The 62,351-nt window shown below is 45.3% G+C and overlaps 6 protein-coding genes across 7 annotated transcripts; 4 read left to right on the forward strand and 2 right to left on the reverse strand.

Annotated features, from left to right (window-relative positions):
- Positions 1 to 8,781: 8,781 nt before the first annotated feature.
- Positions 8,782 to 12,336, forward strand: LOC120672245. The gene is made up of 3 exons (XM_039952559.1): positions 8,782 to 8,944; positions 9,600 to 12,056; positions 12,240 to 12,336. Exon 2 carries the CDS (start codon positions 9,602 to 9,604, stop codon positions 11,969 to 11,971), a length of 2,370 nt encoding a protein of 789 aa, XP_039808493.1. The 5' UTR covers positions 8,782 to 8,944; positions 9,600 to 9,601; the 3' UTR covers positions 11,972 to 12,056; positions 12,240 to 12,336.
- A 615-nt stretch (positions 12,337 to 12,951) lies between these two features.
- Positions 12,952 to 16,675, reverse strand: LOC120672246 (F-box only protein 6-like). 2 transcript variants are annotated; one of them, XM_039952560.1, is made up of 2 exons: positions 16,380 to 16,675; positions 12,952 to 14,604 (listed from the first exon to the last, which is right to left on the reverse strand). In XM_039952560.1, the coding sequence occupies exons 1-2, from the start codon at positions 16,466 to 16,468 to the stop codon at positions 13,362 to 13,364; spliced, it is 1,332 nt and encodes a 443-aa protein (XP_039808494.1). In that variant the 5' UTR covers positions 16,469 to 16,675; the 3' UTR covers positions 12,952 to 13,361. The 2 variants fall into 2 exon arrangements, with proteins under 2 accessions (XP_039808494.1, XP_039808495.1); XM_039952561.1 differs by lacking the exon at positions 16,380 to 16,675 and adding an exon at positions 14,877 to 16,345.
- Positions 16,676 to 38,601: 21,926 nt separating this feature from the next.
- On the forward strand, positions 38,602 to 40,333 carry LOC120673667 (50S ribosomal protein L27, chloroplastic-like). The gene is made up of 3 exons (XM_039954618.1): positions 38,602 to 38,965; positions 39,816 to 39,917; positions 40,018 to 40,333. The coding sequence occupies exons 1-3, from the start codon at positions 38,669 to 38,671 to the stop codon at positions 40,192 to 40,194; spliced, it is 576 nt and encodes a 191-aa protein (XP_039810552.1). The 5' UTR covers positions 38,602 to 38,668; the 3' UTR covers positions 40,195 to 40,333.
- A 3,682-nt stretch (positions 40,334 to 44,015) lies between these two features.
- Positions 44,016 to 45,084, forward strand: LOC120673668. The gene has a single exon (XM_039954619.1). The coding sequence runs from the start codon at positions 44,131 to 44,133 to the stop codon at positions 44,686 to 44,688; it is 558 nt and encodes a 185-aa protein (XP_039810553.1). The 5' UTR covers positions 44,016 to 44,130; the 3' UTR covers positions 44,689 to 45,084.
- Positions 45,085 to 47,201: 2,117 nt separating this feature from the next.
- On the reverse strand, positions 47,202 to 51,865 carry LOC120673991 (uncharacterized WD repeat-containing protein C17D11.16-like). Its single transcript, XM_039955054.1, has 16 exons — positions 51,561 to 51,865; positions 51,256 to 51,455; positions 51,059 to 51,138; positions 50,860 to 50,967; positions 50,398 to 50,521; positions 50,226 to 50,284; positions 50,047 to 50,118; positions 49,182 to 49,249; positions 49,001 to 49,097; positions 48,843 to 48,917; positions 48,659 to 48,757; positions 48,043 to 48,180; positions 47,921 to 47,950; positions 47,797 to 47,859; positions 47,639 to 47,716; positions 47,202 to 47,548 (listed from the first exon to the last, which is right to left on the reverse strand). The coding sequence occupies exons 1-16, from the start codon at positions 51,701 to 51,703 to the stop codon at positions 47,492 to 47,494; spliced, it is 1,491 nt and encodes a 496-aa protein (XP_039810988.1). The 5' UTR covers positions 51,704 to 51,865; the 3' UTR covers positions 47,202 to 47,491.
- A 6,590-nt stretch (positions 51,866 to 58,455) lies between these two features.
- On the forward strand, positions 58,456 to 60,409 carry LOC120674102 (transcription factor TCP20-like). The gene is made up of 2 exons (XM_039955217.1): positions 58,456 to 60,015; positions 60,127 to 60,409. The coding sequence occupies exon 1, from the start codon at positions 58,760 to 58,762 to the stop codon at positions 59,735 to 59,737; it is 978 nt and encodes a 325-aa protein (XP_039811151.1). The 5' UTR covers positions 58,456 to 58,759; the 3' UTR covers positions 59,738 to 60,015; positions 60,127 to 60,409.
- The last annotated feature ends 1,942 nt before the right edge of the window (positions 60,410 to 62,351 follow it).

The following is a 62,351-nucleotide window of genomic DNA, read 5'->3' on the forward strand; positions in this document are numbered from 1 at the left end:
TGAAATATCATAACTTTTTTATACTTTGTTACTTCTAAATTTGCACATATGAAAAATCCAAAAAAAATCAAAACCATTGTCACTTCAGAATCAAACCAGTCAGGTAGGAAAGTTGACTGGTTTTGAAGAATTGGAGGAGGTCATACGACCGGTTGTGTAGTTGGAGAAGGAAAATTAGATTTTCGTGAAAGTTGGAGGCGACGAAGTAGACTTTTTCCAATGCCTGCCGTCGAACGTTGCCGCTGGGTGGGCGCGGCCGTGTCCATACATGCTCTGCATGCCTGCTGCATCTCATTATTATCATGCATGCATGCATGCATGACTGCGATCGCGGCCGGGTTACCGTTACCATGTGCGAATACAGTCGTAGTAGAGATCTGTACCGAGCATGCAGGGGCGAAGGCGCGAAGGACTCATAATTTTTTTTTGTCAAAAATACATGCATGCATGGTGAATTTGAGTTTGGTTAGTAGTGACTAACATTTCTTTTTATCCTCTGGTGCACCCTGCTATGCTACTGCTAGCTACTATATATACTGACGCCGTGACGACGCGTACGTGCACCCAGCACGGCGGCGCAGGATCTAAATGCATGCGCTCCCGGCCTGCTTGTCCCCACGTACGTATATACTAGGCGGAGTACGTACATGCTGCGTGTATGTACACGAGGCTTATTACCGTTAGTTGTTGCCGCGCGTGCGTACACGAATGTGTACGCATGCATGCATACTAGCTGCTGTGAGCCAGCTGCAGCTGCCATATGCGACCTATCTCAATCTCAATCTCAATCTCAATCTCAATCGACCGTACGTATACGTGTCTGCTAGCTTGTAGCTGGCTAGCTGCTAGTGCACTTGCTCGTCGATCTGTGTCCGCCCTCCATCGTCGTGCCATGCGCATGCATGAACACTGACGAGAATGTGCACAGGGATGAATGCACACACACGCATGCACGCTTCATTTCTGGCTCATTCCTCCACACGGGGCCGGGCATTATTTGGGGGCTTAAGGGGCCTTGTTCAGCGATATAGGATTTATTCCGGGTTAAGAACAATAATAGGTATAACAAGAAATTCGTAAAAAGATCAAGAATTCATTCCATATCTATTCTATCGCAATTAGTTTTCGATCCGGAATATATAAATTTTATTTTTTTAATTTTTATTATACATAATACTTCAGACCAGAAATAAATCCTGTATATAACCTAGAAAGCTCTAATGCAACACGTACTACGATCTACGGATGGATGGATGGATCAATTAAAACAGGGGGATCGGACGCACGCTGCTTTTTGCCGTACGCACGCGTAGCGTAGGCAGCAGGCTCTCGAAATCTCGCTCGCTTGCCTCTAGAGTCTAGCCGATCCCGAGTGTCTGAGTGTTTGGATTCAAAAGCTAATATCTCAAAGTACTAAATTTTAGTACTAATCTATTCAAACAGGAGTGCTAATCTTACTATTACTAACTAGACGTATAGCCCGCACATTTGCGCGGCTAGTATTGAAAATTAAAAAATTCGCATATCGTTGTATACTTACTTAAATATTATACTATTTTTTTACAGTACATCACTTTGTTCATAATTGTAAATTATGTCTTATTGTTGGTTAAAACAATTCAAATATGATCTACCTATAATAACAATTTTATTTGTTGAGCTTTAATAATATTATTCATATAATTATTCTTATTTTCGTTTTAATTTGATTGATTGTTGTTAGTTTTAGTTTTTATTAATAATATATGTTTGTAACTGATAGATAGCTAAATGGTATTTTATATTTAATTTTTCATAATGGCATTGGCAGGTGATTTTTAATTAGGCACATGGGTATTTTAGGCTAATTTTTATCATAATAGCAGTGGTGGGTAATTTTTATTTTTCTATTTTTCTCCGATTAACGTAGGAATTTCTAGGCCTTGAGAGCGGACGTGGAGGCTCCGTTTGTTGGCTAAATAATAAGATAATAGATTGGATGCTCCTTTGAAGTCTCCACATGAAGCCACCTATAGGTGGACACTCTAAAAAATAGAGAAATCCTATAAATTCTCACAAAAATCAGAAACATCTAACCATCAATCTACCAACTCTAATTATAATAGCCATCAGATCTGTTATCTTTCCTATAAATTACCCATCTCTGCCATTATGAAAATAGACTAAAGTAACCCCCTAAACATGTATCTAAATTACCCACCTATGCCATTATAAAAAATCTAAAATAACCCCTAATCTTCATGTAAATTACCCACATATGCCATTATAATACAAATAGCCCCCTAAATTTGTATATAAATTATCCAATTATATCATTACTAGAAGTTAAATTACTCCTAAATCTGAATTTAAATTATATAATCATAATAAAATATTAAAGTATCAATATAAAAATCTAAATTACAATTTCTATCATTACTAATATTATTGTTTATATAAAATACTACGCACGATGTGTCAGCATGTATTTATGTATGATGGAAGAGATAAGACTACCAATTCATAAAAAAATGGTTCAACTAAATATATATATAGAATATATGTGGATGTGGGATGCAAAATGAAATCTATTGTAACTAAATAATAATAAATATATATTTTAGATTATGTGTTAGAATATTTAATTGATGAAAAAGAGTGTGAGATACGTAATTATAATTATTGACCTCATTCTTATATACGGGTTGACAGGCTAGTAGGATAAGTTATAAACTAGGTTGGGCTACAACGCACCCAACCCAGCTCCTGGCTCCGCCTCTATTAATAAATGCTAAAGCTAAACACTCAACTTTAATCTATCTAAACAGATTTTTTTACATGGAATGACACGAGAGGCGAAGCCACATTGTGTTTGCCTGGTGCACATGCACCATGGTTAAAAAGAAAATTTCTAGTTAGTCAAATTTTACCATGTAAATTATTCCTTCTATCCAATGGAAAGTGCACCAGAGTTAATTTTATTCTAGCTTCGCCCCACACGACGCTAGGCCGCTAGCTGAAGCAATGAATCATTCTACGACGACCGTACGTGCGTGTCACTCCGAGGAGCCACGCGCATATGCGGCATGTCGTCCCACTGTGGCGATCGGCGACAGATATATCGCGCAACGACGCAAGCGTCCCGCACGTACGCTGCTGCAACAACCTGCGCGCAACGCTTCTTCGATCAATTTCGTACGTTGTCGCGCGTGGGCGTGCCGTGTTGACGTCGTCGTGGCCCTGCGCGCGCGCCTGCGCTTTGCCGGCGCGCTTAGGCCAGTTTTAATAGAAATTTTATAGAGAGTTTTATAGCATTAAATATCACTAATTTTACTGATATAATAAGGAGAGAGAAAAATAGAGTTATATGAAATATAAGAAGAGTTTCATCATCATAAAACTTATCTGACACAATTATCTAATTTCCAGTCTATATAACTATGTCTATGGAACTCTCATTGAGACCGGCTTTACCTATACCTATGCCAGTGAAAGAATGACGCAGAGGAAATCCATAGCAATAACTATATAACTATATAGCTAGTATAGCATTGCCCCCGGCCGTCGACGCCTTTCGCAGGTTGCCGGCGCTATCCGCTGTCTCTGCTAGCACTACTAGTATAGCTTGCGCGGCTAGCTCGGTCGCCCTAGCGGCAAGCCGTAAAAATGATGGGTAAATTTGCGGCTCGACACTTTTCAATACTCTTTTTTTGTGAGTGGATACTATTAAATTATGAATTAGTCTTTTTTTTAGAAATCGGGTCTATATTTCACATAAAACTGATGGTGGTTACAGCCTAAATTTTACAAGAACACCCTTCAAAGAAAAAGAAATTACAACTCGGTTCTTGTAAATTCCTTCCGGTCTTCCTCACCGCCGGCGGCCGGAGCGCACTGCTTGAACCCGACCACCTCTCCGGCGAAGAACAAATTTTCGTTGCCGTCTTGTGCTGCACGCTGACTCCGACGTGCTCTGTATACGCTGAACGACCCGGCAGGAAGCGATGGCAGTCCGCCATCTCATCGTCGGACCTGAAGGAATCAGACGCCTCAAGGATCAGAATCCCCAAGTCACCGGACGGTGACGAACCCTGAAGGGGAGCAGAACCACCAAAAGAGGTGGGATCGATAACCCAACCCAGCAGCTCAACGAGTTGGTACACATACATTCCAGATTTCGCTGCAGCAGAGACAAGGAAGGGAGAAACTAACCTCCAAAGGTGGACAAAGGAGGCACCAAAATACCCACCAAAATCTGGAGCTCCAGATCCAGGGGCACATACCACACCGGCCCATCGCTGGCCTCGTACGACTCACCAGCGAGACAAAGAAGATGCCGATGGATCTTATTCGAACACTGCAGCCCCGCCTCCATCTTGCGAGCACTGCCGGAACTCCAACTACCTATACTAAGGAACTGCCGAACTGGAGCTGATTTTTAGTTGAGCCCACTTGAAGCAAAGTCTTGATGGGCTGGGCTGGTATTTTTGGGCCGGAAATAGGCAATTAGGAGGCCTGGATAGTTACTTTAGGCTGCATTGGTTATTAGGCCCAAGGTCCAGCGCTGCCTATCTTATTACTAGGTATGGAAATTAGGCTCCTCTCAAAAAATAAAAAAAGGTATGGAAATTAGGCCGAACAAGTGACCGAGTAAACGTGCTAGGGTTTACATTATCTCACAAACTAGCATTGTATTTAAGGGGGAAACCAAACCGATAGGCATTCCAAAGTTTTACCAGCCCCCCATATTCCCTCCCCACCTCCTCCATACTCCATTGCAGAAAAACGCGCCGGACCTTTTGGGAGAAGAAGAAAAGCTCAACCTGAGGTCAGCTCCCATACTAGCCTGTCTTTCTTTCAGCTTCCGTACTACTAGCAGGGCAGCATTGCCTTGCCTTTTAGAATTCCAGAATGCCCTTGTTTGTTTTCTTCAGAATTCTAGCATTCCTTGTTCTGATTTCGAGAAACAGTTGTGTTCGATCGATAGCACTTTCTAGGCTGATTCATACGGTTTATTCCTGTAATCCCCATAAGTCCGTCCGGTTGGAATTGGGTACCGTATATTGGCGCCGCCGTCAAATCGCCCTTGAGTTGTGTCCACCAAAGTGTCTCTCTTTCATTTCTTTTTCCCATTTGAATTGAACGTCGAATCGAACGAGGTCCCCCCCCCCGTTCAGACGGTATATGGGCTCTCATTCCCGTCTAGGGAAGAAGAATATTGGGCCTAGAGTACGCGTCGAAGCCCAGTTCTGGACACGGGCTTGAGCAGAACACTCGTACCCTCGGGCCGATCCTGAAAGCTTTTCCTTTCTGTTTCCTCCTCCTTCCTTCTTACTAGTAGATCGGAAAGGAAATCGACGGAATCGATCGGAAACTGACCCGATCCGATCCTAGGAGGACGAACGAGAGGACACACTGATTTGTTCGATCGGAGGTGCTCCATTGCCGCCGCCGCTTCCTTCGCCGTTGCTCCCCCTCTTCTCGCCCCTGTTACCCACCCCCTCCACATCCTGTCTGTCGATGCCGCAGAGGCTCCCCGTCAGCCCGTGCCCCGCCATTATGAATCCAGAACAATTGGGCACGATCTATGCAAATCAATGGAACAGTTTATCGGAACAATTGATTTATGGCTCGTCGGCGTCGGAGATGAGCGGCGGAGATACTGGGCTTAAGTGGGCTGGGGAGAGCGCACGAAGTTAGCCCACAGACGCGTGTTTTTCATTTTATATTTAAAAAAACAAAATTTCAAAAATATATGTCGAATGGGGAAATTTTCAAAAATAGATGCATGTCGCCCCCTAATGGGCGACAGGGTGCCTATCGCCCATCCAATGGACGACAAGACCTAAATGTAAAAAAAATTATATTTAGGTCCTGGCGCCCAGTGCGCATTAAACAGTGAACTTGTAAAATCGTAGAAAATCATAAAAATACAAACTTAACTGTTCTGGATTCTATGAAATAATATCTACAACTTTTGTTACATAAAGTTTTTCATTTGATCAATGTATCTAAATCAAGAAAAATAGTTCTTGTACTTAGAAAAATCTAAAATAATTCATTTGGTCTAGTTGTGCTTATCTAAAATTTACCAAACTTTTTTTATAGATCTTAGGAAATAAAATAATGGTGCTGTAAAAGTTATGGCATCTAATACTCAGTATAGCAGTATGGATAAATAACCTATTTAAACTAGACATATTGCAAGATCTAATTTAAAAACTTATTCTAGAAATGTTTTCTGGGCCTACCAATTTTGTACAAACCTATGCTCACCATATGAAACACTCTGGCCAAAGATGACATGCATCCAAAGGATGGATCTTGAGATTTAAATAAAAGTGTATTAAACTGGTATTTAAAATAGAGCAAGATACATTGATCAAATGAAAAACTTTATGTAACAAAAGTTGTAGATCTTGTTTCATAGAATCCAGAACAGTTGAGTTTGTATTTTTTTTATTTTTATATTAATTTTAAAAGTTCACTGTTTAATGCGCCCTGGGCGACAGAACCTAAATGTAAAAAAAATTTACATTTAGGTCCTGTCGCCCATGGATGGGCGCCCATTAGGGGGGCGACAGGCACCCATTTTTGAAAATTTCCCTATTCGGCGTATATTTTTCAAATTTTATTTTTTTTAATATAAAAATGAAAAAATCGCGGCCACAGACAGACAGAACAGGCAAAGTTAGGCATGGCCTATGATGGGCTATATGAGGCCCAGTCACTTTGTTCATTGCCCTACATGGTCGGTTAAGCTTAAGCCGCCGCCACAAAAATGGCGCGCACGAAGGCGGTTAGCGAAATTCTCGTTGAGCTGGCCCCCTGGAACCACTCTCATTTACTGGCATGCCCTTCTGGTAATGCGTCGAGAGGAGAAGGCAATAGGTATGCAACCAAGAATGGTTTTGGGGTGAATTTCTAAATTTATTAGGTACTTCGTCCAAATTATAGTTTATTTTAGATTTTCTATATATATATATATGAAAATTTTAAAATGACCTATAATTTGTAATGGAGAGAGTAATATGCTAATTTGTATCGATCCAATGACTGAAAAAGGAATGGAATTTGCATCCCTTTTTATCCAATGGCTAATTCACATATTGGTCGAAATTCTTGCTAGCAACATGCATTAAATTGTAAACGAGATACAAGCAATGTCATATATGGCATATGACGTGATTGTCATGCCATTATTCTTCAGCTTGCTTATGCCTGTCTGGTACTATTTTGGTACTACAGTTAAATCCGAAGGTAACATCGCTGAGATCAAATCTTGTGTCATAAAGTCGAGTGGAAGCAATACCACCAAGAGAAACATCATTGTCAAGTTTAGAGGAAAACTCACGTGTGAACTGTGTCATCCCCTACCCTGATGCCATCAACAACATCGCAGTTAAGGAGGACCCATGAAACGTCAGCACCACCATAGAAGTTCCTACATTGTTGTGCTAGGTGAATTCATATCTTTATAAACAATAAATCTTGATTCATCTGTGCAGTGATGATATCTTGCTCTCAGAGAACTGCAACATATATATACATATACAAATCTGAGGAAAACATACTCACTAAGAGTACGAAGGAGGTCATGCATGCCATGCATTACCTTGCTATCAATGAACAAAGGTTGAGCATTACTCCTAGACACATCAGTGATAACGTCAACCAGGCTTACGTCAACTGCGTGGATGTAAGTGGGTTAATGTCTCCTATAAAACCAACTGTTGCTCTCGTATTCTACAGAGCTTATTTTCAACCCAACTAAGCTTAGTAAATATCAGCATCAGCCCCGCAAGGACAAACCAAGTTAAATGCCAATAACCAAATAAAACTATATGTTCGCTTGGTTTGTCAGCCAACCAACCAGCAGTGTTTTTCTCTCATACCAAATCAGCACCAGCCACCAACCAACTAGCAGTACTTTTCTCTCGTAACAAATTAGCAACAGCCATCATCAACAGCCAAACAAACAGAGTTTCAACAATCCACACAAATAGTCCCATCGTCATTCCTAGCATGTCCAAACACCTTAACTGTAAGGTTATACACGCAGACACTTGCTTTATTGCACGAACACTCATCATACTATGCTACAAAAGCATCAAACCAATGGAGATGGTATTGCTAAATCGCCCATTGTCAAATGTGAACATTGTAGAAATAATTAAAGCAAACTATGGGAGTCATTTTATTCTAAAAATATCAATATTAAACAAACCTACTAACAAATGAAAGTGTTATTCGCACAATCCGTGTGGCATGATATTAGCACACGTGGTTGCGCTGAATACCGCACATTATATGATCCAAAATGCCTCACACTCTCACCGAATACACGGATATAATATTATAAAACTTGTAAGTGATTAATTGCCGAAGGTGGAAGTTTCTTTATGACACAATGGAAGGTCGAAGTAGAACCGTAGTAACAACATAAATGGTTTTTCTCAAAGTGTGCGCATCATTAGTGCTGCCTATTTGACAAAGTGCCAAAGTGTCATTGAACTACCACATGGAAAACACAAAGAAAATATTTTACCTAGTGAATAACTTCGCATACTGCAACACACAATTAAAATCATTCTTAATATCAAAATAGGGTACATCCAGAAAAATAAAACCAACTAAATTAATGAAATGCCATTTCGGTTTTATTTGATTTTGGTCGTGGAAGACAGGGGGTTGTTTGGAAGTAACGAATTTTGTAGTTTTAGAAAGCTGTGAGCAGTAGTATTTTCTAGAATTTTGAGAACTCCACCCAAGATCAAAACCTAGCTAGTCCGTGCTATGGTTTAGCCTTTAAATCTGGAACGACCCGATCTCAGTTAGCCCAATACCTCCCCACAATTCGTCTGAAAAAAAAAAATTCGATCTCGCCCTCGGCGCTCTCGCCCCGCGACGCGGGCGCCCTAGTGCCCACTCTCGGGCGATGAGGAGGGGCCTCATCGCCGACGAGGTGAGCGCAAACCCACCTCCCCCTTCTCTGCAGCGATCTCATGGTCGTCCCCTGCCGCCGCCCTCCCTATCACGCTCGCATTTGCGACCACTGTTGTTGCGCCGTCAGTGCGGCACCCAGTCCCCGTCGGATGTTAGGGGTCCTCACCGGTGCAGGCGATTTTGCTCCTCACCGATTCGGTTCGTTGCGATCCGAATTGCATTGCTTATCTTAGATATGTAGTCTGTTTGGAGTTTCGATCTTGTTTGAAAGTTTTCTAATCCGATTGCTGCATTGTTCTTTTCAATCGTGAAATTGGGGAAACAATTTCTTCCTAAAATTCGAGATGGCGCCCAAACGTGAGTGTTGAGGTCGGAATCCAGTTTCTGCAGATTAAAATGGAAACGGAGTCGTTTTTTATGGCAACATGAATATTATTTCAGTGAAAAGTGTGAAAGCCTGGTTATATTCCTTAAATGTGGTGTTCCTTTGAATATTGGATTTGACACTGTTGACAAACATGTATGTGCAGTGTACTGAACATTTGTCACTCCCTACATTGCGTATTGAACCCATTTGTTTCTTCGTTCTGGTTGAGACCTGCTTTCCATGTCATGTCATATTTTTTTCGATGTATTCTAGCTTTATGAAACGACACTCATAAAACTATCTGCAGATATGGAGTGCAACAGAGATGATGCTGCACGATCAAAGAGTATTGCTGAAAGGAAGTTCAGGGAGAATGATTTTGCAGGTGCGAAGAGGTTTGCCCTGAAAGCAAAGGCTCTTTTTAAGCCTCTTGAGGGAATTGATCAGATGATTGTAGCTTTGGATGTCCACATTAGGGCACAGGAAAAGATTGGAGGGGAGAATGACTGGTATGGGATCTTAAAAGTATCACCCTTGGCTGATGAGGAGGCAATCAAGAAGCGATACAAGAAATTGGCCTTCAAAACTCATCCCGGCAAGAACAGCTCTATCTGTGCTGAAGCTGCATTTAACCTCATCTCAGATGCTTGGAGTGTGTTGTCCGATACTACCAAGAGGATGGCATATGACCATAAGAGGCATCTGTGTGGCATACAGAATAACTACAAAGCAAGTGCTCGTAACACTTCCAATTCCTCTACATCAAGTGTGAATGGCTTCTGCGACAGACCTACAAAGGTGGCACCCCACCCTGCCCACCAAGTGCCAGCCACATTCTGGACACAATGCAGATCATGTTTTAGGAGCATTCAGTACTCCAGGGAATATGTCAACCAGTTTTTGAAGTGTCCAGTTTGTCATGAGGTGTTTGTTGCTGCTGAAGTTCCACCTCCAAGCTCTCCGATTTACCCTCATGGGCCAACAGCAATGGCTACTAATAATGACATTGGTGGCAATACAGTTCCTGGCATGGCAACACCAGGAGTACAGGCAGGAGTTTCATGTAGCAACCAGAATGGTTATCCAGCAGTGCTCAAATCTACAACCTGTGCAAATCGTACTCGATATACAGTCCAAGGGAATGCAGGTGAGGCTAATATTGCCACAAATGAAGCAGCAGATTCCAGAGAGGTTATGAAGGATGTAAGGAAACATGCGCCTGCAGTCTCTTCTGTCAAACGAGCAAATGCAGCAACAAGGGTACATGAAGCTGCTAAGAGAAAACGTGTCAATGGTGGCAATCAAGCAACTTGGCAGTCAGCAAGCACTTGTCCTGACGGTGATGGATGCAAACCAATCCCCGCAGCAAAAAGAGGGCCTCGCTCTACAGCTCAAAACTCAGGTGCCAAGAAACGTAAAGTGTCTTCTGCTGATCTTAACTGTGAATCCTCTGGTGCTGCTGGAAGGACAACTTTTGGCAGAGTGCTGATGCAGTTAGATGTCCGTGGCATCCTGATCGGAAGTGGGAAACTTCGGATTCGGGAGAAATTGCAAGAATTGAACAGCAAGAAGGCCAGTGTGAAAAATAAAGAAAAGATGCAGAATAGCAAGAAAAGCAGCACAAAAGGTGTATGCAACACAACAATTGATGTCAATAAAATTGAGATGAAACCAAGCATCAGTTCAGTTGATCCCAAAGTAGATGCTTTCACGAAGCTGGTTAGCAAAAGAGTTGATTCAGAAGAAATGCAGAGGGAGAAGTGCAGCAAACAGGTTGGTCAAGAAGAAAAGTTGAAGTCATGGCAGTGGAGGTCACGTGAAGTGCATATAGTTTATACAAGGAGAAATCGCAAGGAACACAAGAAAGAACTAGAGGATGGCGTAACTAGTGCTAATCCAGCAACAGAGCACAATGTGGCTGGCAAAAATGGCTGTTTGAACCAGGAATCTCCTGATAAAGGCTCTGGTGAAATGTCTGTTCCTGATGCTGATTTCTTCAACTTCGGTGATCATTCTGAAAGTTCTTTTCAAAACGATCAAGTATGGGCTATGTATGATGAAGAAGATGGTATGCCTCGCTACTATGCTTTGATTAGAAAAGTTCTCTCCACTCACCCTTTTAAAGCTAGACTGGCCTACCTCAAAGCAAATGACTGCAATGAATTTGGATCTTCCAATTGGATCTCATATGGATACTCCAAGACCTGTGGTGAGTTCAAGGTTGGTGCGCCCAAAGGTACTGACCAAGTGAATATATTTTCACATAAGGTCAACTGTGACAAAGGTCCTGGTGGCATCATCAGAATTTTTCCTAAAAAGGGTGATATCTGGGCTCTGTACCAGAACTGGTCCCCTGACTGGGATGAATTTACACCTGATGATACAATGTACAAGTATGAACTGGTCCAGGTCATTGATAGCTACAACCCAGCTGAAGGCATTTCTGTAATTCCTATTGTGAAAGTTCCTGGGTTTGTGTCAGTGTTTAAGCCCTTTCATGATGCAAAAAAATCCTGGAGGATTCCGAAGGAGGAGATGCTGCGGTTTTCACACCAAGTGCCATTCCATGTCCTTACTGGAGAAGAAGCTCCTAATGCTCCCAAGGGGTGCTATGAACTGGATCCAGGCTCAACTCCACAGGAACTTCAAGTGGTCCAGCCGACTGGTGATGCTAAATAAGTTTGCCCTTGAAGCTGGTGCTTGCTCTGTATTTTCGTTTTGTGTTAGGAACTGTTTTCTTCTTTGAACCTGTCATCAGTTGGTTCACGCTGGCAGCGGCGGAGGCAGCGGTGGGGCGGGAGGGGCTCAAGCCCCCCTACCGCTGTAATCTCCATGAAGCCCCCCCTAGGCCCCTCCTACGAATTTGAGAAGGAAGAAGGAGGGGAGGGGTTAGAGGAGGAAGAAGGGGAAGCAGCCCCTCCTACCGTGATTCCTGGCTCCGCCACTGCACGCTGGTGTCTTTTGAACTGTACATTATATAGCCCATGTGCTGATGTGGCAGCTTCCTGTCAAGAGTTTGCAGACTTAAATGTACAATGTGCACAGTTCTCGTTCTAGATGCTTTAAGCATCAAGAGCTGAAGAAATCCATGACAAATATGCCTCCTAGACACAATTGCGAATTTTTCCACATTCTTTTAACTGTTAATTATAATTATGCTGTTATACTGTTTCCGTGAATTGATCTCTGTTGCAGTTGCAGTGGGTAAAAAAGTACGCGTGTTTTTTTCTCCCTAACTGAAAATACATTTCGTTTAGTTGCTTTTTTCCTTGAACGTGTAGAACAGCATCTCGTTTTATCAATCAATCGATGGATTACATGCCAATTCCATGGCTTGGATTAGTTGTAGAGTGGGCTTTCCAGCATTTTCTGAATTCTGCAGCGCTTGTTAAATTGTTTATGACAAAAGGTTAATTCAGGGATACTTTGGCAGCGTATAAGCAGCTACCACGACACTTTGCACTGTATAATCGTGTATATCACCTCGTGTGGTCTACACTCTACACTTTAGATCATGAACTTTGGCATGGAGCTGCTGATGGATTTAAAATTGCTGCTGCCGAATACGTATTATCTGCACCAAACATCTCATGCGTCAAACTGAAACTGCTTTCAGCTAATCAACAGGTATCAGGCTAACTGAAACATAGGCCACCATGTTAACAAGTACCACTACATCTCAGTGCACCAGAATCAAAACATTAATATCCCGGTTATTATTGTATATAAACTCAGTTCTGGGCAGATGAATGCACATCCAGAAACATTACAAACTTAACGAGATGATAACCAAACATACAAAAACCATAACTATTCCAACTTCGACAACAGTAACCTTGAACATATTCAGGTCAGCTTGCCCAGTTGACATCGTAGCTTCCCGACCCAAATTCTGATAGGTGATAAAAAAAACAGTTCGATTGCTTGAGCGTGAAAAGAAACCACAGTGCCATGGATTTGTGTGCAACACAGAACCTAGTCACAGCAACATAGAAATATCTAAACATTGGCCAATGATATGAAATTGCTAAAATTTCAACATGCTTCGCTGAAGAAGGTAAAAGACCTGTCAGGCCAAGGCAGAGGGGCACGGATCAAATGCTGTGCCACATGCTATCCACTGCTTTTTGCGGCTGCATGGGAGCATGCAATCAGGAACCTTCTGCCACTCCCTTTTCAAAAGGTTGTACGTAACAAGGCGGTTCATCCGCTTTGCCTTCAAGGAGAGCATGAGCAAACCACTGTTGCCCAGGCATGTCATCTTCATGTGCTTACCGTAGAACTCTAAGCACCAGATATTTGGCATTCTGTCCACCTCCTTCCAGAGGAGAGTCATCTTCTGCAACTCCCATATGCAGACACAGGTCGCTGCATTCTTGCACAGCAGACCCACAAGCATGACCCTTCCCTGGAACTCGGCAAGTGTGTGGTCAGTCAGATGCAGTGGCAGTGGGATGGCAAACTGTCTCCAAATCCCTGTGCTTACATCATATGACAAAACACCATCTGGTTCTGCACACATGAAGTATAGCGTGCTGCCAACCGCCACAGGCTGTGACCTGAAATTCAGAGCAAGTGGCAGTTTGATGCTTGTAGGAAAAACTCCTGGACAAGACCACATGTTCTTTGTAGAGTCATACACTTCATAAGTCCCATCATTTCCTAACCACATTACTTTGTAGCCATGACTAGAACTTCTTCCGTTCAACACCATCCCTACTGCGACTCTTGACCATCCCTGGACTGATCTGGGTGGGATCTCCTTGAGTGATTGCCTAAGAGGGTTGCAAATGTAGAAATTCCTGTGGTTCAGATCCAATAAACAGACAAGGCCACCCACAGATGCCACTGGAATAACTATCTTTGTAGGAGCAAGAGGAACAGATGGGTGGTGCCATTTCTTCAGTGAAGGGTCATACATTGCAACATTATTGTTTGCATTCTCATGGGTGATTGTATAGAACCATGGCAGTCCATGTGGAGCTTCAGAGTACTGATGAGAGAAACTGTCTGAGCCCAAAAGAGAAGACCACTTTCGGCAGACAGTGCGGAATCGAAAAATTGCAGCAACTGGAAGCCTTGTAATGACAGTTTCAAATAGATCTTCAGGGAACTCTTTCCAAATCTCCTGTTGCATTACCGCAGTTGTGTTTGAGCAGAGCTCTTTCTCGCGGTTTCGATCTCTCCGCAGTCGCTTGCGAGGAGGAGATTGGTTAGTCTCCATGATCTTCAGTAATTCCGAGTTGTATCCAGTCCGTCCTCCACAATAATCATCTTTGATTGAACCATGTTCAAAGTCAAGTAAATACCATCTGTAAAACATGCATAAGCCCAATCAGTCCACCTTAGTTATGGGGAAAAATGTTCTGTAAAGCACTTGAACAAGAAATTTTGGCTAGCCACAAAGGAAAGACGAAACTATGGCTCCACCTCCCAGACTAAATTTTGAGCACTTCTTTTAGACAAAAATGGGAATAATGGTACAAAAGCGCCATGTTAGCAAAATACATTTTTATGTACAGTTGCATATCAACAAAATTGCCAACTACATGTACAATTCATTCATGCATATGTAGTTACATACCAAAAAAAGGACTGCATGTATGATCCATTCATGTAGGTGTAGCAACGCACAAAAGATAAGAGCATCGAAATGGTTTCTCCAGCTTGTTGAATGAGAAATACAAACAGATTGACTGGTTGGCTTTCTATACTGCACAACTATCAGGCTTCTCATCCATTTTCCCACCAATATCCATCATGCCGTTCTAAAGCATAGATATAAAATTTATAATATTTGCCATGGTAATTAGAGGGAACCTGATTAAACCAAAGCTATACCACACAAAGTCAATCATATGTTTTCAGCAGGACTAGAATTGCTATTCAGAGAATCATACATCCTATAGTAAGGGGAAATGTAAACTTAACAAACTGGATTTTATATGAAGGGAATGAATGATATTCTTTATGGTTCAATAAGAAATGCACTGAGAGAATAATCTAAGAAGACATTCAACCACCACTGAAACTTTTTACGGAGTATGAGTTCTTTATTGAAAAAACGGATCTATGGGCAAAAGATTGGCATGTAATCTTTCATGTGACATGTCCGTACAATTTAGCAAAGATTGGCACATACAATGCATAACGAAGCATAGCGTGAATTGCTTGACATAGAAATATAACATACACGAACAATAGCAGTGACATAAGAGCCAAATTGCCAGAATCAGCCTCGGAGGTGGAAAGGATTCTTTAGCGCAACTAATCATGTTCCCGCCGCACTTCCAGCTAAGCCTAGTGACCATGTTTACCAGGTCCGCCTTTAAAAACTACTCCACACTAGACGACTCGATTCCCTGTTTCCTTTGTTTCGGTCGCTTGCCAACAAAGCTGTGAACCGCGCCCCAAAAGTCAAACTGACCAGGATTTATTAACATTATTATAGGTGTCACATACCCTAGGCATAACATCGGGCTGTGGACTTTCTCGTGCTCTATTCCACGGGTGTGAGTAATTAATCTTGTCCTATGCCTGGGGCAATGCTAAAACTTGTGACGACGGAAACCGTGAGACCGGGTAATTCCAAAACTTTGACCGCGGAAACCGGGTAATAATTAACTGGTAACAGCAAGTCTAACCTAAAATCAAAGGAGTCACGAGATTGTCCATTTCTACGGCGCACGGCATGTTCGTCCAAGTTACCCGGGAAGGACGGACAAATCTAGCAAAGTAGGCAACACATGTAGGCAAATTCGTGGAGACAGGGAATCGGAAATGTAAAGCGCGTGCAACACGAAGACGCAAGAGACAGCATGCGTGCTGAACATACTAGCCAAGGATCTGCGCGGCCGAATTTCCCCAGAACAAAACCGAGGTGCCTATCCGATTCCGATAGATCAGCAAACGGAAACAACTCGCGAGGCCAGCAAATTGGCGCGGCACCCGCCGGGTAAACCCCGCCGCAAGCAGATCCGAGCGAAGCGGGTGGAGGGAGACGAAGGGCGCGAACGAGAAGGAGAGGCAGAGAGGGAGCGCTGCGGAGTGGTAACCAGGGGAACGAGAGGGAGGGAGGTTTTGTTGCCTGGGGAGCGGGTGGGCGTTGGCGCCGTAGAGGTCCCAGAGCTCCTGCACCTGGCCGACGAGCTGGCGCAGCGCGGCCACCTCCCCCATCTCCGGCTGCCGCTGCCGGCGCCCTCCCCGCCGCGGCCTCTCCAATCTCTATCCCTCTCTCCTTCCCGGGTCGAGTTGGGGTTGGGGGCTCCGCTCGGGGTCGGCCCCCTTTCCCCCCTCGCTAAATGCGGCCGCAGCTGACGCCGTGCGCCTCACACGCCTGAACCGCCGTCGCGTGCGCGCTCGCCTCCGCCTTGCTGTGTTGCGGTTGGTCCTTCCAGGCTTGCTTGCTGGGTTGGGTTTATACTATCGGTTGGGGTTGGGGTTGGGGTTGGGTTGGGTGTGGACGTGTGGTACGGTTTAAGTAAGCATCGTGTTTTTTTTTTGTTTTATTGTGTGGAGGATTAGAAATGGAGATGTGGGATTAGAATGCGGGTGTGTTGGTCATGTAAGTTAATAGAAAAAAAGCAGCAGACATGGCCTTTCGGAGGGTGCCGTCGTCTTCGTGTAGAATAGACAGGGGCGTTATCCTTTTGTCTGTTTGGACCACAGTGCAGGTTCGTATTGAGAAAGGCTTCACAAGACAACATTGGTATTTGATTAGTAATAATCAATAAAATTATTTGCAATACAATACAGCAATTTTGTGATCCTTCATGATAATTGTTTATAGTTGGGGGTATATCAACTTGACTACTAATACTTTGTAACCATTGTCAAGTAATGTTATCAATGCACTAGAGAGGAAAGAAAATGGTCAAATAGCATGATTATTGTTGTTCGTGCTGGATGGATGGATGGACACAATGATGGAAGATGGCAGCCCCATGGCGATCTTTCGTTGCGTAGCTTTGAGTGCTTTCGATCGACTGGGCAGATTCGATCGAGCGAGAGACTTGTCCCCATCCAGCCCGATCCTCTGCGCGCGCCTAATCAAGGCCATCAACGACTTCAAAGTGCCCAAGGATTTTGGATCCCGTGGGGAAACCCTGCTGCTGTCTGCAAAGATCGTCGTATGAAAAAACTAGCAACGACGAGCAGAGCAATTTCTGCTTCTTTTTTTTTGAAAAATAGAGAGCAATTTCTGCTTGCTCCCAAGACTTACTTTCATAATCCCAACGTTGTTTCTTCAGATTTCAGCATTTCAGCATGATTGATGCGACGATGCTACCACCATACTTTCAGTTGCAATTATTCGTAATGGTGAATTAGCTAGAGGGATGTATGTAGTAGCTGCTAAGGGCAGTCCCAATCCAGACTCTACTATGGAGTCTAAGACTCTTATTTATTGTGTTTTGCTAATGTGGCATTATATTTATGGAAGAGAGAGGGAGAGAAATCGAGACTCTAAGTCTTATTTAGACTCCAATTCTTCACGCAAATCAAGAATAAATGTGTGAGAGACAAGTGGGTCACATAAACTAAAGTAACACACTTTGCATTGGGAAGTATAGTTTATTGTGATGGAGTCTTTGAGGCTTAGACTCTATGAGTGGAGTCTGCATTAGGACTGCCCTAACGCATCTTCTATAGCCTATATAGGAGTGTGGTTGATCTGATGGCCAAGTTCTAGCTAGCGTCCAAGTGAGCTTTCCATGATGAGGAAAGCGGCAGGCATCTCAGCTAATAATAAAGAGAGCTAGCGCCTGCCGTTGCGGATGCATCGGATTTACTCGATCATGCATTCGCCATCATGGCAGATTGGAATGAAACCGCAGCGGTAACTTCCCCGGCCGCTAGCTCTCAAAGTAAATAAGGGCCAGTTTAGTTCCTAAAAATTTTCAACATTCTCCGTCACATCAAATTTTTGGACACGTGCATGAAGCACTAAATGTAATTTTAAAAATAACTAATTGCACTGTTTAGGAGGAAATGATGAGATGAATCTTTTGAGCCTAATTAGTATATGATTGGACACTAATTACTAAATAAAAACAAAAGTGCTACAGTAGTCAAACCCAAAAATTTTCGCGGACTAAACATGCCCTAATCATCATCGATCCTGACCATCCGATATGCAAGCATGATCCATCCATCGACAACGCAACGAACAAAAGCACCATCGAGCTGCGTATAGATTATTACTATTAGCTAGAAAATTAATGCCAGCAGGACCCGTGTATAATACGAGCCACGCATATACAATACACCATCATCAATACCTGCAACGACGACGATATAATCCACGCACTCAGTGCACACACAGATGCAGTGGTAGCCAAGATACAATGATACGTACATGGCATTATTGCCATCATAATACATAATGTTGTGTCACATTTCTCTTGCGCGGGCGCAATAATTCTAGTTATTCCGAATAGTTTCGCTCGATTAATAACCTTCTTCTTAATTTATTATACGTTCCGGGGGTTATACATAAATGTGACGATCTCATCGCATTTCTCTTGCGCGATAATCAAGTGACGCGACAATTCTAATTATTCTGAATACTATTGCTCGATTCACAACCTTATCTTTAATTTGGTATATTCTTCGACCCCACGAATGATTTACAATTATCGAAAGGTACACCTAGGGGCAGTTAAAAATCAAGTTATTTTTTTACTTAGGATAAATTTAAATGTAATGCATTTCCATGCTTGGAGTACCATTCTTTATTTCTTTTCAAAGACTGAGTACCACTCTTTCATATTTCTTTTTTTTTTTTTTGCCCCGAGAATTTTCGATAGATTCGTGCAAATTAAAGAGGAATTCAGAACGAGACATCGCAAAGCAAAAGGGACTTGCGTTCCGCACGGTGGCCCTCACACGTGTGGAGGCCGAGGGCGAGGCCGAGGTGCAATCAGCATCAGCTAGCTGTGAACCCAACAGTACGTGCAAGCCCTTTTGTTTCCCTGTTGGAACTCATGTACCTGGGCGACGCGGTCGCGACGCGCTCCCCGCCTCGCGGACGACGCGCTCCACTCGGCTTCGATCCGCACGGCTCCACGTGCTTCACGCTCCGCGCGCCCCGCTCGGCGTCGCCCGCAAGGCGCGCGCGCTCGCCACGCCCTGCATGGCTCACCCGCGGCTCCTGTAATCTAGCTGAGTCCGTTAGCCTAGAGCTCTCTTGTGAACGTGTATATATACTACACAGTGCATCAATACAACCTACGGTTGATCCAAATCCTTCTCTACATGGTATCAGTTACCTTTGATCCTCTTCTCTAGCTTCCGCTCTCCCCCTTTCCTGCGCACCGCGCCGCCATGTCGTCGCCGGCGCACTCCTCCTCCTCCAGCTCTTCTGCCTCCTCCAACCTCCTACCGGATGCACCACAGCCCGCTCCTGCCGCCGTCGTGCAGCAAGTGAACATCCGTTCCCACGTTCCCGTTCTCCTTGACTTGCCGACCGCGAACTACGAGCAATGGCGGTGCCTCTTCGAGTCTGTCCTTGGGAAGTTCGGCCTCGACGAATTCGTCCGCTCGGCGCCGCCCATGGCTCAGCGCACCGCCGAGTGGCGGCAGATCGACCAGACGGTCGTCAATTGGATCTACACCACCGTCAACAAAAGTGTCTTCAACATTGTCTACCGCCCGCGCGTCTCCGCGTTCACCCTCTGGGGCGCCGTCGAGGATCTCTTCCACGACAACGAGATGCACCGCGCTGTCCTCCTCGAGACCGAGCTGCGGTCCATCACGCAAGGCGACGCCGGCATCGACGAGTACTCCTCCCATCTCAAGCGCCTCGCCGACAAACTTCGTGACATCGGCCAGCCCGTCTCGGAAACGAGCCAAGTGCTCAACCTTCTCCGCGGGCTCAACCCCAGGTACCGCCACGTCAAGCCGGTGATCACCTCCAGGCGCCCGCCCCACACCTTCCAGAGCGCGCGCTCCTTCCTCGCCCTTGAGGAACTCCAGCTGAAGCACGATGACAAAACAGAGGCCGGTCAGGCGTTCCTCGCCGGCCACGGCGGTCCCGCCAACTCTGGCGGATCCGCTTCTCACGGGGGCTCCTCTGGCCATGGGCCCCTTCCTCTGGCACTGGCGGCTCCTCCGGCGGCGACACTGGTGGCAACCGCGGCTACCGCACCAAGAACAAGCGTCGCGGCCGCGGTCCCAACGGCAGATCCGCGCCCTCCGGCGGCACAGGCGGTGCCTCCTAGCGCCCACCAGCTCCGTGGATGGGCAACTTCAACCCCTGGACTGGACTCATCCAGGCCTGGGGCATGCCCTTCCGCGTGCCTGCCTTTGGCGTCTTGGGCCCCCGTCCACCGTTCCCTGCCCAACAGGCGATGATGGCACACCACCAACCTTCTCCCGCGCCGGGCTCTTCCTCCTCCTCCGGCGCGTCAGCCTGGGACACCAGCGCCCTCTACGCCGCCCTCAACAACGCCGGCGTCGCCACCCAGCCGCCAAGCTCTGCAGATTGGTACCTCGACACCGGTGCCTCCTCGCACATGTCATCCGCCTCCGGTATCACTTCCTCCTCTCGGCCTCTTCCCTTTCCCTCCTTTGTTACTGTCGGAAATGGCGCACGGTTGCCTGCCACACATACAGCCGACGCCACCATTCCTACATCATCCTCCTCTCTGCATCTCCATAACGTTCTTGTTACTCCTTCTCTGATTAAGAATCTGATCTCAGTCAAACAGCTAACCCGTGACAACAATGTCTCCATTGAATTTGATCCCGTCGGTTTCTCTGTCAAGGATCTGGCCACTCAAACGGTGATGCTCTGATGTGAGACCTCCGGCGACCTCTACCCTATGCGGCTGCCACAGCACCAAGCTCTCACTGCCTCGTCGTCACCAACGGTGGAGCTGTGGCACAACCGCCTTGGGCATCCAGGCTCGCGCGCTCTCCATCAGATTCTCCAGTCCTTTGATTTCCAGTGTAATAAATCAGCTGCTCACTCGTGCCATCATTGTCAGCTGGGCAAACATGTTAGGCTGCCTTTTGCTTCTTCAGATACACCCATTTATTTCCCTTTTCAGCTAGTGCATTCCGATGTTTGGACATCTCCAGCTTACAGCAATTCGGGTTATAAGTACTATGTTGTTTTGATTGATGCCTACACTCATTACATATGGACTTTCCCTATTCGCAACAAGTCTGATGTCCAGGACGTCATTCGCACCTTTTTCTCCTACGTTCATACTCAGTTTCAGCTGCCCATTCTTGCCCTCCAGACTGACAACGGACGCGAGTTTGACACTCACGCCTTGCGCACTTTCCTTGCTGCACAGGGCACCTGCTTCCGCCTCTCTTGTCCCTATACCTCACAGCAAAATGGGAAGGCCGAGCGGATCTTACGTACAATTAACGATTGTGTTCGCACGCTACTAATTCACAGTGCAGCTCCCTGTTCTCTTTGGGCGGAGGCCTTGAACACGGCGACATACCTCATCAACCGGCGCCCTTGCCGTGCCACGGGTGTCATGACGCCACACCAGCTTCTCCTCGGCGCACCACCTCTGTACGACGAGCTTCGCGTCTTCGGCTGCCTCTGCTACCCCAACGTCATGCCAACGACGGCGAACAAGCTCAGCCCGCGCTCCGTGGCGTGCGTCTTCCTCGGCTACCCCAGCGACCACCGTGGATACCGTTGCTACGACATCGAGACGCGATGTGTCTACACCTCGCGTCATGTTACCTTCATCGAGAACGTCTTCCCGTTCCGGAATGCGACGTCCCCACGCACGCCAACGACGTCTACACCCACGGCTGTGCACACCGACGACGACGCTCCAACCACCTCGACGACGCCGGGGCCCGCGCGCCCTCACCGCCGGGTGTACTGTGCCGTCCCTGCATCCCCACTAGCGGCGGCGTCACCGTTCTCGGCTGCCACCGGTTCCTTGCCACCGACGCCACACGTCCCCACCACGCCGGCCCTGCGTCCGTCGCGCGACTCCGGCCCCTCGCCAACGCCAACCTCGCCCACACCGATAACGCCCGCACCTGTCGAGATGCGCTTAGCAACGCAACCACCACAGCATCACATGGTGACGCGTGCTAAGGCCGGCATCCTCAAGCCAAACCCCAAGTACGCCCTCGCGAGCACCGCGCCGGCGATGTCACCCCTCCCGCGCTCCGTCCGTGAAGCTCTCAAGGACGAAAACTGGCGCCAGGCCATGCAGTTGGAATTCGACGCTCTCCAACGCAACAAGACTTGGACGCTGGTCCCTCGACCTTCTGGCGCGCAGGTCATCACCGGCAAGTGGGTGTTTAAACACAAGCTTCACTCCGACGACACTCTCGAGCGCTACAAAGCTCGGTGGGTGGTGCGTGGATTTCATCAGCGGCCGGGGATCGACTTCGGCGAAACTTTCTCCCCCGTCGTCAAACCAACGACCATTCGCACCGTCTTGACGTTGATCGCCTCCAAGAACTGGCCCGCTCACCAGCTTGACGTCTCGAACGCGTTCCTCCACGGCAACATTTCGGAGCTCGTTCACTGCCAGCAGCCGACGGGGTTCGAGGACGTGGACCAGCCGGACGCCGTATGCCTTCTCTCCCGCTCACTCTATGGCCTCCGTCAAGCACCATGTGCCTGGTTTACCAGGTTCGCGGAACACGCCATCTCGCTCGGCTTCCGGCAGTCTCGCTCCGACTCGTCGTTGTTCGTCTACGGCCAGGGCGCGTCCATGGCATATCTCCTATTGTACGTCGACGACATCATCATGTCTGCCTCCACGCCGGCGCTGCTTCATCAGCTCATCGGCAACCTCAAGTCCGCGTTCGCTGTGAAGGACATGGGCCCCGTCAGCTACTTCCTTGGCGTGGATGTTCGCCGCACCGCTGACGGATTCACTCTCTCACAGACCGCCTACGCTCTCGACATTTTGGAACGCGCCGGGATGGCCAACTGCAAGCCAGCAACCACCCCGGCCGACTCCAAGGCCAAGTGCTCCAGCAGCGACGGCGTGCCCATGAAGGAGGCGTCCTGGTACAGAAGCATGGCCGGTGCACTGCAATACTTGACACTGACTCGGCCCGATATATCTTACGCCGTTCAGCAAGTATGTTTGCACATGCATGCGCCCATGGAGTGTCACGGTGCGATGCTCAAACGGATCCTTCGGTACATCAAGGGAACGACGACGCTCGGGCTTCACCTTCATGCTGCCAAGTCACCAACGGTCACCGCGTACACGGACGCCGACTGGGCAGGATGCCCGAACACCCGCCGTTCTACTTCTGGGTTCGCGGTCTTCCTCGGCGACGCGCTCATCTCGTGGTCTTCCAAGCGACAGACAACCGTCTCCAGATCATCCGCGGAGGCAGAGTACCGTGGCGTCGCCAATGCGGTGGCTGAGTGCTCTTGGCTTCGACAACTTCTTGGCGAGCTTCACTACGCCGTTCCGAAGGCGATGGTGGCCTACTGCGACAACATCTCCAGTGTGTACATGGCTCGCAACCCCGTCCATCACTGGCGAACCAAACACATCGAGATCGACATCCACTTCGTTCGGGAGAAGGTAGCCATTGGTGAACTTCGCGTTCTTCAGATTCCGAGCGCCCGTCAGTTCGCGGATATATTGACCAAGGGTCTGCCGACGGCGTTGTTTGAAGACTTCCGGTCCAGTCTCTGCGTCGGTTCCACGAGCTGAGACTGCGGGGGGGGGGTGTTGGAACTCATGTACCTGAGCGACGCGGTCGCGACGCGCTCCCCGCCTCGCGGACGATGCGCTCCACTCGGCTCCATTCCGCACGGCTCCACGCGCGCCCCGCTCGGCGTCGCCCGCAAGGCGCGCGCGCGCTCGCCACGCCCTGCATGGCTCACCCGCGGCTCCTGTAATCTAGCTGAGTCCGTTAGCCTAGAGCTCTCTTGTAAACATGTATATATACAGTGCATCAATACAACCTACGGTTGATCCAAATCCTTCTCTACATTCCCGCTTTATTCTTTTCACACGCCCCAGTCCTGTCCGATTGATGAAGACACTACTACAAAAACGTTGATTTGTCCCGGTTGGGAAACCGCTGTTGTCCCGGTTTCCCAACCGGGAACGCCTGTCCGGGACAAAAGGGGGTGCCCTTTTGTCCCGGTTGTGGCAACCGGGACAAAAGAGGACCTTTTGTCCCGGTTGGTAACACCAACCGGGACAAAAGGTGCAGCCAGCGCCCACGTGGCTGGCGCACCCTTTTGTCCCGGTTGGTGTTACCAACCGGGACAAAAGGTCTCTTTTTTTTTCATGTTTTTCTTTTCTCGATTCTTTTTCTATTTCAATTATACTTTTGCATTTCAATTAAACTTATGTATTGGAATTCAGTGTGTATGATCTCCACTAATATATACATATATATATAGTTACTTATATAATATTTGTCCTAGATAGTTTTCATATATAAATTAATTCACTTATATATATATGTATACACATATCTATACATGTGAATTCCTTTACATATGAAAATGTCTAGGACCAATATTATATAAATATATATATATACACATATATATTATTGGAGTGCTTATATATATAATACATACATACTCCATCATATTTGCATAGGTATATTCGTTCTTAATTACATAGTAGAATTTGCCTTTTGGAAATTTAATACATACATACATACTCATAAATAGAAATTTAATACATAGACACACATATATATTTACATAGTTATATTCGTTCTTAATTACATATATACGCGTATATTGTCATATTTACTGTGATTGTCAATATTAGATATTCCATCATAGTAGAATTCGCCTTTTGGATCGAGGACTTGCTCAACAATAAATCCGGAGAATTGTTCTTGAATCGCCATAACCTTTTCCTCCGGTATGAGTTTATCGCGCATCTCCCCGACCTATGGAAAAAGGGGATAATTAATTTCGACTAATTAAAATACGAGTTCAAATATTAACAAGTTTTTTTACTTACTTCCTCCTCCCAATCTGTCCAGCCCTTTGGAGGACCTACCAGACCATGGATGTTCTCGCATACATAGTATGCGCACAATACAGTGCCTGGTTTCTGCCTCATACACTTTAAGAGAGAAGAAATTATCAGGTATTTACATGAATATATAATAAAACTAATAAATCGTGCAACGAATCATCCAAGCGCGTACCGGAAAATCTGTCTTGATCTTCAATTCCTTGTCAAATTTGCCTGGATGATTTTTAGCGAATTCTTTCCAAACCCTGTGCATGATTAGAACAATTATAGTCAAGTAACAAAGTGATTCAAATTATCAGTCACCGACGGAGTAGTGGTAGATTTACTTTTTCATCATGTTAAGAAGATTTTCGTATTGTTCTGGAGGTCTCCTCAATGAGTCCATAACCACGAGTAGGCTCTTCTCGGGAATTATGACAATTAGGATCCAGTGTTCACTGCAAGATTATACGGAGGCAGTTCTTGGTAGTTAAGGTTTAAACAATTCGATTACAGAATAGAAAGAGTTAGACGGAAGGAATCACTCACGCAAAGTTGTAAGGAAACAATATCATTTGCTTGTTGTGATAAACGCTTATGTACTTGAACAACATTTGGAATATCTCATCGGTATTGTCGCGTAGAAGCCTCCAATTACAAGTAATTGGGTCGATGAAGCCGAGGTGAGAGTATCCCTTTCTTCTGCAAGTATGTATCTCCATTCTACATGATACCGAATAAATCAAGAGATCAGTATGTTGAGATCATGCAAAACAATACGTAAGGAGAGTAAAATACTTACAGAACCCACAAGGCGACCATAGAGATGTCGAGGGCCTCCTGATGGAATAGTTGGTAAATTTCTTCCCAGTTTATCCATAGAATGGCCTCCCCCCGTAAGAAATCATCATCTTTAATCTTTGCGCCCTGCATGAAGATGCAATCGGCCATCGCACGCATGTAGTGCTGGTGCAGCTTATACATTTGCGTTGGAAGCACAGACACTACTTCGGGGGGTACAAGAGTTTTGCCGATCTCAAACGTCCATTTGACGACCACATCGGCCTTTGGAATATCTTCTCCCCCTGCAATCTGAGCGGCCGTCAGGTTTGATTCTTTCAGAAATGTAACAAAGTCTTGTTCTTGCGTCGTCTGTCCCACTACGAGAGGCTCTATTGATTGTTTCTTTTGGGCTCCGAGCTGTGGAACGTCGGACGACGACGACTTTGATTGTCTCTTCTTTTTCTCAGTAGTTTTGATAATTGTGCGTTCGTAGTCTGAAGGGGGGTCTCTCGGAATGAATTTTCTCTTATTTGCTTCGCACATTCCCTTAAAAAATTTCAAATCTATCGGATTTATCACTTTCTCGGGCTCCGGCTTCGGCTTCGGCTTGAAGTGCTCTTTAACTCTTTCTTGAGTTATCCGATCGCATTCTTCAAGGCTCATGTCCCAGGGTTTAATAGGAGCCTCCTTGGTTTTCTTCTTCTTTTCCTTCTTCTTTGGAGGCTCCCTAGCCGGTGCAGCTACCTTCTTTGCCGGCGGCCGTTTCTGCTTCTTTGCCGGCGGCGGAGGGGGTGACCATGGAGGCGACGGTGACGCTTGAGTGTTCATCGGCGCATGAGATGATGGTGATGGAGAATGTGCCGGTGAACCTTGCCGAGACAGTGCTGCCCTTGGGGAGTTTTGCGGAGATGCCGGTCTTGGAGAGGCATGCTGAGATGCCGGTCTTGGTGTTTGATCATCCGACTTTAGGACAATGTAGCGCTTATCCCATAGGATGTAGCCATGAATGGCTTCTGCTAGTGTCCTCTCCCCATCGCCTCCAGGAATATCAAGCTCGAGCGTCTCCCAACCCTGGCACACCTGCTCCACGCCAACTCTTGTGTATCTAGGCGGAATTTGCTGCCCGTGGTACACGTCGCCTGGTTCGGTTGGCATGGCGGTACCGTACGCAACAGTGAACATTAAGTTCTTAACGGCAGTCTGCAGGTCACAAGGTGTCCGGTGGGTGATCTCATCCACTGGAAATCGCTGCGGGGCCGACGCTTCAACTGCGGCCTGGATCCCCGTGGGCTCGGCAGCGGCGACGTCTGTGGAAGCGCAGCTACTTTTCCGCTGAGACAGGTGATCGGCTGCGACACTAGGCTCTGGAGGCAACGTTTGCGCTTGCTGTTGCTGGCTCATTGCTACGGCCACTTGGCGTTGTACCTCTTCCTCCAGTCTTTGATCGTGTGACATGAGCCGTTCCTCTAGCCTTCGCAGGTGCTCCCGCTCATCATTCTTTCTTCTTTGCCGGCTTCTATATGAATCAATATAATCCCTGAACCCATACTTCCACGGAACCACGCCTTTGCCTCTTGTGCGGCCCGGATGCTCTGGATTCCCAAGGGCGTAAGTCAGCTCGTCCCTCTCTCTATCTGGCTGGAATGTTCCCTCGGCCGCTGCTTGTATGGCCTCCTGTAGTCTCTGGGCTGCTCGCTGGATGTTTGGCCCATAGATGCAGTCACCAGTCATTGGGTCCAAGCTTCCCCCGTGACCATAAAACCAGGTCCTTGACCTTTCAGGCCAGTTCATGGTCGCAGGTCGGATGCCTCTGTCAAGCAGATCCTGCTCCATCTTCTCCCATTTGGGTACTGCAAGCTTGTAGCCTCCTTGGCCTAGAGTGTGATGGTACACTTTCTTCGAGGCGTTGTCTTTGGCCTTCTGCACCTTTTGAAGCCCAAGCTCTGAAGACTTGTATTCCACAAATGCATCCCAGTGACCCCTGAGCTTTTCGAGCTCGCCGGTAAATACGGGTGTGGTCCCGGTCTTGATATATTTCTTCGTCAAAATTTTCTTGAATGATCGCAGTTGTTCGGCCATCTTACTCAGGGTCCAGCGCTTGCATATCTCTTCGGATTCAGCTGGAACCGTGAAGTTTTTCTTAAGCTCCCGCCAGCACCATTCTTTTTCTCTTTCGGGTACCGCATCCCGTTCCTCGCTTGGATTGGAAGCTTTCCAGAGCTTGAAGCTGATCGGGATGTGGTCCCTGACAATACATCCGGATTGTCTTATGAATTTTTTGGCGGCAGCTTCTGGAGCGATCGGTTCGCCATCTGGACCAACTTCCGTTATAATGAACCGCCCTTCCAGTTTTTTTGTTGGGCCTCGCTTCGTCTTTTTCTGCTGCGACGATGATCCAGACGGCTATAAAAAAACATTCATAGTATTCATATAGATTCAGATGAAAATATGATTGTCACTACAAATAATTATAGTTGTGATATGTACATTAGCACTTTGTTCAGCAGCAGCGTCATCCTGAATAGATGGTGCCTCAATTCCATCACCGGACATATTCAAATATATGTCGGTATTGCTGCCATCATCAGCTTGTTCAGCGACATCTCCTTGACCTTCGCCAATCATATTCAACAAGAACTGTTCGTCTTCCGCGTCTGTGTGTCGCGGGTCCATCGTAACTAAAATATGAATACAAATAAAACCCTTAAAAAATTATCTAAATAATCCACATATTTGCGAGCATTTGACTAAGTAACGGAGAATTGTTTGCATGTGTGCGCGTTTGTTGAAGAGTCATGCATGTGCCAGCTAAGCTGGGCCAGTTTATGATGTACCTGTGTTTGTATTGATCTCGTACGGATGCTATTTTGAAATTCCCCTCAAGATTGAGAGAAGGCTATTTGCTTTGTGAATCGACATAATGAATCATCTTCTTTAACTCTCCGTTGGAGAACCCAATTGCAACAAAATAATTGTATTTCTTTAGTCTCTGTTACTGGGTTAATTAGTACTTTAGTCGTCAAATCACTGCTTCTGCTGATATCTTTACTGTTTCTCTCTTTTAATTTATTCATTTTTTTACATAATACCGTTGTTGATATTCTGTAGTAATTTGTGGAACCCTAAGTATATGTCTTTTCACCCCTGTTCAAACTTCATCTATCTAAAGACTTATTAGTGTACCCTTTTATCACTACTACAAAAATAATTTGTAGGAACACCCCTTTTTTTTAAGGAGCGAATCAAAAAATAACTCATTTCTACTGCTACAAGAAATCCTTAAATGTATGATAGATTTTTGGTGAAATTTACGAAAACTGCCATAAATAGACAGGATCTATGACAATTTATAAATTTTCATTATATATTTGCAAATAATCCATATGGACTCTAGTTTGGGCCCAGTTTCTGTGGCAAACATCTGAAAACATCACAAAATGAAAGTAGAAATCGTCACGAATTTAATATCTTGCTCAAATCACAATAAAATTTTTGCATAAGAATATTGTTGTACAAAAATATGAGGTGCCGAAATTGAACCTCTAACTCCCTTAACGATGCAAAAGTTTTACTACTTCTTTGCACTAAATTTGAGCACCTTGGCGGCGGCGTGAGGTCGGGGCGGGCTCTGGGCGGCGGCGTGAGGTCGGGGCGGGCTCTGGGCGGCGGCGACGTCGATGGCGGCGGTGCTCGGCTCGCGCGGTGGGGGGAGCAGGACGGCGGCGGCGGTGGCTCTGGGCGGCGGCGTGAGGTCGGGGCTCTGGGCGGCGGCGACGTCGATGGCGGCGGTGCTCGATCGGCTCGCGCGGTGGGGGGAGCAGGACGGGCGCAGAGATGAGAAACCAAGTGTTAGGAGAAGGGCGAAGGAGGAAGGAAATATATGGGGGGGGCCTTTTGTCCCGGGTGAAGCCACGACCCGGGACAAAAGGTCCTTTTGTCCCGGGTCGTGGCTTCACCCGGGACAAAAGGCCCCCCCTTTTGTCCCGGGTGAAGCCACCACCCGGGACAAAAGGACCTTTTGTCCCGGGTGGTGGCTTCACCCGGGACAAAAGGGGTTTTTGGGCGGGCCGGGAAAATTCCCAGCCCGCGGCCCACCTTTAGTCCCGGGTGGATCTACCACCCGGGACAAAAGGGGCCCGTTTTCCCTCGTTCCCGCCTAATGTTATGTTTGTTTTTGTTTCTTTTTTACTTCTCATTTAAAATTGGCTTTCATATGTTAATTCAGATAATAAAATTATGATTCCAAAAATTATGGAACAAAATTTCTTATTATCTCTATATAAACTTGATACACGCAACAAAAATAATTAATTTTCATTCAAGTGATTGGGTCAATGAAATATCTAACTTTTTTGAAATCATATTTGTTATTTTGACCATGCAAAAATATATTAGGTGAAATTTTTATCTTGGTTGGTACTCTTTTTATCTTGGGCTATCGTATAAAATGTGTTTCCATTTATCTCGTACCCTTGGTATGTTAAGATATTCCAAGATGGTCCCCTAGCCAATAAGAACAGTTGTTCACTTATATCCATGTTATGCATTAGATGCTTCCGCAACCAGCTACAGAAAGTGTTCATGTGCTCACGTGTAATCCATGCCTCAGACTTTTCCGGGAAATTGGAGAGCAGAATTTTCTTGTGTTCCTCGATATATGGGTCAACCAAGGATGATTGTTGAAGAACCGTATAATGCGCTTTCTTGAATGAGAAATCATCTGTGCAGACATAAGATTTCTTTCCTAATGTACCCTTTCCAGATAGTCTCCCCTCATATCGCGATTCAGGGACTCCAATCAGTTTAAGGTCATCAATAAAGTCAACACAAAAGTCAATGACCTCCTCAGTTCCGTACGCACTGGCGATGCTCCCTTCTGGACGAGCTCTATTACGAACACATTTCTTGAGTACCCCCATGAACCTTTCGAATGGGAACATGTTGTGTAGAAATACTGGTCCGAGAATATCAATCTCTTTGACAAGGTGCACTAGAAGATGTGTCATGATGTTGAAGAAAGATGGTGGAAATATCAGCTCAAAGCCAACAAGACATTGCACCACATCGTTTTGCAGCTTTATCAAATTCTCCGGGTCAATTATCTTCTGAGAAACTGCGTTGAGGAAGGCACATATCTTCACGATGGTTAACCGGACGTTATCAGGCAGAATCCCCCGCAGCACAACCGGAAGAAGTTCGGTCATAAGCACATGGCAGTCATGGGACTTGAGATTTGTAAATTTCTTCTCTGCCAAATTTAAGATTCCTTTTATATTGGATGAGTATCCAGATGGAACCTTTATACTGCTCAAGCAGTCAAACATGGTTTCTTTCTCTTCCTTGCTAAGAGTATAGCTGGCAGGACTTAAGTATTGTCGTCCATTATCTCGCTGTTGTGGATGTAAGGCATCTCGTTCTTCCATACGTTGCAATTCTTGACGTGCTTCTACTGTATCTTTTGTCTTTCCGTACACTCCCAAGAATGCTATCAGGTTGACGCAAAAATTCTTCGTGAGGTGCATCACATCAATTGCATGACGAACATCTAAGACTTCCCAATATGGTAGCTCCCAAAATATAGATTTCTTCTTCCACATGGGCGCCATTCCATTTTCGTTCGGAACAGGTTGGCTACCAGATCCCTTTCCAAAAACAACTTCTAGATCTTTTACCATGTTGAAGACGTCTTTACCACTACGGTGCATCGGTTTTGTTCGGTGGTCCGCTTGGCCTTTGAAATGCTTGCCCTTCTTTCGTACCGCATGCCTGATGGGAAGAAACCGACGATGACCCATGTATACAACCTTCTTACAGTGAGTCAACCATATATTATCGGTATCATCTAAACAGTGTGTGCATGCTTTGTATCCCTTGTTCGAATGTCCTGACAAGTTACTAAGAGCAGGCCAGTCATTGATCGTTACGAACAGCAATGCTCGTAGGTTGAAGTTTTCCTGTTTGTATTCATCCCACATCCGTACACCTTCATCGCCCCAGAGCAATAAGAGTTCTTCGACCAATGGTCTTAGGTACACATCAATGTCATTTCCGGGCTGCTTTGGACCCGGGATAAGCACTGGCATCATGATGAACTTTCGTTTCATGCAGAGCCATGGTGGAAGATTGTACAGACAAAGAGTCACAGGCCAAGTGCTATGACCACTGCTCATCTCACCAAAAGGATTCATGCCATCCGTACTCAAACCGAACCTTATGTTTCTCGCATCCAAATCAAATTTAGGGTACGTTCTATCTATTTTTCTCCACTGCGACCCATCAGCGGGGTGTCTCAACATCGAGTCTTTCTTGCGTTCCTCTTTGTGCCATCGCATCAACTTAGCATTATCTTTATTTCTAAACAGACGCTTCAAACGTGGTATTATAGGCAAATACCACATGACCTTCGCAGGAACTCTCTTCCGGGGAGGCTCTCCCTCGACATCTCCAGGATCATCTTTTCTAATCTTGTAACGCAATGCACTGCATACGGGACATGCATCCAAATTCTCGTACTCGCCTCGGTAGAGGATGCAGTCGTTGGGGCATGCATGTATCTTTTGCACTTCCAGTCCCAAAGGGCAAACAAGTTGTTTGGCTTCATACGTTGTGGCAGGCAATTCATTGTCCTTAGGAAGCATTTTTTTAACAAGTTTGAGTAATTCACCAAATCCCTTGTCGGATACACCATTTGTCGCCTTCCATTGCAGCAACTCCAAGGTGGTGCCAAGTTTCTTAAATCCATTTTGACAATCTGGGTACAACAACTTATGGTGGTCCTCTAACAACTTCTGGAACTTCAACCTCTCTGTTTCACTCTCACAGTCTGCCTGCACATTGTGCAATGCTTGCCCCAGATCGTCGCTGGGATCATTTTCTGCTACATCTACTTCGGGCTCTTCCATGGGAATATCGTCATCGAATGCACCGATTCCAGCATTCCCGGGAAAGTGGTCGTCAAAATCTTCTTCTTCATTGTCTTCCATGGTAACCCCCTGTTCTCCGTGCTTCGTCCAACAAACATACTTTTTCATGAAACCATTTGCGAAAATGTGGCTGTGTAGGATTCTTGAAGATGAGTAATCCTTGTTATTGTTGCAATGAACACACGGGCAGCACATAAAACCATTCTGCTTGTTTGCCTCAGCCACAGACAAAAAATAATGCAGGCCATCAATGAATTCTTTCGAACGTCGGTCAGCATTGTACATCCATTGCCGGTCCATCTGCATTTTAAATAAATCGATTTGAATTCTTTACACGTATCGAATAAATAAAATATATCAAACCTAAATTAAACTAAATGTAACATAACATGAATAATTAAAAGATATGCAATATCTATCATACATCTTGATTAATTAAAAGGGGTACTTAATCCATTACAGAACTTAACAAAGGAGTACTATACATGAAATTTAAAAATTCGGTCAACAACACATAGGTTTTCAACCGTCCTTGCGTTGGAACGCAGAATGTTCTAACGGATTTCTTGCTGGCGCAGAATAAGATGGCGGAGCTGAAACCTCCGAGTTTGGTGGTGACGAACCGTAACGCCGCAATAAATCCTCAAGATCAAACGGAGGTTCCTCGCCCCTTGCCATGCATTCTCTATATTCTTTTTCCAAATAACGGAGCGCTGCCCTATGAAAAGCACTAGGTTTTTTGGACCGACGACCTACTCGAGTTGTGCCCTTCTCTCCAGAAGGACAACGATCACCCCCACCGGCGCCACTCCCTCCAGCTGTTGAAGCCATATTTTACTGAAAAATACCTTTATTTTCCACAAAATTATAAATTCTTACCATTACAAAGCAAAAATTATTTACTATTACAATTACAATGATCAGATTAATAACTCTTGCAAATAACAATGAAATTATATAAAAAAAGACGAAATGTATCATTAATCCTCAAGAAATCTCTAATTAATTGAAAGAAATCTCTATAACTTCTAATTACTTTGACACCCTTCAGTTCCAGGAGTACACTCTTTTCAATATCCAGAAACCCTCTAGAAGAAAAATAAACCTTTATTTCTGAAAATGTATATGTCAGTAACCTCAACCCTGCGGTGATGACACTGCCTTTCGGGGGGACACGGTGCGGTACAAGGATGTCACCAATCGGCTAGTCGCAGCACCAACATTTACGATTAATAGGCACAGCACTTGGCACAGGCAGCATGCTCGTTCATATGCTCTCAGTACAACAACGGCATGCTGACTGCGTCAAATGCTGTCTTCTTATCAATCGGAAGTGCTGGTGATGCGACCAACCGATTTGCGACGTCCTTATAGCGCATCGTGTATCCCTGAAAGGTAGTGCCATCACCGTTGGATGGAGATTAACGACGTATACTTGTTTCGAAATAAAGATTTTTTTAGCTTCTAGATGGTTTCAATGTGAGCCTGATTAAATACATCACTAGAGTGTCAAAATAATCCATTCATAATACAAAAAATTCTATAATATACTCATTTCATTAATTCATTCACGAATAAAAAAATCAACTATCCACAATATGGTCATATATACAAGTACATCACATGAAGTATCTACACTCATTCTAAAAATTTCTACTATCCATATACTCATCTAAATCTAAAAGAAAATTACGCCTACATATATATGCAATCTAGCTAGCAAAATAATGTCCAAGAAATGAGCTAGCTACACATTTTCTCTATTTCTAAAGTATGAAATGAGCTATACAAGCCAAGGAAGAAGAGAAAAACAAGCCCCAAACCTTTAGAGCAGATGGATGGACGGGGAATCAAAGATCTTCACAAATGTGGTGAAGAAATGAGCAAGAACTCCTCTATCCCGAGCCAAGAACAGAGAAAACAAGTGAGCTGAATGGCTCGGGCGGGGGGAGAGGGAAGGGGATAAGGGAAGGCCTTTTGTCCCGGTTGGAGGCACGAACCGGGACAAAAGGGGGGACTTTTGTCCCGGTTGGTGGTTCCAACCGGGACAAAAGGCTACGCGGGCCTTTTGTCCCGGTTGGAACCACCAACCGGGACAAAAGTCTCCCATTTTGTCCCGGTTGGTGTCTCCAACCGGGACAAAAGGCCCCCGTCCCCCCGCTGGCCCGGCTAGCCGTTGGACCCGGGACAAAAGCCACCTATTGTCCCGGGCCCAAAGGCTGCCGGGACAAATGGCCAGGAACAAAGGCCTGTTTTGTAGTAGTGAGAGGTAGATCTCCTTGACCACGGCCGGGCTGCTGCTAATTAGTAGGGGCGCTTGCTTGATCCAAAGATTACTTTCCCTAAAGCCTTCTTCTTTTCGTTGCTCGATCAATACCAGCACTCCTTTTTGCTCGGATCCAACAGCCGAGAGCTAGCTTTGGGATGGTAGGGATCATTGCCTTGTTGAACCTCGCTCTCAGTACTCCCTCACTCTCACTCTCATGGCCAGCTATCATTTTTCTTTTACTCTACTCCCTCACTCTCACTCTCATGGCCAGCTATCATTTTCTTTTCTCCCCCTTTATTTCTTCTTGGGAATTTCTTCCCTGCCTTTTCCCCCCTTTGATGATCTACTGTGACATCTCCTCTCTGGATGGATGCCTTGGATCATTGCGTTCTTGAAGGTTTTGCCTTGCGCCCCTACTGGCTAGCGTATGGTAATAATAATTAGCAATGATAATTCTCCTCCTCTTTTTACTAAAGTACATCTTTCACAGGGCCTATGTCTTCATGGCACATTATTGTCATTGGAAAGACAATTAAACCACTTGGATTACTATTGATCGAGCACATCATGACCATAATTTACCCTAGAGGAACACGCAGTATACTATTTTATTATCTCCTACCTCTAGATGTTTCATCTACCAAAAGTTGAAGTCTATTCGGTACCTTTTTTTCGCAACCGTGCCTGAACACTATTTCATTAAGAGGAAGAGAGTTTAGTTACAAGACCCTGAAATGGTCTCGGAGATGTGAAACCGGGCCAAAGTCCGAAAAAAGAAACAAAGGAAAATTACATCGCAGGACCAAAGGCCGACGCCACACCTGCAAGATGCTTGTAACCTGCACCCAGCCACATAAATCCTCAATCAGAGAAACAAGCCCCTCGAGAGAAACAACTATCTGGTACTATTTCGTACATATAATAAACTAGTCTCTGTAGTTCCTCACTGGTGGTGGGTTGAGTCCGACCAAAAAAATTGGGTTGGGCAAAACTCAACCTGTCAACCAGAGAACACAAACCGGATCGGAGTAGTAAGCAGTCGTGGTTGCAACTCACAGTATTCTGATCTCCTACTGGCTTAACTATGGATATGATGATGGATCATCATGATGGCCAGGCCAACAAAAGCACACTCCATTATATTCTCTAAAGCCTCTAACCCAACCAAGGCAGGAGGCTTATCAGCTAGCCAACCCAACCAATCTCACACTCCAAACCCCCCAGAGAAAACATATGGTGGAGCTGTGGTCTCGGTAGGTAAATTTGTCATCTGGTTGCAACTGGTGCCGGTGGCCACCCGGTGGCTAATCGTTGCTTTGCGTCACGTTTCAGAGTGCATCCTGTCGCGTCTAGAAGGATCATTCTCATTTAGACCCAGACAGCCTTTTCCTTTTCACACACGTCTTTTAATTGCCTTTTGACGATCATTGTTTGTTCCAATCCACCGTCAAAGATCGATCATTCTATTTCACCGACGTTTCTGTAAACTTTCCTTTTAACTCTTGCAGCTGAATGAAGCTCAAGTAGGATCAACAACGGTAAAAGAAAGGGGAAAAAAAGATGGCGGAAGAATTACCGAGCGGGAGGCGCCGGTGGCGACCGCGTGTGCTAGAAGGACCTGAAGAATTGCCGGATCGTGTCCGACTAATCGTCGGCTGAGGCAATGATCACCGGCGTCGCATCACCCTCCCGGCCGGTCAATGTCGCTGCTGCCGCGCTGTGAGCGTGCGACCCACCGCCGGCAGCACCGTCAAAGCTGATGGACGGCCCTGCACGGCGGACGCCAACAGATGAACGGATGGATTGATACGACTGACTGACTGATTGATACGCCAACATAGGTGATGGAGCCTCGTTTCGACCGCGATCTTGATGATGCCGATGACTGATGGCTGCAGGCCTCGGTTTTGAAATCCTCCGGTTTCCTTTTTCGAGAATCCATCAGGAAGTCCAGATGAACAGTAATGCAGCTCGCAAGTGCAGGCTTTCAGGTCTTTGCCCAAGTGCTGAAGGTCTTGTTTGATTTACGATAGGCTATTCCATTCTGTGAGAGAATCTTCTATGCATGAAGTAGTAAATAAAGTTAATTTGTAAAATTTTTTCAGGAATGAGTGTAACTTTTTGCGACGAATCTAACGACGGTAATTAATCGATAATTTATAAAACCTCATTAGAATCTTCAGGGTCACTAGCGCGAGGGTTTTGAAGTTGGTTTTGTAAACTGACTTTGTTTGACACCGTAATTAGCGGTCAAAGTGACTAGCATTCATTAGCACAGCACAAACCAAACGAGGCCGAAAAATTCAGGCCGACTGACAGACAGTCAATGTGTCATTCAAAATGTTCATCAGACCTGGCTTTCAGGGACCGGTTGCCAATTGAAAATCTCCATCAGCTAGTGCTCGCACTAAACTAAACGTACTACAGCTTTCCAAGCCATGCCTCCGATGATCACAAGTCTTTTTTTTTTGAAGAAACAGGCAGGAGCACTGCCGGATTATATAAGGAGAAGTAGAATGCCGTTTGTTACAACATTGATATTACATAAAAATATAGATATGATCAGAAGTCTTGAAGGGAAAATTCTTGTAAAGAAGAGAACCAAAGAGTCCAGCAGCAGGAACCACAGGACGGAAGATTACTAGGTTGTGGTGGTGGTGGTGTTTGGGGGCATGATTTCGACTCCAAACGCTTTGGTCAAGGATCTCAATGATGCTCCGTGCCCATGCAAGGAATCGGTCCTCCAGCTTTGCCTTTGCCGGAATCCGGTCAAGGCGATCATCATGCTCTTGGCTCTTCTTGCTCCCCCAGCGTCCACAGGAGCGGAGAGCCCGTAGCCCGTGTAGCTTCTTCCCCGGCCATCTCACATGCCGGTGGCCCAAACTCCACTCCACTGCACTTCTCTCACCTTACCGTCACTTCACCTCAGCGAGTTGGAAGTAGCCATCGATTCGCACCACACGTTTCCAGCTTTCGATTCGCCTGCTGGCGCCTTCGAAATCCAAATATAATGAGTACTGGTGCTTGCCATGCCTGGCTATAATTCCCTCCAGCTTTCTTTCTGAAAGAAACTGCAGATGGAGAAAGAAGACGGTCAGATGGAATGCCAATTTCACCATGCCTTCGAAGGGAGTCACCATTTCACCATGCTGCTGACAATAGCCAATGGAATGCCAATTTTTTTTAAGGTGGGTTACAAGTACGGAATGGGCCTAAAATAACATGCTGAGTGACTCCCATACCCTTAGGCCTTAGGAGCCCATACCAGATTGTTCCACTTGGTGTAAGCACCATAGGCCCATCTTAGAAGGCCCAGAAAACCTGAACCCCGAAATTTGAGCCCACTAGAAGCCCACGGATCCAACCCCAATCTCCCCTTCCACTCCTCCGTTATCACCTCATCTCCTCCCCACGACCACGACTGCCGTTGCCTCCCTCCAAGGCTTCTCCGCTCATGGCGTCCATGGCGTTCTCACTGGCAGGAGCCTTCAAGGGCCTCTCCCTCGCGTCCCCTTCCTCTTCCATGCGCCCTGCCTTCCTCCGCGGCGACCGTGCCGCGCTCTCCGTCGGCGGCGCCGCGGTGGGCGTGCCGGTGCCGGCGCGGCGGCTGACCATCCAGATGGCGCACAAGAAGGGAGCCGGGAGCACAAAGAACGGCCGTGACTCCAAGGGGCAGCGGCTGGGAGTCAAGATATACGGCGACCAGGTTGCCAAGCCCGGGGCCATCATCATCCGCCAGCGCGGCACCAGGGTCCTGCCCTCCTCTTGCTCTGCTTCCCCATTACTGCTTCTTGGATAAGGGGGAGCTGAGCTCTTGGCTTCCTTCTTGCTTGGTCATGTTTTTGTTTTTCATTCAGCGAGATAACTTCGTCTAGTGCTTAATTACTGCTGCATTGGGGCAAGTTGTAGTGTAAACATCGGATCATTAAGCATTACACGCTAAGGCTACTTTTTAGCCTGAATTAACTACCTAGCTTCATAAGGATAAAGACTTGTATGTAGGAGTTTCATGATGAACCTAGAAATACAGGCCATTGGAGATAGCACTTGACACACTGGATGTTGCTATTGTGTAATGTACATAACTGCACTTCCCGACTCTAGTCTAACACTCTGCAAAGGTAGAAAAGATTGCCATTTCTGCATATCTCAGATAGCTTGAGGGGAATAAGTAACCAGCCTTTTTATTCATATATATGTTACCTAATTGCATCAACATTATTTACACTGTCACCTTAGTGCACTAGAGAGCCAACTGGTGATGAACTTCCTCTACACGCATGATCAGACATAGCTGCTCAATAGGAGGTGTATTGGAAGTCACACTAATGTAGAAGGGAAATGTATGAACTGACGACATTGCTGGTAATATGAATAACATGTAATGGCTTGAGGTTTTGATAGGTCCCTCTTGCCGTCTTACGTACCATGTAATCCCGTAAAGCAGCATAAGTTACTTGGCACCCCCGCAGCACTGCTGCCAATGCTCTAGATATTTATGTATTAGGGTTACGATAAGTTGTATACTGCTGTGCCCTTTATTTGATTCCATTCCTGTTCTTGTCCTCTTTTCAAGTCTTTCTTACATTTGTTTTTAACAGGTCTATCCTGGAAATAATGTTGGAATGGGCAAGGATCATACACTCTTTTCTTTGATTGATGGACTAGTCAAGTTCGAGAAATATGGACCAGACAAGAAAAAGGTAGTTATATCTTGGTTGTTACTTGTTGACAACTAGTTTTTACCTGCAAGTCTGTGGGTATGCAAGATGTGTGTTCATCCAACTACCTTTTCTTCTACAGGTAAGTGTCTACCCATACGAGAAACAGCCTGAAAACCCAAACAGTTACAGAGCAAGAAAGAGAGAGTGCTTCCGCATGCAGCGTGAACGCAAGAAGGCAAGAGCAGAGGGAGCCATTGAGCCTCAATTGGTATTAGCCGCTGTAGACGAAAACTCTGAGGTCAGCACAGACTGCTGATAAGCTTACTGTGTAGTATTTCTCTTATTTTTTTCCCCACAAGCCATGTTTGATATTTTCTCCCTAATTTGTAAGACTGCATGATCCATTAAAGGTCATATTACATGATGTTGTTTAGATGTGGTCTATCTGTTGTGCCTTTTCTGGTTGTTATGCTTTGGAGTCACAGTGGAGTCTATTCCAACTTCCTGGACCACAAACTCCACGTATAATGGTGTGATGGACGTTGTCGCAAGCTGACCTGAATCTTGAAATTAGTGGTATCCAAGAGATGCCACATTGTTGCAATACATCAAGCCACTGATGAACAGCGTCATCATCACTGGGGGTGTACTATATGGTTTAGGTCTTATTAGAAACAACCTTCTTTTCTGCAAAAGAAAAAAGAAAATGCTTTTGTAGGGCAGTAAAGGGTAGGTTCAAAAAACAGAAGGAAAAGGCATTTCAGTGTTTTTGTCCTAGTTTTATTTCTCATGATTTCTTCTGTCTTGCTTTTACTTAAGCAAAGCAAAGAGGGGCATGAGCCTCAGGTTGGCCTTTGTCCGATAAAATTGGCCTACCGGAGGATAATTGAGACCTTTTATTGGCCCCTCAACTCTAATACAACAAGTACTCGTCAAGAAACACAATATGAAGAAAAGAGCAATTAAGATCAGGAAGCATGCCCCTGTTTGTTCTCTCTTCCATGTCTCATCCTGAAATGGAGTCGGTAGCTCTGGTGAATGATGGTGCCAAGTCAAACATTATTGAGAGCCCACCTTGTTTTCCCTCAAGCTTTGTGCAAGTGGAATCATGGAGAGAGGCGGAAAGTATGCCGGATACTAGATTGTCTTCTCTTTCCATGTGCCCAAGAAGCAGAATCTTTTTGTGCCATGGAATCTTTGAAAGCTCATTTCATTCTACTTGAAGTGATTTTTTTTTTGACATCAAGTATTTACCATGCCAATAATTTTTTTGGCAGGCGCTGGGTCACTGTAAACATTTTAAATCTGTCTTATCTTTCAAAGAACTAACTTTCCATTTTTCGGACAACAGTGATGTTGATACAACTTACAGGATAAGAAATACTGCTTCATTAATGTTACCTGCAAAGTTCATTTAAAGTAACGCAGCTTAAATAGTGGAGGCCATACATCTGCTCACTCACCTTAAGCGACCAATAGCTGTAGGTAAGGTGGTTAAGCATGTGCATGATGTCTGAAATAGCTGTACCACAAACTCACTGAGCACTTTACGCCATAACTTTCTTCCCTTCTCACATTTCTTGGAACCTTCCAATTGTTTTTAGTTCTTGTGATTTTTATTGCTGTAAGTCATAGCCAACGAGTGCCTTTAACTTTATTATTGTTAATCCTATTTGGTGAGTAGAATATTGCTAAGATCTTCTCAAAGATATCTTTCCCCCCTCAAAGATCAGAATTGACCCGGGATGCTTGAGCTATTCTAATATGTTTCTGGGCAAAAACATGTTCTCATGAAATGCAGCATTTGTTTGTGCTGTAAAAGTCATTGCCTGTCAGTCTTTTGGATACAGATTTTGAGAAACTTTCCAGTTATTGCTTGCCGACAGTAATATGTGTGAAACATAAAAAATCATATGAGCAATCACATTTATTTGCTATTTAGACTTGGTGTAGGCAATACCTAAAAACTTAGTTTCTTCTTCTTCTTTTATACATAATTTGCATGTTCATATAGCATAAACCTAATATATATATATAAGGCTTATGGCCTTCCCCCCACGAGTTATGCCTCATATGGAAAATAGGTTCCGTTTTGTGAAACAAGAGCAGTAGAATTTCTAAGAAGCTTGTAAGATCTTTATAAGGAATCTCTTTTGGTGGAGAACATCTTTGCCTTGGATTGGAAAAGGAAAGCTTCATTCATTCATAGAGAGTAGGCAAACCTAATATACAGCAAAGCAGCTGTATGAATGAGCAGTAGAAAAATTGTGTTCATAACCAAGAAAGGACCAATAGAATCAACCATCCATTACCCATGCAGCAATGCTTATCACAATTCACAAGTTATGCCTTTGCTTCCAGACTTCACAGGCCACGCCATATAATAGTAAAGCTATGATGCAAACAACTGGTATTGAAACCCTTTTTATCAACAATTGCGATCTCTTTTCTCTGCTCAATTATTATCCTAAAGCATATTCTGTTGGTCTGAGCCATAATTCTGCAGCCCTCCTTGTCTTTTCAATGCATGTCACATTTTCTTGACAGGCAATTTGCAGAGACATAGAGAAACTTTTGTGACTGCCTTGCTCATGGTTGACAAGTTCTACACTGCACTCAATTGGTAGGCTCCTCGGTTGATTTGCTAAAGAGAGGAGCTGGGTCCTCGTGAGAGGATAATGGCCACTACTGCACTAGGTTTTGTTGGATTGGACATACTGGGCCGAGTTTAACCTCTTCGTTCCTTAGTCCTTAAGTCTCTGGCTAGTTGATGTAGCAATGGTTCCTCGGTTAATGAATCTATGTTGAGTATTGATACCATTTGCTGATGCAACGATAATTTTAAAGTTATTCTCAGAATTCAGAGAATATATGGATTTCAGGATGGAACTTAATTCCAATGTTACATTAGTCTACAAGAGGGGAAAAGATAGAACTTTGTGATTCTAAAAGTCTATGGTTCAGATCACCCCCAGTGCACACATATATTCTGGTAGGAACTTTTAATGTGTAGACTGTTGTGTGTTAATCTTGACTTCTTAATCCTCAGACTGTGACTCGATGAAAAGGTACCACCCTTTTGCTGAACCTTACAGTCAAAGGAGGTATTTAGGCATTGCATCTTTGAACTTGCTATTACAATTTTTTTTTTGTTTTTGCAAATTGCCTGAAGAGTAAGTACAAACCTTCTGGATTCAAGTTCCAGATTGACATACCATTGTAAGAGGAAACAGTTGTGTCAGTCCAGCGTACTGTTGAGCACCTGCTCATGTCCACTTCAGCTTCCGACACAAAAACATATAACAGAAATACAGAATCCAAACTGATTACTGGCGCACTAGCACTGATTACCGCAACAGTGCAAATCCAAACCTGCTTCATTATATGACACGCACGCATGCATCATCATTTTTTTCTCATATTGAATCCATCATATGCCAATAATTTTGAGGCGTCTAAATAACATTGATATACTTGTCATGTGTTTCTTTTAAAGGAAAAGGCACACAAGATTGTCAGTGCCAGGCTAAGAACATAGTGCTTGCTGGTTTGCTGTCAAGTACCAACAGTTGCTACATTAAGATGTAATGCATGGCATTGCTTTGGTTTGGGCACAGTTTATAGCTGTAGATTTGAAGATGAGCTGTTTGCCGCCAAAACAGGATAGACAAGTCACAAGTATGCAGCCGCCCAAACACGAAGTCACTGAGGCTGCCAAATGGAATCCATTGCCCACTCAGGCATCCAAATTCTAAATGGGAGACCATGCATCGAGTCAAGGATCAGGATCATAACAGCAAAGGGACCCAAAGCAAAAAAAGATATTTGAGGTAAAGAGCAGCCACAGTATCTTTTTTTTTCCTGACAACCAGCTGCCCCCACCCACAACACACAAAGCACTACCAAATCCCAGATGCCCCTTGCAAAAGCAGCATGTGTCTGCAATTCCAGTTCTTCTCTACCACCAATGGCAGATCTGTGTCTTGTTCCTCTCACAGTTATATGAACCATCTTGCCTGGGCGCTGCACATATCCTGACTTTCCATGGCCTACCACGGTACCACCCCCTCCTCCACATATAAAACCCTCTCACCCCCTTCATCCCATGTCATTGTAGCCTCTAGACCCCCCCCCCCCCCCCCCCCCACACACACACACGTCTTTCTCTGTACATACATTCTTGCGCAGATCCATCCCGTGTACCGTGTAGTTCTGTTCGTCGCAAGAACCCGATTGCTCAACTGGTGTCCAAATGGATCCCATTAGCATAGAGAAGATCAGGGCCATGAACAAGTTTAGCAAGAACAGGAGGCAGCAGAAGCTTCGTACTCTTTCAATCTATGTGGTGGGCACCTCTGTCATCTGCCTGCTGCTCACGAGTCCTGCTTGGTTCCCTAGCCTGTGCTCACTCCTCAGCTTCTTCTTCCTCACCACCCTCCCTGACTTGGTCACAGCCTTCCTGCTCAGCCCCAAGTGCCTCTTCGTCGTCGGCAACCTCATCGTCGCATTCCTGGTTGGCGAGTCTAGGCTGGCACCTAGGAGGGACGACGATCAGCCTTCCTTGGCGAATGAGATACATGAGGAGCATGTGAAGAGGAACATGGCAATGGTAGCAAAGGCAGCAACCGAAGTGGTTATGGTGGCTGACCACAGCGCTTCTGTAGGAGTGGTGGGGCTGGGGGAGGAAGTGGAGGTGAAGGAAGAGGAAGGGGAAGGGGAGGAGCTGCACAAGAGAGTGGAGGACTTCATTGCAAGGGTGAAGAAGCAAAGGAAGCTGGAGGCCAAGAGCTTCTTCGATGTTGATCGATAACTATGTCTGGAAGATGCAAATTAAAGCAAGATTGCATCCAAAAAGATCTGTAAGGCTAGCTTTGTGCTGCTATCCTTGATCATGTCTTGTTATGTTAGTTGTCAAAGGTAAGGAGGAGGTCAGGAGATCGATGGACCCATTCCACTGTAGGAGAGTTACAGTGTCACTGAGGTGTAACCATGTCAAGTATTAAGGGAAGGAGAGACATGGAATGTGTGTGATCTTTGAGAAAAGTACAAAAGAAGAAAAGTGATGCATTGTGTGTTTCTCTTATCTTGCGTTGTGTCAAGACTCGATTGGCATGCTGCCATGATGATGATTATAGCACTTATGTACTGGGGAAAGAGATTCTGTACTATCAACCTGATGCTTATAAAGTTGTTGGTTACCCGATTACGACAACTTAATCACTAAAACTGAAAAGAAATTGATGCATTAAGAGAGTTGGATGATGACTTGGGCGTGGATCATGACCTAAACCTTTTAACAATCCAACTCAATCCTTAATTATACTTTCTGCTTACAAATACATAAAAATTTAGCCTAGCTTTTCTTGAAACCATCCTTAAAATTTGTAGGCTAAACTTTTTAGGCCCTTTATCAAGCCTAGTCATATGAAGCGACAACTTGGAATTCAAAAATTTGCACATGAACGTACACTTTTGCACTGCAAAGATTTTAGCAATGAAGACATGGGAGGTGTCGCATCTCCCATGTTCGAGTCCTCAAAGTTTTGAATGCTGATGTTTAAATCAACAGAATACCTTCGCATTTTCGTGATAAGGTCTATATGGATTTATTTGAAATTTATAAAGCTTTTTTTTTACTTTTAAGATTTATTGAATCTTCTTTTTGAAGCAATTCATTTAACCTTGGCAGATTTCTGATGGTAATTCTTGTGTAATGACATTAAAATTTTGATGCATTCCATCACTGCTCGCAAATTCACAATTCTTGTGTTGTTTGGAATGTTTTTCTCATGCGCCAATAATGTACCTGTACAAATTTGTATGTAACCTTCTGAAGCTTTCCAGCTTCGTCACTGCACACGAATGCGTTCATATGATGAAAAAATGTCACACGTGTTGGATCAGATAAAATAAAATCAATCACACGCAATGCTGAATGTTCATGCACGGAAAGGCGAAAAGATGAAAAAGCTTGCGCACACGCCGTGCTTATTCAGATTTGTGAAATGATGCCATACACGCAGAAACACTTGTACACTCACTCGAATATTTTAAAAATGATACGTACTTGCAAAACTAATCCAATTAATTTAATTATAAGCGAGTAGATTATCACGAGCAATCGGAACCACTTGTCCCCGGGCTCGGCTAGCTTTTGCAGCTGCTGAATCGGATCGGCGTCAGTCCCATGCATGCCGGCCGGTTCGAGATGAGATCACATATTCTTTTCTGAGCCACACGGCATGACACGAAAAAGGCGCACGCACTAGGAGCGCCGAGGCTGATGCGATAAAAGGAAATTTAAAATAAAATTAGAAATGGTGGCAAAAGGGAGTGCACGGACGCATGCCCACGGAGGGATGATCGGATTAGCGTACGGAGAATTAGCCCTGCAAATGGGCTCAAAACCAAACCATATCCATACCAATTCATTCTCATAAAAGAAACTAATATTACTCATACCACTCCAAACCAGCACCACCATAAACCAATCCAACCCAAACATTTCAGCTCATGATGTAATAAATTATTAGTCAAACTATGGTTACAACCCAATAAGAATTCGTTTCTCCAAAAAAAAATTATAGTGTAGATTTTGCCACACCGTTTTGCACAGGTAGCTGCTAGTTATACCGAGTCATCTCCAACAAATTTCAGTCAATTTCGATAAAATTTTATAGTGTGAACGCGAGATTTTATTTCTAGGGTCCGACTCTTGACGTGGGACCCACATGTAATTCTAGCCATGCTGTTTTGCACAGAGTAGCTCCTACTCATACTGAGTCATCTCCAACAAATTTCAATCAATTTCGATGAAATTTTATAGTGTGAACACGAGGTTTTATTTATAGGGTTCGGCTCTTAACGTGGGACTCCCGTGTAATTCTAGCCACACTGCTTTGCACAAAGTAGCTGCTAGTCATACTGAGCCATTTCCAACAAATTTCAATCAATTTTGATAAAATTTTATAATGTGAACTCGAGGTTTTATTTCTAAGATCCGGCTCTTACAAACCGACATTTATATATAATCATACTATTTTGCATAAAGAATCCATTTCAGCCCACCTCAAACCACTCCGGTCTATATTTACATAGAACTCACCCCACCCCACCCCATTAGGTAATAAAAACCATTTAAATCTATCCAAACATAATCCATATCAAAACCCAATCCATTAAATTCATTTCAACCCAAACCATTAGCAGACTTAAGTAAAATACTCCAAGTGGACTTCTTTAGAACGTGGAAAGTAGAGCCTCATCAGTATAAAAAAAAAATAGGTATGGCATTCCCAAAAAACAAATAAAAAAAAGATGAGCTGTTCCACGCGAAATTCAGCGATAACTTTCATTTATCCTTTCACTAATTTAAAGTTCCATTCCAAAACCTTGCCTGGAATCATTTGTTGTACAAGCTCTAAGATACATAGTTGCTTTGATTTCATTCATTCACCAAAATTGGGCTTTCATCTCACACGTACAAAACTTCCACTAGGACTTCAATCTACTCAAACATGTATACGCCGGAAACAACATGTGCCAGCAAACTTCGGCTGCTATTGTGCTCGTGGATCCACAAACATTGCCTCTCAGCGCCTACGAAATTTCCTTCACTTCTTTCTGCCAAATTTTTTAGCTACTGCCGGCTCCGTTAGCGTGTCCCAGACCTATCAAACATGCAAAACAATGTTTAATAAAGACAATTACACATCACAGGCAGTGCTTAACAGCTTATAGAGACGAGCCTGGTCGATTACTTTTAGTTTGCCTTTGGATCCTCCACAGCCTAACCAGAAGGGATTATCATGTGAAAATGATACTGAAAAAATAGCTCCCTGGAACAAACAAGTGTATAAGCAAGATGTTTGAAGCAATTACTTCCGACAGTAAAGAACAATCTCATTTGAAAACATACAAGCTTGGGATTCAGAGAGGCAATGCATGATGGCTGGTTGTTTGATAAATCCCAGAGTTTCACCTGTGTTTACAAATAGGTTAGTCACTGGCTGAACAGTATCTATATGTCATCATGTCCTTACCATTTTATCAGTCGAGCCTGTTGCAAGAAACTGCAAGAAAAGAAGGTACCATCAGCAATCTAGTCGAGTGGACGGTGTTTCTCTTATTTTACTACACAACTATACTGAAAAAGAAAACGTACATTAGGGGTAGACGGGCTGAAGGAGATAGATGAAACAGCCTTTTCGTGTGCATGAAGAGTATATGTGGATCGGCCAGAAGAACTTGATGAAGCTGTTCGCTTATCAAATGCTTGAACCATCCCATTTTCAAGACTTACCTGGAAACCAAAAACTTTGAATTAGAGAGCCCCAGACTGATTCGAGCATTAACCATACAAAACATTCAAAAAAGAGCAAGTGCTGATTTCATAATATCAACAAAGCATGTTCACCGGATATAACAAGAAAACTGCAGATCAAATGCCTTCGCAAAACCAACACTAGGTCATTCTTATAGGGTCCAAAAACAGTGAGTAGCCTGTATTGTTAGCATAAGCACAGGAGATGAATCTAAACAATTTTCACTATATCATGAATCTGAGACAATAGCCTGCCTGCTAATATTACACCTAGTTTCAACACTATCCTCAACTCTCGACAGAACTACATGTCACTCTGACTCTATACATTTCAACTAAGCTGTTTTCTGATGGATTACCTAAGGCTTATGCTAGTTCTTCATTTCACATGTTCCGGCCTAGACAGATAACAGAGTTCAGATATGCAGAAAACAAACCATGAGTTTCATTTACTCACCACAAATGAATGTTCATTGTGTGGATCCCAAGCTAAACTTTCCACATCTGCTTCAACAGACCATTTATGGCAACTCTGTCCACCATCTTTCATATCATTCTGAAGATAAAAATGTTCGGATCAAATATCAGGAAAGAATAATCCATAATAATCAATTACCCATGATAACTGGCACATGCATTACCATGGCAACTGTTTTATCAAATGATCCACTCAGAAGAACTTCAGGTGACTGTGGGCACCAAGCAACTGATTGAACCTGCAAACCGAGGAAGGAAACTCAATATGCAGCAACACGATGTTAACCAAAAATGACAGAAATTAGGTATCCATAATCAGTGCCTTGTCATCATGATGTTCAAGTGTGACGGCACATTTGCCAACAGCTAAATCCCAAATTTTAACAGTTGTGTCCGCACTTGCACTAGCTAGAACGTTCCTGGAGTTCATAACAAGAAGTCATGCATCAGAGGGGCTAATAAGTGAAGAGAGGCACCATCACTTGAGCTGAAATGAAAATCACCTGACTTCCTTGTTCCATGCAAGACCAAGCACAGAACTTCTATGACTTCCCTTCTTATACTTTTTCCCCTGTCATAGAAAATTCATGCAGTATTGATTTAAGTACAGCTAACAAAGACTGAACATAAAGTATAAATGAATGCCCAATTTCATATATCCATATGTGCATCATAATATCATGAAAGAAAAACATTCTAACAATCTTGTCCCGGCCAAGTACATTCATCTAATCAGCATCATGTAGCTAAGAATTCATATGGGAACCACTGGCTTTACTGTAATCAAATCTGATAACCGGAAGCAACCAAGCAATCACTAATCTTACTGAACCTAAGAAGAATCCAGTGTGGTCTCACTTGCATTTAAGAAGATGGCCAATAAGATGAAAAAAAAAACCATCTTACTTCACATGCATTCACCTAGATAAAGTAAGGCGGATCTCAAAACATAATTTTGACGTGCACTCCTTTTAGCATATTTGAGAGTATAATAGCCTGCTGCTAAATGGGTTATGCAAAGTCAAAATTGTTTGTGAACCTAGCCTAAAATTTATACTGGCAGAAACCAGAAAGAAGCACCGCATGGTAAGCTAAACTCAAACGTCACAAAACAAATTGAAGAAACATGTAAATAGCAGCATTAGCAAGAATACCAGTACTCATCAACAGCTTTAAACAGAAACTGTGTTAGTTTGGAGAATGCTAGAAGTATTTAAGCAAGAGGATGTATGTTTAGCACAGAAACTAGTAAAATAACTTATGAAAGCAATGACAACTCCAAAACAAGTTCAATGTTGCAACTAGTAAAATAACCAACAGATGTATGAAAAATACAAATCTACTTCAGTACAGGAATTAGAAGCAAACCTTTTTGCCCTTTTCCTTTTTCTTCTTTTTTGAAAGTCCTCCTAAAACCATGTGAGGTTGCACCTCATCAACCTGTTAAGAAAAAACAAAGATCCACCAGAGAATATTTAAATTGTTTTGCAGTGAGACATTTCATGGTTATAAGAAATGACATCCGTATGCGTTTCAAGAGACATTACCATATCCAAGTCCCATATTTCGATGGCAGGATCCATGGTTCCAACAGCAATAAAATTCCCTGCAATATGAAAAACACAGAGAAAGCAACAGAATTAGGTATGAGTTTAGTATAAAGTTAGATTGGCACCCCTCATGCAAACTCAGCCACTCAGGTGACAGCCACAGTTTTACCTTTGTCACCACCTTTCAGATTAATATCCATCCAAGCAGTGCAGAGCGGAAAATCAGGGAGAGGAACATCATGATGCACAAACATATTTTGCTCACCATCCTCAGTTTCTTCAAGTATGTTGACCTGTGGTTGATAATTAGTTAACCAATAAGTTTCAAAATTGATAGCATCTAGAAGACTAGAGCAGCCAGAGAAATGAGGTTGCCAAGTTGAGAAATAGACACTAATATGAATCGACTATATTTACTCACTACAGCCAGTTTTGCCATACTGTAGTCCATGATAAATCAGTGGTCACCAAGGAGGGAACGTGATAAATCAGTGGGCAACTTATCGTGTTTTATTACTACAAGTAAGATTATATCTTTAGATTATAATAACCAACAAAAGAAATCAACTAAAACAGTACCACCATTATCATTTCTAGCAAAATCGGAAATGCTGAAGACTGATAAACTTGCCTGAAGAGAAAAGATATCTTCATCGCTGTGTGCACAAACAATAAGATAATCAGTAGGCTTGATCATCTTATCTTCAATCTCCTCATCGTCATCATCGTCGTCATCGTCCTAATAAGATAGGAAGAGGAGGTGCAACAATTTGCGTCCACTAGTGTGTCATTAAACAACAAAAGTAAATTAGAGGAGAAAGGACAATTACGTCATTGTTCTTGAGGTAAGGGTCCATATCATTGCTGGGATAGAAAAGGTCCCCAATTCCCGAGCTGAAAATCTCGATACCTGACATAATCACAACCTCACAATTCAGAATTCACCTCAGCTCAAAAACCGTCCACACCTGGTCCGATCGAACAAATAAAATGTAGGAGGATGAGTAGAGAGAAGACAAACGCGCACCTTCTTCCTCGTCGTCGTAAGCATCCATGTTGAGTTCTTGGAGCTCGTCGGCGACGTCGTCCACCTTACTGGTGCCCTTGGCAAGCGCCTTCGCGACAGCCTTGGCCCGGGCAAGCTCATCAAGCTCCTCCTCCTCGGCCTCGGCACCGTCGAGGTCCATGGTGCCAGCATCATCGTCCTCCTCGGCGTCGCTCCCGCCGCTGGACACAGGTTACGTTCGTGGTGACAAACAAGCGCGTCAGTACCGCTGGACTTACAGCAGGGCGCGCAATGCGAGGAAGCTAGAAGGAGGAGGGCGGGCTCACCCTCCGCCCAAGGCCATGGTCTTGATGGCCTCGTCGATCTCCTCCTGCGTGGGCGGCTCGGCGACGACGGGGACGTTCTTGGCGGCGCCCCTGGGCACCCAGGAAATCGCGGAGATCATCCCCTTGAGCGAGTCGTCCTCCATCGGGCTGAGGCGCAGCGGAGGAAAAACTCGCAACCTCTCTCTTGGTCGACCGACGAGGAGCGCGCCGGGAGGGACGCGGCCAGCGGCGAGGGAGAAGGATCGAGGGGGCCTGATTGATGGCTGTGCGGTGGCGATGGAGGAAGTGGGCTAGGGTTTAGCTGGTTCGCGCCGAGCGTTGCTGCTCTTATTGGGTTGTGCTGGGCCTGAAGCAATTTTTTATCTGTCTACGGCCCATGGGCTTCTCTGAGGAAATACTTGTCGACGACGGCCCATGGACTTTTGCCTTCCTTTCCCCCCTCCTTATCCCATCCCCTTTGTTGGCTTGTTGAAGTGGAGAGAGAGGCTTGAGACGACGGAGACATGGAGGAATCAAAAGGACTGAAGGATAAGGAATCTTTACGAGTCGCGTCGGCGTCGAGCACAGCACGCGGCGCTGATCGGAGCTGGAAGAGTAGAGAACCAACCATGGCGACCTGCAGCGGGGAGACACGCTTGGCGCTGGACAGACAGCGGCCATCCGGCATCCCTGTCAGCTTACTACTCGGCCGTGGATGAGCTCAGGTGATTAGATGCCTTTCTTTGTCTGCCAATTATTCAGTCTTCTCTCTATTTTTAGGGCGGCGAGCGAGGAAAAAATCAAACAGCGCCGCAGCACGGCCGCCATGGTCGCTTTCTAGGCCGGGACGGGCATCATCGTCCTTGTCAGTCACGGGCTGGCACTTGCCAATTTGCCATGCTCCTCCCCTCCGGTGTCGCGGGCTCGCGGCCGGATGCCATGCCGCCAACACGTTTCCCCAATAAACTTGGCGCGAATCTTGGGTCGGACATGACATGACATGATCGATCAAGGACTGCTCTGCTCAACTGATCAACATCAACCAGCGGAAATGCTGAATCAATGGGTCGGCCGTCCGATCCCGAGGCAGCAGCTGCAGCTGACCGATCAATCATCGTACTGCACGACCGTTCTCTCCGGAGTACTTGTGCTCCGGCAGGATGGCGATCGCCGTTGTCTCCGGCCGGCCGGCCGACTCCCATCATCCGGCGTGCCTTGTGCCTTTCGCCTTTTCTCCTTGTGGCGGTGGTCAGGGGCATGATCGCCTCCTCCTAAGTTCCACTCAAAATTCCAAAACTTTATAAAATTTCCCATCACATCGAATCTTTGAACATATGCATAAAGTATTAAATATAGCTAAACAAAATAACTAATTACACAGTTTGTTTGTAATTTACGAGACGAATCTTTTGAGCCTAATTAATCCATAGCGGGACAATAATTACCAAATACAAACAAAAGTGCTACAGTGTTTTACAAGTTCACTTTTATGCAACTAACACAAAAGGCCCCGGCGTTCTCTCCCGCCGGCCTGCCTCGCATCCTCTCCTCTCTCTGCCAGTCTGCCTCCTCCATCGCATCAATGGCAGAGACGGCGCAGGTCAGGCGGCGCGGAAACGATCCCAAGGAAGATCGCCGCACCAGAGCCGAGCAGTTGGAGACATGGTGGTGCATGCATTGATGCATGGTGCATCGCCCGGGTTCGGGCTATCTGCCTATCTCTTCCGTTGACACGTCGGTCGGGTGGATCAATCCCCAAAAGCGAAGGAGACGGCCGAGAAGAAAAGAAAAGATGAAAGGGAACGAAAAGGCACCCACCACCCATGGAAATGGGCGGATGCCATACGCGTCGATGCGACCGAAGCAGTAGCTCCACGGTGGATCCCAGCCGGCTGGCTTCTTCCATAACCCGGACAGGCTCGGCTCGGCTCAGCAAGATGGATTAGAGCAACGTTAATAATGCAACATGTTATTTTTTTTTACGAAACGGATGCCACGTATATTAAAAAGATAAGAACAGAGCAGTACACGTACACCCTTCTTTTGCAGAAAGGACCCCATAAGATAAAATAGTTACAAGCAAGTCCCTACTGCTACTGTAGATCTTCCTCCTCAGAGCAAGTCGTCGATCCCCTTCTGTTCGCCGGGTCACGCACAGAAGCAGCGCTCCTCCACCATCATCCCCCCGAAGTGAAGGTCGGACTCCAAACATTGGAAAGCTGCATCACATCCTCCGTAACCACCCATCAGCTGTCGGACCCCTCGATTCGGCCACGCCGCTCGCCTTCACTTGCCCCGCAACTTCCAGACACAAGCCCAGCACCACCAAGAAGGAGGATAACAAGCAAAACTCCAAGAGCAAAATACCAACCTCCAGCCGAACCCGCCATGGCCGACCGGAGAAGGAGCCGGCGCATCCACATTCGAGGAGAAGTGGAAGCCCAGCAGTGGATCCGCGGCCGGCGACGCAGTCCCTGACCCGGACCAAGAAGCCCACAAGGGGGCACACAAGGTACTTCCCCAACGCAAAGAGGAGGACCATAGCTAACCTCAAGACGACCTTGCCGGAGGCGACGCCACCGCCGCCGCCGCCGCCGAACAACCGCTGAGGAACCCTAACCCTGATGCAGACGCATCCAACGCAGACCGGGAAACCGCCATAGGAGAGGAAGCAGCTGATGCCGAACCCCGAACTGGATCCGGAGTCGAACTCCTCCCCACCACGGCATCGCTCATCGGATCCACCGCACAGGAAGACCTTCCACGCCCCACGGCGGAGAACCGCCGCCGGCGAGAAACAAAAGCCCCGCAATGAGCATATCGCCGTGGGGGGAACCTAAGCTACTCTATCTAAAACTAGGCTAGAAAGGAGCTATACAAGCCGGCCGCCAAATCTCCCGGTTCCCCCCTCTCCGGCGCCGGCGTGGCCGCCGAAGAAGAGGGGGAACCGAAGAAAGTGGCGCCAGAACGGCGGTCGCCTCCGATTCGCCTTGCTGGGACTGTAGCAGGAGGGGACGGGAGAGACAGAGTGCACACCAATGATTATGTCGCGCAACAAGTTATGTTGCTGATCGTAAGGGCAATTTCAATAGAGAGTGTTATTGTATTCGTACAGTTGTTAAAATTATAAATTAAGCAATCGAGTTAGAAGAGTATCATAGTGATGACATTCCTTTCGTATCCTATGAAACTCCATCTCCTCCATTTTATAATACCTATGTCATAGCACTTCTTTGATATTTCCAATGGAGATTAGCTTAAGGATCTTTGCAGTTTATGTCTGAGACTGACCTCACCAGCGTCCCGCGAATCAATGGGACACCCATCACGCTGCGGGCCCGTACCGACGTGGTGGTGAGGTGGACACGCGTGCTGGTGAGGTGGACACGCCGCGCGGTGGGTCGCGCGCCGGCGCCGCGGGTACGCGGGTACGCTGGTGAGGTCAGTCTGAGTCCAACTCGTACCGTAGTCAGTTTTTCATGATTAATATATGACTTACTCATATCTCTCACAAATTTTTTCATATATTGAAGAATGTAAAATTACAATTTTTTTCTTCACCTTAATATTTAGCCTGCTTATCGCAAGTTCTTATGCTTAGCTCTCTACGCGGTGGGCGGAGAGAAGAGGATTAGGCTGTCGGGTGACGAATAGACCTGTCACCTGCCGGTTTACTAGGACTAATCGGAGGTCGGAGGGAGGTTGGTGGATTCCTTCCTTCGCCGAGCGAGCTCGAGCCTCCTGCTTGTCTGGTCGCGCCGTAGGCGGGCATCGCGTCTGAGTTTGACCCAGGGGTGGCCCACCCGCATGCTTATCCACTCGCCTCCGTCCATCCCATCGCACTCGCACCCATCCGTCCATCATCGACAGGGACGTCGCACACATGGGCCGTTTGGTTCGCTAGCTATTTCATTCTACGGAAAAATCTTTTATGGATAAAGTAGTAAATGAAATCAATTTGGAAAACTTTCTTTAAGGATGGTGTAAACTTTTCACGATGAATTTAATGACTATAATTAATCGATAATTGGCTATAGTGATGCTACAGTAACTATCCTCTAATCGCACGGTCAAATACCTCATTAGATTCTTCAGGGTCACTAGCGTGGGGTTCCGAAGTTGATTTTGTAAACTGGCTTTATTTTACACCGTAATTAACGGTCAAAGTGTTACTATTTATTAGCACAGCACAAACCAAATAAGACCATAAAAAATGCAATGGAGGTGGGAGTCTTGCGGTCTTGGCCTTGTTTGATTCGCGCTAGGATTTTAGCGTGCTAATGAATAGTGACATTTTGACAGCTAATTACGGTGTTAAACAAAGTCAATTTACAAAATCAACTTCAGAACCCCGCGCTAGTGACCCTGAAGAATCTAATAAGACCTTTGACCGCGCGATTAGAGGATGGTTACTGTAGCATCACTGTAGACAATCATTGATTAATTACCGTTATTAGATTCGTCGCGAAAAAATATACACATCTCTAAAAAATTTATAAATAAATTTTATTTAATATTTTATGCATGCTAGATTTTTTTTTTTTTGAAAAAATATGCGCGCTAGTTTTGGAAGAATGACAAGACCCTTGCCTGCCTGCCTGGCAGCGGAGGAATCCCCCGTCCATGTAGTCGAAGGCAGGCAGCGCGCAGCGGCGGTGAACTGCAGCCTGCATGTACTGCTTCCTCTTGTACCGCCCCCGGAGGACACGGGTACTGAGGGCAGATGCCCAAAACATCACTGATCCTGACCTCAAAACAGCACCATAGCTGTAGCACATTTCGATTTTATTTGGCAACTATTATCCAACTATGAAGTAATTAGTCTCAAAAGATTCGTCCCGTCATTTACAACCAAACTGTGCAATTAATTATATTTTTTAATTATATTTAATACTCCATGCATGTATATGTATCGTAAGATTCGTTGTGATGTGCATCAGTGAAAATTTTTAGAAACTTTTAGTGAAACTAAACACAGTCTAACAGCTCTTTCTTCGTAAATTCACAGTACACTTTCTTCTCCGAGTTAATTTCCTGAATGCTAATGAAATTTTCGTCAATCCCTTGAATGCCACTAAATGACATTGAAGAGATTTTTTTATGTCTATGACATATAGGGTCAATGACAATTAAGAAATTGACTAAAATTTTAATGGCGTTGAGGGAATTACCCTCTCCCATACGATAGCTATCGAAGAACTGAACAGCTAGTACTAGTATTTAAGAGTAATGGGTGTGCAGTGCAGGCAGGCCTGCATGGTGCTGGAGCCAGTCAAGGGTTCATTGACAACCGCCGGTCAGACAGGCAGACAGCCGCGGCCGGCAAGTCAAAGATGGCATGAAAACACGCAGGTCCCTGGAAAGCCGGGCAATTCCTAAGTACCCGTGTTTGGTTGTGCTCTGTAAAGTTTTTGAAAAGACATCTTTCTATATTTAAAATATTAAATATAGACTATTCACAAAAATAATTACAGAAATCGTCTGTAAATCGCGAGACGAATCTAATGAACCTAATTAACCCGTCATTAGAGGTTGTTTACTGTAGCATTATTGTAGCAATTTAGCATCTAATTACAGCCTAATTAGGTTCATTAGATTCGTCTCGCCATTTACAGACAGCAGTCGCAATGCGTTTTTTATTTCATCTAGATTTAAGTCTCCATGCAGGTGCCGGAAAATTTTTTTGGAATTTGGAAGTTTGTAACCAAACACGGCCCAAGCATGACAAGATTTACTTCCCCAAGAATTAGCTTGACCGGTGTACAGCTTAGAAGGGTGTGTTTAGTATATGAAATTTTTTTAATTTGGTACTGTAGCACTTTCGTTGTTATTTGAAAATTAATATATAATTATGGATTAATTAGTATTAAAAAATTCGTCTCATCATTTACAATTAAACTATGTAATTAGTTATTTTTTCAATTGCATTTAATATTTTATGCATGTGTATGAAGATTCGATGTGACGGATACCGTAGGAAAAATTTTGGGAACTAAACATGGCCTAAAATGTTCTTCCCCAAAGTGTATTCAGAAGGCCATGCCGTCGTGAAGATTTTCTGCCTTCTAGTTACATGACTATATTCAGATCACTACCTGGCACTAGAATTATTCTTTAAGTGTGAAAGTTAACTAAAGAAAGAGAGTATGTTACTGTGCTCCATCTGGCGAAAGTAATAGGATACTATCACGGGCACAGGCTGTACAACAGTCTTCTGATTACTAATTAGCATTGGTGCAGCAGCAGCTACCGGTCCAAGTGGATGTATGCAACAGAAAAAAGAATTGCACTTCTCATCTTGCTGCTGCTGGTGCCTGACAGCTTTCCCTTTCTTTTCTCCTCTCCTTTCATCCTTTTGCATACAGTCGCCTTGTTTGGTTTTGCAAGAATCCTAGCGCGCACGTTTTCTGGAGAAAAAAATTTCACATGCATGAAATACTAAATAAAGTCTATTTTTAAAATCTTTTAAGGGATATAAAGTCTATTTTTAAAATCTTTTAAGGGATGGGTGTAACTTTTCGCGACGAATCTAATGACAGTAATTAATCAATGATTTGCCACAATGATGCTACAGTACCATTCTCTAATCACGCAGTTCAAAGTCTTATTAGATTTTTCAGTGTCACTAGTGTGGGGTTCTGAAGTTAGTTTTTTAAACAACTTTATTTGACACCGTAATTAGCGATCAAAGTAACAGGACAAAACCAAACAAAGCCAGTGACTCCTACCAACCTCAGGGGAACTCCCAAAGCGGGGCAGTAGTAATTAGTAAAGAACTAGCAGCTAAAGCATCACTTTAGGCAGATTAACAGCAGGTGAAAGTAAGACCTATAGAATGATGTGAGGGGGGGAAGGAAGAAAAAAAAAAGATGGGAGCAGCAGTTGAAAAAGAAAGTCCAAATAGCAGAGTAAATCTAGAAAGTGGGCGTGGTATCTTTCTCTAGATTTTCTTATTCCCCCTTCTCTCTCTCCTTCTACTCTCTCTCTTCTTCCACCCCCTCTCCTCCCTCCCCATCAGGCTCCCTGACCGGTCACCATCTCCCCATCCGTCCCCTTGCCCTTCGTCTTCGCCTTGTTCTTGGCTTCCTCGGGGCAGGGAGGGGAAGGGGGAAGGAGGAGGCGAGACCCTGATTTGATCTGCTTGCTTTTGGTTGCCGAGGAGACGAGAGGAGAGGGGTTGGTGCAGTTGGAGGCGTGCCTCTGTGTCTGTGTGCGCGGAGATGGACCCCAAGTTCCCCACACCCCCACCGCTAAACAAAGCGGAGCCCACCACCGCGACGACCACCACCACCACCTCGACCGCGCAGCAGCTGGATCCCAAGGACTACCAGCATCAGCAGCCGGCGCAGCACCAGGAGCAGCACCACCACCACCTGCAAATCCAAATCCACCAGCCGCCGCAGCAGGACGGGGGCGGCGGCGGCAAGGAGCAGCAGCTGCAGGTGGCGGCGCCGGCAGGGGAGCGAAGGGTGGCGCTCGCGCCCAAGCGGAGCTCCAACAAGGACCGCCACACCAAGGTCGACGGCCGGGGCCGCCGGATCCGGATGCCCGCGCTCTGCGCCGCGCGGATCTTCCAGCTCACCAGGGAGCTCGGCCACAAGTCCGACGGCGAGACGGTCCAGTGGCTGCTCCAGCAGGCCGAGCCGGCCATCGTCGCCGCCACCGGCACGGGCACCATACCGGCGTCCGCGCTCGCCTCCGTCGCGCCCTCGCTCCCGTCGCCCAACTCAGGGTTCGCCAGGCCGCACCACCATCACCCGCACCACATGTGGGCGCCGCCCACCGCGTCCGCCGGCTTCTCCTCGCCGGCCTTCTTGAATTCCGCCGGCGCCGGCGCCGGCGACGCCGCTGGTATCGGCGGCCTCATGCAGCGGATGGGGCTCCCCGCTGGCCTCGAGATGTCTGCCGGGGGCGCCGCCGGAGGAACTCTCGGCGCCGGCGGCCACATCGGCTTCGCGCCCATGTTCTCAGGACACGCCATGCCGGGGCTCGAGCTTGGGCTCTCGCAGGACGGCCACATCGGCGTGCTCGCGGCGCACGCGCAGTCGATCAGCCAGTTCTACCACCAGGTCGGAGCTGCGGGGGCCAGCGGCCAGCTGCAGCACCAGCACGAACACCAGCATCACCATCACCAGCAGCAGGAGGACGGTGAGGACGACCGCGAGGACGGCGAGTCCGATGAAGAGTCCGGCCAGTAGTGTAGCCGTTCAACCTTGAGTTTCTGGGTGTTCCTTGAAGAGGAGAGAAAGGAGAGAGAAAGTGTATGCACGCCGCACGCAGGCCACGGGATGCTTCTGCTACTCTTGGGTTATTATTGTTCGTCGAGTTGTGATGAATTTTTATGTTCATTTTTTCTCGTGTGATATGAAACTCAATGGAGGCCTTTTGCTCTGAGGACTTGCTGGATCAAGATCATCCCGTGGTTCATCCCACTATTCTGTGGATGATCGCCCAGAGCCCTCTCTCGGACTTCCAGGTAAAATTTCCATCTTTTGCATTCAGTGTGCCGTGTCTGATTTTCATTGAAAGATAGTATGATTGACTGCTCAGTGTATCTATTGATGGTTGTGCTATGTTCATCCTGCAGGTGTATAATAGCTGAAAGCTGGATGAATTGGATCAATCGCCCTTGAGTGAGTGGCTTATTTGTTATTGCAAAGTGTGTAGATATTCAGGTAATTTTGCTGTTAGAGAGGTGTTTTTTTATCGGAGTGATGATCCACTTATTAAAAATAATTGAGGTAGTTGCCAGCAATTTGATCCTCCTCCAGCCTATGTGGACATCATGATTGTGTTGGCAAATGTGGTTGCGCTATTTGGACATCATTTGCAAATACAACGTACAACTCTAGTGACGAGATTACCCCATACCTATTTGCTTCTTCTGTGGCATGCCAGTGATATGTTTCTGCCTTCAAGATTTCTTTTTTGTTGTTTGCTACCCTTGTTGTTCGCTTGATATTGTGCAAGTATTTTTGTACATAGGTGGCATTGTCTATTAATACTACTACATATAAATAGGTAAAGGATCAAGAGCTTATATCAGTAGATGACACCACTGATAAATATGCATGTACAAAACAGAATATATAGAAGGCGTCCAAATGGCACTTGACTTAGAAATAAAATCATACTTGGTCATTCAGAGAAATTGATGCTTTGTTGCCAACGGATATTTCCTGGAAAATTTACATTCTTGAGTTCCACTTGGTCAGGATTAAGTACATATATCTCTGAGCTTTCAAAGGTGAAAACACTAACATCTAATTACCAGAAGCAAGACTAGAATGTCAAAACCTTGGACTATTCTGCAATGGTAAGACATGTTTAGCAATCCAAATCACAGAGTAGACCACCACAATGTTAATGACCTTGCACAATGTCTTATGAACAGCTAACGTCAAACATAATTGGCTTGGCCAGTTCTTGTATTTGGGGGATGTCAAACATCTTCGGCTCATCTTCTATGACCAGCTTTTAAGTGTTTTTCCCCTATTCTTTTGTCGTGGTGAATATGGCTAGCCTATGCGTATAGAGAAGTGGCGTTGGCCTCATTGTTGATGAAATAGCTATTAGAAAGTGTAGCATTAGGGACATGCTATTTTTTTAAGAATGTTCATATCATCTGAACAGTACTTGTTGTGTATCGTTTCACTCTAAATAAACAACATGCCGAAGACAACATCCAGATCGAGCTGACTTTAAGCTGGACAGCAGCATGTTAGATAAAGTCACTGAGAGATCATAAAAGATGTTCCTTTCTATGTGGACATCATGATTGTGTTGGCAAATGTGGTTGCCTTATGTGTTTGGTTTACTAGTTTATGGAGAACTTGCTTTTCTTATAAACAACTGCAATTGCTGCTTAGTGGTAAAAAAAATATTCTGCCTGGGTTCATCTGTTTTTGCATGGAGTTCATTCATGTCCATTACCTGTTTTGTCCTTGCCACATTCATTTATGAGATGAGATAGTAAATCATACATCAGTTTGGTACCTGTTGGGTCTTGCTTGCTGTTCATAAATTGAAACTGTGTTACTTTTGATATCGTCGGGGGCACATGGTCGGCTGGCTGTCAATGGTGGTGGTACGCTAGCACCACTACATCAGCATTGTCCTATGCTGAAATGTATAAAACAGATTTCTGTTGCTCCTTTATTGAGTCTTTTTTTTTTCTGGTGGCTGTGGCTGCTGGTGACTTCATGGTTCTATCCACCCTGCTCACATTTATTTGGCGTGTTGCCGAGGGTACCTTGACTTTGTCATTCTCATCCATTCTGCCTGATGCCTGGAGTCCTTGTCTGTCTGATTGTGAAAATGTGACGTGGCAGTTTGTTGACACTCACATCCCGTTATTCAGAATTTCAGTTGTCAAAAATGCATGCATTCATATGAAATACAACAACAACATAGCCTTTTTTCCCAAACAAGTTGGAGTAGGCTAGAGATGAAACCCGAAAGAAATAAGTTCAAGGTTCAGGCACATTGATAGCTAGTCTCCAAGCGCTCCTATCCAAAGCTATCTCTTTAGAGATGTTCCAATCCTTAAGATCTCTCTTAACCGACTCATCCCACGTCAGTTTAGGTCTACCTCTACCCCTCTTTACATTATCGACTAGCTCAAGGATCCCATTACGCACCGGCGCCTCAGGAGGCCTTCGTTGGACATGTCCAAACCATCTCAGCCGATGCTGAGTAAGTTTCTCCTCAATTGGTGCCACCTCGACCCTATCCCGAATAACTTCGTTCCGGACTCTATCCCTCCTTGTGTGCCCGCAAAACCACCGCAACATCCGCATTTCTGCTACACTC

The sequence above is a fragment of the Panicum virgatum genome, chromosome 5N, assembly GCF_016808335.1.
Source record: "Panicum virgatum strain AP13 chromosome 5N, P.virgatum_v5, whole genome shotgun sequence".
NCBI lineage: Eukaryota > Viridiplantae > Streptophyta > Magnoliopsida > Poales > Poaceae > Panicum > Panicum virgatum.

Bases quoted from the DNA above. Each gene is read 5' to 3' on its own strand.
- LOC120672245 (XM_039952559.1), top strand. From the start codon at position 9,602: ATGGAGTGCAACAGAGATGATGCTGCACGATCAAAGAGTATTGCTGAA.
- LOC120672246 (XM_039952560.1), bottom strand. From the start codon at position 16,468: ATGGGGGAGGTGGCCGCGCTGCGCCAGCTCGTCGGCCAGGTGCAGGAG. The intron at 14,605-16,379 runs GCAACAAAACCT...CATGTTTTACAG, and splicing joins AACGCCCACCCGCTCCCCAG to ATGGTATTTACTTGACTTTG.
- LOC120673667 (XM_039954618.1), top strand. From the start codon at position 38,669: ATGGCGTCCATGGCGTTCTCACTGGCAGGAGCCTTCAAGGGCCTCTCC. The intron at 38,966-39,815 runs GTCCTGCCCTCC...TGTTTTTAACAG, and splicing joins TCCGCCAGCGCGGCACCAGG to GTCTATCCTGGAAATAATGT. The intron at 39,918-40,017 runs GTAGTTATATCT...TTTCTTCTACAG, and splicing joins ATGGACCAGACAAGAAAAAG to GTAAGTGTCTACCCATACGA.
- LOC120673668 (XM_039954619.1), top strand. From the start codon at position 44,131: ATGGATCCCATTAGCATAGAGAAGATCAGGGCCATGAACAAGTTTAGC.
- LOC120673991 (XM_039955054.1), bottom strand. From the start codon at position 51,703: ATGGAGGACGACTCGCTCAAGGGGATGATCTCCGCGATTTCCTGGGTG. The intron at 51,456-51,560 runs GTGAGCCCGCCC...ACCTGTGTCCAG, and splicing joins ACCATGGCCTTGGGCGGAGG to CGGCGGGAGCGACGCCGAGG. The intron at 51,139-51,255 runs GTGCGCGTTTGT...TGATTATGTCAG, and splicing joins TTACGACGACGAGGAAGAAG to GTATCGAGATTTTCAGCTCG.
- LOC120674102 (XM_039955217.1), top strand. From the start codon at position 58,760: ATGGACCCCAAGTTCCCCACACCCCCACCGCTAAACAAAGCGGAGCCC.